This window comes from Chlorocebus sabaeus, chromosome 26, assembly GCF_047675955.1.
Source record: "Chlorocebus sabaeus isolate Y175 chromosome 26, mChlSab1.0.hap1, whole genome shotgun sequence".
Taxonomy (NCBI): Eukaryota; Metazoa; Chordata; class Mammalia; order Primates; family Cercopithecidae; genus Chlorocebus; species Chlorocebus sabaeus.
Genome location: NC_132929.1, coordinates 16,150,499 through 16,219,996, shown reverse-complemented (window position 1 = coordinate 16,219,996; position 69,498 = coordinate 16,150,499). Strand labels below are relative to the sequence as shown.

General features: G+C 48.5%; 3 protein-coding genes and 1 pseudogene across 5 annotated transcripts in view; 1 reads left to right on the top strand and 3 right to left on the bottom strand.

The window, feature by feature from the left end:
- The window catches only part of IVD (isovaleryl-CoA dehydrogenase), a 16,221-nt gene extending 7,349 nt beyond the window's left edge, over positions 1-8,872 (bottom strand). Inside the window, exons 1-7 of one of the 2 annotated variants that reach the window (XM_038009833.2) lie at positions 8,669-8,872; positions 6,961-7,050; positions 6,701-6,752; positions 3,904-4,073; positions 3,349-3,442; positions 3,011-3,147; positions 1,626-1,722 (exon numbers count right to left, since the gene is read on the bottom strand). In XM_038009833.2, coding sequence (XP_037865761.1) covers positions 1,626-1,722; positions 3,011-3,147; positions 3,349-3,442; positions 3,904-4,073; positions 6,701-6,752; positions 6,961-7,050; positions 8,669-8,812 — 784 coding nt within the window. In that variant the 5' untranslated portion in view covers positions 8,813-8,872. The remainder of the gene's footprint in view (positions 1-1,625; positions 1,723-3,010; positions 3,148-3,348; positions 3,443-3,903; positions 4,074-6,700; positions 6,753-6,960; positions 7,051-8,668) is intronic. The other variant, XM_008017030.3, reaches the window with a different exon arrangement.
- Positions 8,873-28,032: 19,160 nt separating this feature from the next.
- KNSTRN (kinetochore localized astrin (SPAG5) binding protein) lies at positions 28,033-40,263 on the bottom strand. Of its 2 annotated transcripts, XM_008017031.3 has the most exons (9): positions 39,943-40,263; positions 39,667-39,761; positions 36,146-36,278; positions 35,425-35,472; positions 33,535-33,640; positions 33,216-33,309; positions 31,609-31,670; positions 30,822-30,896; positions 28,033-28,802 (listed from the first exon to the last, which is right to left on the bottom strand). In XM_008017031.3, the coding sequence occupies exons 1-9, from the start codon at positions 40,146-40,148 to the stop codon at positions 28,674-28,676; spliced, it is 948 nt and encodes a 315-aa protein (XP_008015222.3). In that variant the 5' UTR covers positions 40,149-40,263; the 3' UTR covers positions 28,033-28,673. The 2 variants fall into 2 exon arrangements, with proteins under 2 accessions (XP_008015222.3, XP_008015224.3); XM_008017033.3 differs by lacking the exon at positions 31,609-31,670.
- A 2,561-nt stretch (positions 40,264-42,824) lies between these two features.
- On the top strand, positions 42,825-43,712 carry LOC103245835 (large ribosomal subunit protein eL22 pseudogene; annotated as a pseudogene).
- An 8,646-nt stretch (positions 43,713-52,358) lies between these two features.
- Positions 52,359-65,162, bottom strand: DISP2 (dispatched RND transporter family member 2). The gene is made up of 8 exons (XM_008017041.3): positions 64,992-65,162; positions 59,487-59,816; positions 59,188-59,217; positions 58,898-59,021; positions 58,489-58,604; positions 58,172-58,299; positions 57,714-57,811; positions 52,359-56,356 (listed from the first exon to the last, which is right to left on the bottom strand). Exons 1-8 carry the CDS (start codon positions 65,108-65,110, stop codon positions 53,096-53,098), a joined length of 4,206 nt encoding a protein of 1,401 aa, XP_008015232.2. The 5' UTR covers positions 65,111-65,162; the 3' UTR covers positions 52,359-53,095.
- Between the last annotated feature and the right edge of the window lie 4,336 nt (positions 65,163-69,498).

Here is a 69,498-nt window from a genome sequence, read left to right as displayed (position 1 = left end):
AAAGAAAACGATCAAGTGAACCCCTTCCAGTCAGAAGTGGAGCTGCCAGGACCCCCACCCCATCCACAAGGCCAACCACAAAGCCCAGGGTTGTTAGATCTTTCCCTTCCCTCTCTGGACTCCCTTGGATGGGAAAGAAGAAAAGTTAATTGGTCTAGAAGTCACCCAATCCCTCCCTGATTCTTTCTACACAGGCACCTATAAAGAAACCAGAGAGTTACTCTTTCCCCAGATGGAGTCAGCTCTGGTCCAGTGTCACCTCCCTGCAGGGTAGTCCACGAAAGCTTCTTTGTGCAGGAGACAGGCCATTCAGAGATAGTAACAGAAGCTGCTGAGCACCTCTCCACCCAGTAAGCCAGACTGGATGGCCTTGGGAGGTGTGGGCAGGGAAATGAGTTGACACCACTGACCTGCCTTTAATGCTAGCTGAATTTTTTCCTGTCAACAAAGAAGGAGCTGCACAGGTTCCCCTCCCTGGATGCTCCCTGTAATTAAAGCACACTTTTTTGGGCTGTCAGTGATAGGCATGGTACATGGCTGAGGCAGACAGCAAACCTAACTGGTGATCAAATCCATGCCCCTGGCCAGGCACGGTAGCTCAGGCCTATAATCCTGGCACTTTGGGAGGCTGAGACAGGTGGATCACCTGAGGCCAGGAGTTCAAGAGCAGCCTGGCCAACATGGTGAAACCCCATCTGTCTACTAAAATTACAAAATTAGCTGGGCGTGGTGGTGTGTGCCTGGCATCCCAGCTACTCAGAAGGCTGAGACAGGAGAATCACTTGAACCCAGGGGGCAGAGGTTGCAGTGAGCTGAGATCGCACCATTGCACTCCAGCCTGGGCAACAAGAGTGACACTCCATCTCAAAAAAACAAAAAAAATTAGCTGGGCAGGGTGGCGTGTGCCCATAATCCCAGCTATTCGGGAGGCTGAGGCATGAGAATCATTGGAACCTGGAAGGTGGAGGCTGCAGTGAGCCGAGATCACGCCACTGCACTCTAGCCTGGGTGACAGAGCCAAGACTCCTTCTCGGAAAAAAAAAAAAAAAAAAATACCCAAACAACAAATCCACGCCCCTGGTCTGGTTAGTACATGATGGCTGCGCTGGCTCTCCCACAGTGCTCCACCATGTCATATTTCAGTTACATCTCGGGGGAGAAAATACTCATACTCAAACAGGACTGCCTTCTCTTCACTGAGTCTGGTTTCCATCAGTGGATTCAGATGTTTTTTTTTTTCCTAGCATCATTAATGCTAAAAATGAATTAACTCATTTTTAAATTTTTTTACAAAAATGTGAGTTAATGAGTTACTTACATGCAGTGGACGGGCAAAAGTACAGGAAGACTGAAGGACATCAGTGGAAAAGGGTAGGTCTGACCCTTCTCTGGCTACTGAGTACAGACTCTATGCGGAGTGTGTGATGCCAGTCAGGCATGCCGCTGCAGGGCCCTGGACAGGAAGGAGCGCTGTCCCACAGCCCCAGCTCACAGCCTACCACATGTCACTGAAGAGCTAACAATGCCAAGCCTGTCTAACCCAGAGGCTTTCTCAGCTCGAGAACAGCCACATCAGCCTGGAAGGGGGTCAGGAGAGGGGCTCCCCGATTCTCGGTGCTACTTACCAGGAACCTTACAGTCTTCAAAGATTAGCTCACAGGTGTCAGAGCCCCTCATCCCCAGCTTGTCCAGCTTCTTAGAGGCACTAAAGCCAGGCATACCCTTTACAGGAATCAAAAGGCGGTCCTGGTTACAGATTAGCCCCAAGGGGGCCTGGTAAAGGAAAGGCCCCTGGGAAGAAGGCACCCACCTTCCTACTGAGTCCCTGTACCTGCACAGTATGGCAGCATCTTAGTCCCATGCTCCCCCCAGGTCCTTCCGGTGCTAACGCCCCAGACTGATCCCAGCCTCCTCTGCCACTAGCTTGTGTTCTCCCCAGTTCTCAAGGGGACAGTTCTTTCTCAATGATATGCTCAGTTCTCTGAGCCCTCCTGACCCCCGTGGCCTTATTTCCCTCCCCCAGGGGACATTACTTCCAAGATACTGTCACCAGTCCGGTCAATTCCCTTATCCTCTGTTTTCTCCTGTCTGTACCCAAAGGGATATCACTAGGGCTGAACTGAGCCCTCTGTGCTTTCACCTGGACTACTGGATTGCAGCATGTTTTGGCAAGTGCCCAGCAGAGTGCTGGCTGCCGTTCGACCTGTAATGAGGAGGGCGTCACGTAACCTTGAGATTTCCAATCTCAGCCAGGTCCCTACTGCTCCAACTCTAGACAGCTACTTTCCCCTGATCTATGGAGGGTACCGCAAACCTTTACAATACTCGCTCGTGAAACTCTCTGCCAACTCCCCCACCCGTGGCCCCAGCCCTCACAGGGCCCCTGGCTTCCTCCTCATGATCGTTAGGCAGGTGGTTCCTGCACCATCACCTGTAACCCATCCTTCTCTCTCCTGTCCCCGCTCACCATTGTGTTCTGCCCACTCATTCCCAGATGCCTCAATTGCTCCCTCTATTTTCCTTTTTCTTCCCTTTTTTTTTCCCTTCTGACCAAAAACTTTGCTCAGTTCTCTCATTCCTAAAAACACACCCAAACTCCTAACTTTTTGTTTGAACTCCTGCTCTGCTTCCTTCTTGCATTTGTTGTTAAGGCTGTTGCAGGGGCAGTCTCCACTTATATCCCACCCACACCTCAGTCTCCCATGGCCACACTCATCAGGTCCACCAATGTACCCTGACTGTCACGTCCTGACCTCCTTTCAGTCCTTCCCTTTCTAGACCGCTTTGTGTGGCCTGGCACTGCGGACGGCTCCACTGTCTTCAGAAGTGACCCATCTGCCCTGGACTTCCTGGTTACCCTCCTTGCAGTCTGCTCTCTGCCTCATCCCCACCTCTGGGGGCCTTGCAGAGCACACAATATTGATTGCATTTGAGATCAGTGAAGGGGCTATCTCTGGTACCACTGTCAGGAGGCAGAAGCCTCCCTGGCCCTACACCCATCTATACTCACCTTCTCTACAATGAAGGCCGTGATGCCCCGAGAAGCCGGCGTAGCAGCCAGATCTGTCTTGGCATAGACAATCAGGACGTCAGCATCAGGGCCATTAGTGATCCAGGACTTGTTGCCATTCAGGATGTAGTGATCTCCTAAGGGCAGGATGTTGGCTATTTGCTCAAGCCATCTCGGCCTGTCTCAGCCAGGCCATAGACCTTCTGCTGAGCAAGTAGCTGTCCATCTCTGAGAAAGTTCTGGAAACCCAACAGGGGCCACCCCCAATTGTTCCTCCCTCACCCTGATAATGTCTGAACTTCTGCCCATTTTGGCTCCCAAGTCGAGAGCGGCCTCACCTTTCTTTTCCGCTTTGAGCTTCATAGAGACAACGTCAGAGCCTGAATTGGGCTCACTCATAGCCAGGGCTCCGATGTACTCACCACTGGTCAGCTGCAAGGAAAACCCCCAACAGGCCTTGTTACAACCTCGGAGTACTCTAGGGCAGCTCACTGATACTGCTTCTTCCTGTCCACATTACACCCCTTCAAACTTCTCACACCAGGGTATCGGTAAAGTCCTAGAAGTCTCTTCTAAGAAGCCCAATGGCTACAAGGCTGAAAATGCCTCTCCTTTTTCCATTCCCTTTGCAAAGGAAGCCAGTCCTACTCTTCCATTTCTTAGAGTTCTCTTCAAATGTTGTCTGTCTGTTGTTCAATGCAAGAGGTCTGGTCCTACTTTTATTTTTGGCTCAAATATTTTAAAGCAATCCATGGCCCCTTCCTAACCACACTGGGTTCATGGCAGCATGCTACAGAAAGCAGGTCTCACTGGCCCGCACCAAGGGGAGAGGGTGCCTTATAGCTGGTTGTTGCACTGTGAGATTAGCATGTATTACATTTCCATTTCCTTACCTTTGGGAGATACTTCTCTTTCTGGGCCTCATTCCCATTGCGCACAAGCTGGTTGACGCAAAGGTTGGAGTGGGCACCATAACTGAGCCCCACTGCTCCAGAAGCTCGGGATATCTCCTCCATCACCAGCACATGCTCCAGGTAGCCCAGGCCAGAGCCGCCATACTGAACTGGGAGTGGTGTGGTACAAGGGAATGGAAAAAGCAGCCCAGATTAAATTGGGATATTCCATTTGTTGGCAGAAGGGAAACACCTTGTAGCACCTATTCCAAATTCCCTCTAGCAACAAGAATAAGCTGATGCCACAGACCTGCTTCTAAGCTCACTGGACTGGTTTTGCCTGCTGCTGCTTGTCAGCTGAGGGGTGATTCAGAAGGCAATCATTGCAACTCCTCCTTTATCCCAGACAGACCTCTTGATGAAGATACGTGAACAACCTGAGCACCCACTACTCAGAAAGTTACAGAAATGCAGAGGCAGATGAATAAATGAAGAAAGAGGGCCTGGAGTTTAACAGAGAAAAACAAAGACATTGGGATGGAGGTGGTATCCAAAGCACCAAGAACAGATACAAAGCCAGAGGATGTGATGTGTCTGCAAAAGGCCTAAGGAAGGTGAGATTTTATAGCATAGGGCTGAACCCAAAGAAGCAGGACTGGTAACAGGACAGGAGAGCCACAGCCTCAGGGACAATCTTCAGGTGGGCTGTGCAGCAGAGGGAAGATGAGATGCTGGCAGAGAATTTCAGAACTCCTCATAAAATATACGGTTTTTCCTTGGCAGCAGATCCAAACTCAAAGTGGCTGGGTCACCTGATACCACCCCCAGCCCTGCTGATTGGGTCAAGCCTAACAAGGTCCTATACACATGTTCACTCTGACCAACAAGTCAGGCTTGTCCTCGGCTCTAAGGAAAGCTTGACCTGCCCCTACAACTGCAGGAAGGAAAGTTTGAAGGCAGGTGACATTAGAAACAGCCACCATGACATCATGCAGAAACCGGAACTTATATCCGGCTCTCTTTTTTAGGTTCCCTTGAAAGAGTTTTCATCGAATTTTTTCCTTTTTTTTTTCAAGAGGCAGGCTCTCATTCTTTTGCCCAGGCTGGGGTGCAATGGTGTAATCATGGCTCACTGCAGCCTTGAACTCCTGGGCTCAAGCAATCCTCCTGCCTTGGCCTCCCCAGTTGCTGGGATTACAGAAGCCCACTACCACACCTGGTCATTTTCATCTGATTTCTAACTGCCTCTTTCTTCCATAAAATACAATCTGATTCAGAAGCATATTGTCTGCAGGGAGTGGGGTACATAAACCCCCAAAACACAATAGGAGAGTCTTCCTTAGGAGTGACCAGCAGCCTTTCCCCCAATGCTTTTACATTAAGATGGTTGCAATTAATCTTTAAGTGGTTTCATTTTATGAAAGGTGATGTAACTTTCTGGGATGTAAGGAGAAGTATTGGGTTTCACTCATACTCTCATGCCCAGAGTGAATACAGGCCAAAGCAGGTTGGGCTTTTTTTTTTTTTGAAATGGAGTCTTGCTCTGTTGCCTGGGCTGGAGTGCAGTGGCGCCATCTTAGCTCACTGCAACCTCCACCTCCCAGGTTCAAGCAATTCTCCTGCTTCAGCCTCTCGAGTAGCTGGGATTACAGGTATGTACCACCACGCCTGGCTAATTTTGTATTTTCAGTGTAGAAAGGGTTTCTCCATGTTGGTCAGGCTGGTCTCAAACTCACAACCTCAGGTGATCCACCTGCTTCGGCCTCCCAAAGTGCTGGGATTATAGGCATGAGCCACTGTGCCTGGCCTAGGCTCATCTCTTTACTGGGCACTGCAAGTCAGGCTGGGCCTCCTTCAGAGGTTAAGAATATCCAAACCAGGCCAGGCGCGGTGGCTCATGCCTGTAATCCCAGCACTTTGGGAGGCCAAGGCGGGTAGATCATGAAGTCAGGAGATTAAGACCATCCTGGCTAACACGGTGAAATCCTGTCTCTACTAAAAATACATAAAATTAGCCGGGCATGGTGGCGGGTGCCTGTAGTCCCAACTACTTGGGAGGCTGAGGCAGGAGAATGGCGTGAATCTGGGAGGCAGAGCTTGCAGTGAGCCGAGATCATGCCACTTCACTCCAGCCTGGGTGACAGAGTGAGACTCTATCTCAAAAAAAAAAAAAAAAAAAAAATCCAAACCAGAGCCTGCCAGATCCCTGCCTTCTCCCTCCGGAGAGCCTAGTAAACACATCATCTGGCCACCTCACCTGGAAGCCCAGATAGACATCTCTCTCCCCTGCCCACCCCCCACCCTACTCCCCCTGCCATCTGCTCCCAAATGAGCTCCAAGGTGTGGGCAGAAGAGGACACAGGCAGTCCCTGCAGGGACACCCTGCCCGGAGTGTTCCTGCCGAGAGGCCACTGGTAGGACAAAGCTTATAGGGGTTAGGGGAGGCAGTAGGACTGAGGTACCATGAAGACAACCACTTGATCCAGAGTTTTCTAAACTTCCCAAATCACCTGGGTGAGCCTGTTAAGTAAGCAGAGTTCAAGAGTTGGACTGATCCTGATCCAAGTAAGCCACAATGACCAAGTTAATACCTCTGCCTTCTCCACGTCACTGTCTAATAAAATGGAAGAGTGTTCTGTTCTCTGGGCTGACAATCAATGGGTGCTTTCACAGGTCCAAAAGATGCAGTTCTGGGTTTCTTTAAACACAATCTTTCCCTTCCCTTCCTGCTTCTTTTGGGAACTGTCTTAAAGGGCACACAATAAAAGTTCTCTTTAGGGGAATACACTATACTCACCAGGGGCTGTGATGCCCAATACGCCCAGGTTCCCCAGCTGCTTCCAAAACTCCTGCCAACAGAATAGAGTGGAATGAGTGTTGAGGGGAAGGCAGCCAGTCACATGTGGCTGGAACAATGAGACCCAAACACTTCAGAGAGAGGGGCTGCATTCTTAGGGAGGCTTCATTTACCAGAAAACTGCGTGAGCTCTTCCAGGCAGTAGTGAAGCTCAGCCCCACTCCCAGACTGCCCCCCAATGCCCAGGCCTCCCAACTCACTCGCAGGTTCTTGAACTCATTGCTGCGATCAATCTCCTGGGCCTTGGGGGCCAGGTGCTCCTGAAGGAACTTAGCCATGGTCTGACGAAGCTAATAGGAGAGAAGTAAACAGATGCCACTGTGGAAAGCATCTCCACTACCAAGGCACATTCAAGAGAAAAGGTCACAAGTAACTTCACCAAACAGCATCGGACTGAAAGTGAGAGGCCTCCGTAGTTTATGCCTCCTCAGAGATGATCTTCTTTCTTAAGGTCTTCAGCCTAGATAGCTTGATGGTAATTTTTAAAACGTCACACCCTACGTAAAAATCATTCCATTGGTTTCCACTATACTTAGAATGAAACACTAGCTTCTCACCCAGGTCTCCTAGGCCCTGCAGGAGCTGACCCCAGCTGACTCTCCCAGCTTCCCCAGCACCTTCCCACCTCCCACCCTCTGTGCTCCAGCTGCATTCTAGGCAGCCTCCAGATCTCAACAGTTGTCAGCCTCTTTCAAGCCCCTGAACCTTTGACTAAAAGGGACTGATTACCCAAAGAGATTAGTAACTCCTCTTGGTGGCTGGGCCTGGTGGTTCACGCCTGTAATCCCAGCACTTTGGGAGGCCGAGGCAGGAGGATCACCTGAGGTTGGGAGTTTGAGACCAGCCTGACCAATATGGAGAAACTCCGTCTCTACTAAAGATACCAAATTAGCCAGGCATGGTGGCGCATGCCAGTAATCCCAGCTACTTGGGAGGCTGAGGCAGGAGAATCACTTGAACCTGGGAGGCGGAGGTTGCGGTCAGCAGAGATCGTGCCATTACACTCCAGCCTGGGCAACAAGAGCGAAACTCCGTCTCAAAAAAAAAAAAAAAAAAAAAGAAAAGAAAAAGAAAAAGAAAGAAACTCCTCTTGCCAGGAAAGCTTGAGAACAGGGATTGAACCCTTTCTGCCTGAGGTGGTTCACCGAAGCTCTGAGCGTTCGCTGGCTATAAACAAACTATGGAGTTGCTGGGAGGCTCACACCTCTGCCAGCTCCATCCAGCCTCCAAGTGAAGCCTCAGGAAGGACTCTGGTTCCGCTCCATTTGTAAATACTTCTTCGTCTTCTCCTTTTCTATTTTTTATGAGATGGGGGTCTGGCTATGTTGCTCAGGCTGATCTCAAACCCCTGAGCTCAAACAATCCTCCCACCTCGGCCTCCCAAAGTGCTAGGATTACAGGTGTGAGCCACGGTGCCTGGCCTCTAACTGCTTCTTTCGAGTACTTGTTCAACTTTGTGTTTTGACCCAATGGGCTGAAGAGCGACAGGAGAGCTCACTGTAGCTTTTTAAAACCCTCAAACTGTTTATACAAAAAAGACTCCCTGGTGATTACGATGATCACCCAGGTGTCAGAAGCATACCTCAGACTGTTCAGGTTAAGTGAACTACATACAGATTGAGGGCCCTTGTGCCACAAGCAGTAGCCTGGCCAATCCTCCACCAAAACACCATCGGTCTCCCAGGAGCTCTCCCAGCCTCGACTCCTCTCTACTTCCAGCAGTACTGCCCTGCGGTCTCAAATCTTCACCCCACAGACGACCGGCCCCAGGCCGGAGGCCCGCATCCTGCCCGGGCGCTGGCGCTCCCAACGGCCCACGGGCAAAAGCCAAGGCTAGGTGGGCGCTGGGCCAATGGGGACCAGGCAGGAAGGAGACTTTGGGGCTAGGAAGGGGGTCAGTCTCCTCACCTGCCTCTGCTCCTCGCTTAGCCCGTTGATTGCATCGTCCACCGGTAAAAGCGAGTGGGCCCGCTGGGAAACGAAGCCGGCAAGCGGCGGCCGCAGCCTCCAGCTCGCCACACGCCACCCCAGCAGCCGAGTCGCAGCCGCCATCTCTGCCCTGAACCAAGAGCGTGAGCTGCTGCTGAGCCAGCTCTTAGCTCCACCAATCCAGGCTTCGCCGACCCGCAAACCGACGAGGGGGTGGGTCTGCAGCAGCCAATCACCCTAGGCGGCCCGCCGAAGGCGGTGCTGCCCTTGGACCGCACCCGAGCCGATCAAACGTGATCGCCCGCCAGCTTCCAGCCAATGCAACGGCCGCAGGCCCGGTGGCCCTGCCCTGAGCGCTGGAAATGCTGGCGTGTTCCCTAGGATGGGTGTCTTTAGTGGGATAGAAGAGGAAGTGTTTTTTTTTTTTTTTTTTTCTTTTTATCTCCCTGCGTTGAAATAGCAGCCCCTAACTGCGGAAATCTCTCTGTGGGAAAGCAAAGTGTGGAAACAGCAATCAGAAAACCGCCCACGTGCCCAGTAAATTGGTCAAACATCTCTGGAATAATTAAGATCGGAAAAGTAGTGCTTGCTCTAATGTGCACACTGATTATAACTTAGTACACCTTGCTTTATTTGCTTTATTATATGACAAGGTTTGTAGATTTTGATTCACGGTTTTTTTTGTTTGTTTGTTTTTGGTTTTGTTTTGTTTTTTTTTTTGAGACAGAGTCTCGCTCTGTTGCCCAGGCTGGAGTGCAGTGGAGTGATCTCGGCTCACTGCAAGCTCCGCCTCCCGGGTTCGCGCCATTCTCCTGCCTCAGCCTCCCCAGTAGCTGAGACTGCAGGCACCCGCCACCAGCCCAACTCATTTTTTTGTATTTTTAGAGACGGGGTTTCACCGTGTTAGCCAGGATGGTCTCAATCTCCTGACCTTGTGATCCGCCCGCCTCTGCCTCCCAAAGTGCTGGGATTACAGGCATGAACCACTGCGCCCGGCCTTGATTTATGTTTTATAGGAAAGGGGCTATTAAGGAGTAGCTGCCTTCCAGATTGGAGACGCCCCTCGATTTACAGTGGGGTTACTTCTCGATAAACCCATCATAAATGGAAAATATTTTAAGTCAAAAATGCACTTTAAAAATACACCTAGGTCGGGCGTGATGGTTTATGCCTGTAATCCCAGCACTTTGGGAGGCCGAGGCAGGTGAGTCACCTGAGGCCAAGAGTTCGAGACCAGCCTGACCAACATGGAGAAACCCTGTCTCTACTACAAATACAAAAATTAGCTAGGTGTGGTGTCGCATGCCTGTAATCCCAGCTACTCAGGAGGTTGAGGCAGGAGAATCACTTGAACCCAGGAGATGGAGGTTGCAGTGAGCTGAGATCGCGCCACTGCACTCCAGCCTGGGCAACAAGAGCGCAATTCCTTCTCAAAAGAAAAAACAAAAAAACACTAATCTACCAAACATCATAGCTTAGACTAGTGGACCTTAAACAGACTCAGAACACTTACAATAGCTTATCACTGAGCACGATCATGTAACACAAAGCATATTTTATAAGACAGTGTTAAATATAATTTATTGAATATTGTACAATATCTATTGAATGTCTATCACTTTCACACCATCATAAAGTTGAAAAATCTTAAGTAGGGCTGGGCGCGGTGGCTCACGCCTGTAATCCCAGCACTTTGGGAGGCAGAGGCGGGCGGATCACGAGGTCAGGAGATCGAGACCATCCTGGCTAACAAGGTGACACCCCGTCTCTATTAAAAATACAGAAAATTAGCTGGGCGTGGTAGTGGGTGCCTGTGGTCCCAGCTAGTCAGGAGGCTGAAGCAGGAGAATGGCGTGAACCCGGGAGGCAGAGCTTGCAGTGAGCCAAGATCATGCCACTGTACTCCAGCCTGGGCGACAGACCGTAAGTTGGGGATCATTTGTATTTAATATGTGTTAAATATTAAATAGTACCTATTTAAGTATTATACTATATATATTAAATAATATGTATTAAATAGGCTGGGCGTGGTGGCTCATGCCTGTAATCCTAGGACTTTGGGAGCTTAGGTGGGAAGATCGTTCGAGGCCAGGAGTTCAAGACCATCCTGTGTAACATAGGGAGACATTGTCTCCACAAAACATTTAAGAAAACAGACAACAACAAAAGATGTATTAAATAGTAAATAATAGTATTTAATACACCATAGGAATAACAGTCAGGACTTAGAAACACGGGTTTGGGACACAGGGAAAGGAAGAGTGGTGAGGGGAAAGAGGACAGCTGATGGAATTAAGTCTCTATTCCCTCCCCACTTGCTCTGTTTACCTCCATGTTGTGTCAATGTTCTTTATTTTTTAAATTTAATTAATTAATTAGAGACAGGGCGGAGGGGGGACGGTCTCACTATGTTGCCCAAGCTGATCCAAGGGCTCATGTGATCCTCCCGCCTTGGCCTCCCAAAGTGCTAGGATTACAGGCATGAGCCACGGAACCCAGCCGAGTCAATGCTCTTGAACAGCTCATCTCAGGTTGGTACCCTGAGTCCAGGAACGGATCTATGCAATCCCACTACATAGCTGTGGGACTTTCAGCAAGTTCCTTAGATCTTTTCAGTCGCTGCTTTATCCTCTTTAAAATGAAAACAATACCAGCCAACTTTAAGGCTATTATGAGGAATAAAGGCGATTGCATACTTAATGATTCAGCACAGTACTTGGCACATTGCTCTCATTTTCAGATCATTCATACCACATCCAACTTCCCTGCACCCATTCCTCAGCTTCTAACTTACCCCCTTACCATAATTTGAAGTCCTATTGAGAAGTTAACGCCCGATCATAGCACTGCTTTTTTTTTTTTTTTTAATCAGGCTGAAATTAATTTTTTTTTTTGAGTCAGGATCTCTGTCACCTAGGCTGGAGTGCAGTGGCAAAATCATAGCTTACTGCTGTGACTGGATTCAAGCAATCCTCTGGCCTCAGCCTGCCAAGTAGACGGGACTACAGGCATATGTCACCAGCCTAATATATATATCTATACACATATACATACACACATATATACATACATATATATACGTATATGTATATATTGTAGAGATGAAGGTCTCACTATGTTGCCCAGGCTGGTCTCAAACTCCTGGCCTCAAGCAATCCTCCTGCCTTGGCCTCCCGAACTGCTTGGATTACAGGCATGAGCCACTGCACCAGCCCACCTTTATTAGTTTCTTGAATATTCCAGTATTTTATGTAAATACAAGCAATTATGAATATATATTCTTCTTACACTTAACATAGTATCTTGGAGATCTTGGCATATCACTATGTTAAGAACGTCCTCTTTTTTCTTTTTTTAAAGACTATTCCACTGTATAGACACACCATAGTTTTTCTTCTTATGAATGAGATGGAGGATTTTTTCATACAGAAAGCCCTTATTTTTCTATGGACTGTCAGATCATGTCCTTTGCCTATTTATGTGTTGCACTGTTGGCACTTTTCTTAATTCAAACCTACAATAAATGTGTAGGTTCACTGGAAAAGAATCAGGTCTGAGAGGAAAGACTTTGAGCTTGTTTTGGGCACAATTATGTTTGAAGCACTTTTGAGTCATCTTAAGAGGTAATGTGGGCCAGCCATGGTGGCTCACACCTGTAATTCCAACATTCTAGGAGGCTGAGGCAGTAGGATCACTTGAGGTCAGGAGTTCGAGACCAGCCTGAGCAACACAATAAGACTGGTCTCTACAAAAAATTTTTAAAATTAGCCAGGCATGGTGGGTTGTGCTTGTAGTCTCAGCTTCTTGAGAGACTGAGACTGGAGGATGGTTTGAACCCAGGAGCCTGAGGTCACAGTGTGTTATGATCAGGCCACTGTACTCCAGTCTAGGCAACAAAACAAAACACTGTCTCTAAAAAAAATTAAAAACAGAAAATAAAGAGAATAACAAAATTAAACTGGGTGCTGTGGTACATACCTGTAATCCCAGCTACTCAGGTGGCCAAGGTAGGAGGATTGCTTGAACCCAGGGGTTGGAGTCTAGTCTGGGCAACATAGCAAGAGCCTATCTCCTAAAATAAAAAAAAAATTTAAAAATTGATAAACCGCTAGCAAAACTTATAAAAAAAAAAAAAAGAGGAATTGCAAATATCTGATATCATGAATTAAAAAGGGGATGGCTCTCAAATCCTACAGATATGAAAAAGATAAGGATATTTTGAGCAATTTATGCTAATAAATTTGATAATGTAGATGAAATGGACAAATCAAACTAACACAAACTGACATAATAGAAAATCTGAATAGTCCTATATCTACCAAATAAGTTGAAATTCACAATGAAAAACCTTCCATGAAGAAAACTCCAAGCCTAAGAGACTTCACTAATGAATTCTTCCAAATACTTAAGTAAGAAATATGGGTATAGGCCGGGCGCGGTGGCTCACGCCTGTAATCCCAGCACTTTGGGAGGCTGAGGCGGGCGGATCACGAAGTCAGGAGTTCAAGACCAGCCTAGCCAACATAGTGAAACCCCATCTCTACTAAAAAGACAAAAAATTAGCCGGGCATTGTGGTGGGCACCTATAATCCCAGCTACTTGGGTGGCTGAGGCAGGAGAATCACTACAATCCAGGAGGCAGAGCTTGCAGTGAGCTGAGATCACGCCACATCACTCCAGCCTGGGTGACAGTGTGAGACTCCGCCTCAAACCAAAATAAATAAATAAATAAATAAATAAATAAATAAGGGTATAAACCTAAGAGAAAATAAATAAGAAGGAATATCAAACTTATTATTTCAACTCATTTTATGAGGCCTATATAACCCTGACACCAAAAATCTTACAAGAAACATTACAAAAGAAGGCCGGGTGCAGTGGCTCATGTCTGTAATCCCAGCACTTTAGGAGGCCAAGGCAGGTGGATCACGAGGTCAGGAGATCAGACCAAGCTGGCTAACACAGTGAAACTCCATCTTTACTAAAAATACAAAAAATTAGCCGGGCATGGTGGCAGGTGCCTATAGTCCTAGCTACTCGGGAGGCTGAGGCAGGAGAATGGCGTGAACCTGGGAGGCGGAGCTTGCAGTGAGCTGAGACTGTACCAGTGCATTCCAGCCTTGGCGACAGAGCGACACTCCATCTCAAAAAAAAAAAAAAAAAAAAAAAACCAGAAAGAAACATTACAAAAGAAAATTACAGGGTGGGCACGGTGGCTCATGCCTGTAATCTCAGCACTTTCAGAGGCCTAGGCAGGTGGATCATGAGGTCAGGAGTTCAAGACCAGCCTGACCAAGATGGTGAAACCCCATCTCTAGTAAAAACACAAAAATTAGCCGGGCGCGGTGGCAGTTGCCTGTAATCCCATCTACTCAGGAGGCTGAGGCAGGAGAATTGCTTGAACCTGGGAGGTGGAGGTTGCAGTGAGTCGAGATGGTACCACTGCACTCCAGCCTGGGAGAGAGTGAGACTCTGTCTAAAAAAAAAAGGAGGCCGGGCGCGGTGGCTCAAGCCTGTAATCCCAGCACTTTGGGAGGCCGAGACGGGCGGATCACGAGGTCAGGAGATCGAGACCATCCTGGCTAACATGGTGAAACCCCGTCTCTACTAAAAATACAAAAAACTAGCCGGGCGAGGTGGCGGGCGCCTGTAGTCCCAGCTACTCGGGAGGCTGAGACAGGAGAATGGCGGGAACCCGGGAGGCGGAGCTTGCAGTGAGCTGAGATCCGGCCACTGTACTCCAGCCTGGGCGGCAGACCGAGACTCCGTCTCAAAAAAAAAAAATAAATAAAAAATAAAAATAAAAAAAAATAAAAATAAAAAAAAAAGGGAAGAAAATTACAGGTCAGTATTTCTCATGAATGGACACAAAAATGCTAAAAAATATAAAATTGAATTCAACGTGTGTGTGTGTTTTTTTTTTTTGTTTTTGAAACGGTCTCCCTCTATCGCCCAAGCTGGAGGCAGTGGTATGATCTCGGCTCACTGCAACTTCTGCCTCCCGGGTTCAAGCCTCCAGAGTATTTCGGATTACAGGTTTGCACCACTATGTCTGGCTAATTTTTGCATTTCATTAGAGAATGGAGTTTCCCCATGTTGACCAGGCTGGTCTCAAATTCCTGGCCTCAAGTGATCAGGCTGCCTCGGCCTCCCAAAGTGCTGGGATTATAGGTGTGGGCCACCGCGCCCAGCCTTGTTTTTGTTTTATAGAGACAAGGTCTTACTCAGTTGCTCAGTCACTCAGGCTGGAGTGCAGTGGGGAGATCATGGCTTACTGCAGCCTCATCCTCATGGGCTCAAGCAATTCTCCCACCTCAGCCTTCTGAGTAGCTGGGACTACAAGGTGTGCACCACCATACCTGGCTAATTTTTTCGATGTTTAGTAGAGATGACTCCTGGCTAAATTGCCCAGGCTGGTCTCAAACTCCTGGGCTCAAGTGATCCTCCTGCCTCAGCTTCCCAGAGTGCTGGGATTATAGCTGTGAGCCACAGCATGGCTGAATCCAATGTTGTGTGTGTGTGTGTGTGTGTGTGTGTGTATATATAAAAACATTATGACTGTGGTAAGATATGAAATATATTTGGTTTTTGTCCCTGGTTCTTGTCACAAAGCTACTAAAACCCTTAGAATATTCCAATAGAAATGTCTTTATTAATAATGAGCCTCTTTTAGAAATAATACCACACATCTACAGCCATCTGATCTTTGACAAACCTGACAAAAACAAGAAATGGGGAAAGGATTCCCTATTTAATAAATGGTGCTGGGAAAACTGGCTAGCCATATGTAGAAAGCTAAAACAGGATTCCTTCCTTACACCTTATACAAAAATTAATTCAAGATGGATTAAAGACTTAAATGTTAGACCTAAAACAATAAAAACCCTAGAAGAAAACCTAGGCAATACCATTCAGGACATAGGCATGGGCAAGGACTTCGTGACTAAAACATCAAAAGCAATGGCAACAAAAGCCAAAATAGACAAATGGGATCTAATTAAACTAAAGAGCTTCTGCACAGCAAAAGATACTACCATCAGAGTGAGCAGGCAAACTACAGAATGGGAGAAAATTTTTGCAATGTACTCATCTGACAAAGGGCTAAAATCCAGAATCTACAAAGAACTTAAACAAATTTACAAGAAAAAAATCAAACAACCCCATGAAAAAGTGGGCAAAGGATATGAACAAACACTTCTCAAAAGAATACATTTATGCAGCCAACAGACACATGAAAAAATGCTTATCATCACTCTCCATCAGAGAAATGCAAATCAAAACCACAATGAGATACCATCTCACACCAGTTAGAATGGCAATCATTAAAAAGTCGGGAAACAACAGGTGCTGGAGAGGATGTGGAGAAATAGGAACACTTTTACACTGTTGGTGGGACTGTAAACTAGTTCAACCATTGTGGAAGAAGGTGTGGCGATTCCTCAAGGATCTAGAACTAGAAATACCATTTGACCCAGCCATCCCATTACTGAGTATATATCCAAAGGATTATAAATCATGCTGCTATAAAGACACATGAACACATATGTTTATTGTGGCACTATTCACAATAGCATAAACTTGGAACCAACCCAAATGTTCATCAGTGATAGACTGGATTAAGAAAATGTGGCACATATACACCATGGAATACTATGTAGCCATAAAAAAGGATGAGTTCATGTCCTTTGTAGGGACATGGATGAAACTGGAAACCATCATTCTCAGCAAACTATCGCATGGACAGAAAGCCAAACACTGCATGTTCTCGCTCATAGGTGGGAATTGAACAATGAGAACACTTGGACACAGGAAGGGGAACATCACACACTGGGGCCTATTGTGGGGTGGGGGGAGGGGGGAGGGATAGCATTAGGAGATATACCTAATGTGAATGACGAGTTAATGGGTGCAGCACACCAACATGGCACATGTATACGTATGTAACAAACCTGCACATTGTGCACATGACCCTAGAACTTAAAGTATAATAATAATAATAATAATAATAATGAGCCTCTTTTGATCACACTTGAATTTATTCCAATGAGGTGACTTAGAGTGGAGCCCCTACATAACTTCAGGATGGGGCTGGTTACCAGAAAAACCAAATGATTAGGGATTTGTAACTTCCAGCCCCATCCACCAACCTCTGGGAATGGGGGAAAGCTGGAGATTAAGCTCTATAAAAACTCTTGAGCCAGGCATGGTGGTCCACACCAGCAGTCCCAGCTACTTGGGAGACTGAGGCAGGAGGATCCCTTGAGTCCAGTAGGTTAAGGCTAGTCTGGGTGACATAGTGAGGCCCTAGTTTTTGTTTGTTTGTTTGTTTTTTGGGGTTTTTTTTGAGACGGAGTCTCTCTCTGTTACCCAGGAGGCTGGAATGCAGTGGCATGATCTCGGCTAGCTGCAAGCTCCGCCTCCCGGGTTCACGCCATTCTTCTGCCTCAGCCTCCCAAGTAGCTGGGACTACAGGCGCCTGCCACCATGCCTGGCTAATTTTTTTTGTATTATTATTATTATTTTTTAGTAGAGACGGGGTTTCACCGTGTTAGCCAGGATGGTCTCGATCTCCTGACCTCGTGATCTGCCTGCCTCGGCCTCCCAAAGTGCTGGGATTACAGGCATAAGCCAAAAAAGACCATTCTTCCCCTACCGAATTGTAATGGAGAGTTCATTATAAATCAAGCAACTCTATGTGTGGGTCTATTTCTGTACTCTTTATTCTGTTCCATTGATTTCTAGCACCAATACCACAGTATATTAATATATATACATATATATTTATCTTTATAAAATATCTTTTTCTGGTAGTGTAAGTCTCTAACTTCTTCAAAATTTTGTTTGCTATTCTAGGTTTTTTGCATTTCCATATACATTTTAAAGCCAGCTTTTCAATTTCTGTTTTAAAAAGGCTTGTTGGGATACTAATTAGGATTATAGTTCATCTACAGATCAACATGGGAAGAGTTGACATCTTAACAATGCTAAATCTTCCAATCTATTAACATGGTATACCTATTTATTTATTTAGTTCTTTAATTTCCCTCAGCAATGTTCTTATAATTTTCAGAGTAGAGGTCTTGCACATACATCTTTCATTCGATTTATTCTCATGTGATTGAAGTTCTTACTGCTTTTGTAAATTGTGTGTGTATATATATATATGTATTATCTATATTTATTTTTAAATCAGGTAGTCTCCCAAACAAGAATAGGTTCAAAGAGATTCCCAGATTATATTTTTAAAATCTTACTTTCAGCCGGGTGCGGTGGCTCACGCCAGTAATCCCAGCACTTTGGGAGGCCAAGGTAGGTGGGTCACCTGAGGTCAGGAGTTCGAATCCAGCCTGACTAACATGGAGAAACCCCATCTCTATTAAAAATACAAAATTAGCCAGGTATGGTGGCCCGTGTCTGTAATCCCAGCTACTCAGGAGGCTGAGGCAGGAGAATTGCTTGAACCCAGGAGGCGGAGGTTGTGGTGAGCCGAGATTATGCCATTGCACTCCAGCCTGGGCAACAAGAGCAAAACTCTGTCTCAAATTTTAAAAAAAGGAAAAATATTATTTTCCAAGTGTTGCTGCTAGTAATACCTATTATATAGTATTTTTGTATCCAATTATCTTGCTAAATTCACTTATTCTAATAACTTATAACAGATTCTTTTAGATTTTTAAAAAGATTTCCTATGTATACAGTCATATCATTTGCAAATGAGTTATGCTTTTTCCTTTACATATCTATATACTGTATTTTTTTTCTGTACACTGTACATCTCTATTTTCTTTATTTTCTTGCCTAACTGGACTGTCTAAAATCTCCAGTACAATGTAAAGCCAACTGGTGATAGCATACATCCTTGTCTTATTCCCACCCTCAAGGGGAAAGTGATTCAACACTGCATTACCAAGTATAGTATTAGCTGTAGTTTATTTATGGATATCCGTTATTAGATTAAGGCAGTTCTCTATCTCCTTTGCTGAGAGTTTTTATAATAAAAAGATGAATTGTATCAAATGCTTTTTCTGCATCTATTGATGTGTTCGTTTTTATCGTTTATTCTGTTAATGTGTCTACTTACATTGATTGAATTTGAACCCTTCATTAAATAAAATTTACAGGAGCCCATTGGTTTGAACTGAACTCCTGCACTAGGCCCAGCACACCAAATCATAATGGAGCCGCTCATGCTGAAGGTCCATGCCACCAAGCTGAAACTAAGATCTTTAACTGACCTTCTAAAAAAATGGGGAGATAACTGCAGATCAGTGGTGTCAAAAAATAAAAATAAAAAATCAGGAGAAGTAATAGCCAAATCCTGAAACAGGCCAGGTTTAGCAGCATGATATGGAAGTCTTCTCTGCTTTGCTCTTTACAAAAAAAGTAACTGGAATCTGAAATAAAGTCAATTAAGATCTTTAAATTTGTTGTAATTTTGGTTTTTGATGCTTTCATAACCAGGATATATCCCACTTGGTCATTAAAGAAAAAAACTTTTTTCTCTCACACACTTAACACAGAATATTTCTGTGAGAAGATGTGGGGAAGTTTTTCCCCACACACCAAAGTATTCTCCAGCAGACACCAACTGGGTGTTCTGTAATTCATTTCAATTCTTGCCTGTAATCCCAGCACTTTGGGAGGCCAAGGTGGACAGATCACCTGAGGTCGTGAGTTCAATACCAGCCTGGCCAACATAGAGAAACCATGTCTCTACTAAAAATACAAAAATTAGTCGGGCATGGTGGCACAGCCTGTAATCCCAGCTACTTGGGAGGCTAAGGCAAGAGAATCGCTTGAACATGGGAGGCAGAGATTGCAGTGAGCCAAAATGGTGTCATTGCACTCCAGCCTGGGAAACAGCAAACTCTATCTCAAAAAGAAAAAACCGAAACCAAAATAATTTCAATTCTTTATCTATTTGGAGTTAGAGTCAAACCCTACAGGTTAAGGCTCAATCCCACAAGACTGCCCCCCACTTCAGATGCCAGTCACAGGTAGATTGTCACCTATATTCTGATTAACAAGCCAAAAAATAAGATTCCCATGCCCTCTGCTTGGATTCGATTAATTGGCTATGGTGGCTCACAGAACTCAGGGAAACACTTAAGTTGACTGGCATACTATAAAGGATATTACAAAGGGTACACATGAACAGCCAGATGGAAGAAATGCACAGGGCAACGTATGGGGAAAGGAGTGCAGAGCGTCTATGCCCTCTGTGTTCCACCCAGAAGCTCATCGAATTTTATTCAAGGGTGTCTTTCTAAAAAAAAAAAATTTTAAATAGAACCTCACAGCCGGGCGCGGTGGCTCACACCTGTAAAGACCTAGAATAGCAAACAAAATTTTGAAGAAGTTGGAGACTTACACTACCAGAAACAGATATTTTATGAAGATAAATATATATGTATATATATTAATACACTGTGGTATTGGTGCTAGAAATCAATGGAACAGAATAGAGAGTACAGAAATAGACCCACACATAGAGTTGCTTGATTTATAATGAACTCTCCATTACAATTCAGTAGGGGAAGAATGGTCTTTTTTGGCTCATGCCTGTTATCCCAGCACTTTGGAAGGCAGAGGTGGACGGATCACGAGGTCAGGAGTTCGAGACCAGCCTGGCTAACATGGTGAAACCCTGTCTCTACTAAAAGTACAAAAAGAAATTAGTGAGGCGTGGTGGCAGGTACCTGTAGTCCCAGCTACTTGGGAGGCTGAGGCAGAAGAATGGTGTGAATCCGGGAGGTGGAGCTTTCAGTGAGCCGAGATTGCGCAACTGTACTCCAGCCCGGGCGACAGAGTGAGACTCCGATTTCATACTATACAAAAGATTAGAGGTAGATAATAGACCTTAATATGCTGTTTCCCAGGTAATATGAAAAGTAAACAATATGAAAGGTAAACAATAAAGCTTTGAGCAACAAAATAAGGTAAAAATTGAACAAATCAAAGCATAAAGTAAAAACATAAAATACTGCATATTCTCTCCTATAACTGGGAGTTGAGTACATTGAGTACACAAACACAAAGAAGGAAACAACAGACACTGGGGCCTACTTGAGTGTGGAGGGTGCGTGGAGGGTGAGGATCAGAAAACTACCTATCCGGTTCCACACTCATCACCTGGGTGACACACAATTTACCTATGTAACAAACCTGTGCATGTACCCCTGAACATAAAAGTTGAAAAAACAAAGTAAAAACATGTTCATACAGGTCAGGTGTGGTATATAATTACTCACATCCGTAATTCCAGCACTTCGGAAGGCCAAGGTGGGCGGATCACCTAAGGTCAGGAGTTTGAGACCAGCGTGGTCAACTTGACGAGAGCTCAGTTTTGCAAAAATACAAAAATTAGCCAGGCAAGATAGTGTGCCCCTGTAGTCCCAGCTACTCAGGAGGCTGAGGCAGAAGAATCGCTTGAACCTGGGAGGCAAAGTGACAGTGAACCAAGATTGCAACACTGCACTCTAGCCTGTGTCACAGAGCAAGAATGTCTTACAAAACAAACAAAAAGAACAAAAAAACCAAACATGTTCATTTTGGTTTTTTTTTTTTTTTTTTTTTTTTTTGAGACGGAGTCTTGCTCTGTATCCCGGGCTGGACTGCAGTGGCTGGATCTCAGCTCACTGCAAGCTCCGCCTCCCGGGTTTACGCCATTCTCCTGCCTCAGCCTCCCGAGTAGCTGGGACTACAGGCGCCCGCCACCTCGCCCGGCTAGTTTTTTGTATTTTTAGTAGAGACGGGGTTTCACCGTGTTAGCCAGGATGGTCTCGATCTCCTGACCTCGTGATCCGCCCGTCTCGGCCTCCCAAAGTGCTGGGATTACAGGCTTGAGCCACCGCGCCCAGCCCATATTGTTATAAATAAATGGGAGGGAGAAGGAAGAAATCCTCCTTACAGAAGAATTCCAAACAATATGGACAGGTAGATAGTTCTCACACCCCTTGAGAGTGGGCTGGAATTAGAGATGACTTCTAAAGAGAGTACGGGAAGAGTAGAATAGTAACTTTACGGTGGAGAAACCAGGCTAACACTGCCTTAACCAAGTGATCAAGGTTAATATTACTAGCAACAAGTCAAGTTGATACTATCTACCTATAATACTGTGTCTGGAGTTGGTTGCTTCTGGTGGGTTCTTGGTCTGACTTTAAGAATGAAGCTGCGGGCCGGGCGCGGTGGCTCAAGCCTGTAATCCCAGCACTTTGGGAGGCCGAGACGGGTGGATCACGAGGTCAGGAGATCGAGACCATCCTGGCTAACACGGTGAAACCCCGTCTCTACTAAAAAATACAAAAAACTAGCCGGGCGAGGTGGCGGGCGCCTGTAGTCCCAGCTACTCGGGAGGCTGAGGCAGGAGAATGGCGTGAACCCGGGAGGCGGAGCTTGCAGTGAGCTGAGATCCGGCCACTGCACTCCAGCCTGGGCGACAGAGCGAGACTCCGTCTCAAAAAAAAAAAAAAAAAAAAAATGAATGAAGCGGCGGACCTTCGCGGTGAGTATTATAGCTCTTAAAGCTGGCATGGACCCAAAGAGTGAGCAGCAGCAAGATTTATTGTGAAGAACAAAAGAACAAACCTTCTGCAACCGGGAAAGGTAAACCAGTGGGTTGACGCTGCCCGGGGAGGGTGTGATGGGTCGCCAGCTTTTATTGCCTTATTTGTCCCCGCCCAGGTCCTACTGATTGGCCCATTTGAGAAGGTGCTGATTGGCGCATTTTACAAACCTCTAGCTAGCCACAGAGCGCTGACTGGTGCATTTTTACAGAGCACTGATTGGTGCATTTTACAAACCCCTAGCTAGCTACAGAGTGCTGATTGGTGCGTTTTTGGTTTTTTTTGTTTGTTTGTTTTGAGAGGGAGTCTTGCTCTGTTGCCCAGGCTGGAGTGCAGTGGTGCAATCTCCACTCACTGCAAGCTCCGCCTCCCGGGTTCATGCCATTCTCCTGCCTCAGCCTCCTGAGTGACTGGGACTACAGGTGCCCGCCACCAGGCCTGGCTAATTTTTTGTATTTTTAGTAGAGATGGGGTTTCACCGTGTTAGCCAGGATGGTCTGGATCTCCTGACCTCGTGATCCGCCCACGTCAGCCTCCCAAAGTGCAGGGATTACAGGTGTGAGCCACCATGCCCGGCCTGATTGGTGCGTTTTAAAATCCTTTTGTAAGACAGAAAAGTTCGTGGAGTCCCCACCTGACCCAGAGGTCCAGCTGGCTTCACCTCTCAATATGATGTGCTGAGTACACTTTACTTATGTAGTATTCTTCCCCAAAAAACATAACCACAGTCTAATCATCAAAAAAAAATCAAACAAATCCAAATTGAGGGATATTCTACAAAATATCTGACTGCTACTCCTTGAAACTGTCAAGGTCATGAAAAACAGAAAAAGACTGAGAAACTGTCATTGACCAGGGGAGACTAAGGAGACATAATAACTAATGACAAAATACAATATGGTATCCTGGATGTGATCCTAGAACACAAAAACTACATTAGTAGACAAACCAATGAAATCCAAATAAAGCCCAGAGTTTAGTTAATATTGATTTACTGATGCTGGTTTCTTAGTTTTGACAAATGTGTCATGGTATTGTAAGATGTTAGCATTAGGGGAAGCTGGGGAAGGGGTATATGGGAACTCTCTGGACTATCTGCAACTTTTCCGTAAATCTAAAATTATTCCCAAATATATACATTATTATATTTTGATACAGGGTCTCACTCTGTAGCTTAGGCTGGAGTGCAGGTGAGGTAGGTCAGGCAGGATGGTCACAGCCTCACTTAAAGGGGAACAAGATACTTGCCAAACAGATGGAGAGAACAGCTGGATGCCGCACAACCCGCATCAGGAACTCGTGGTCAGAACATCCTGCTGCGAGGAGGAAAAAGAGCAAAAGGGGACAAATCCTCCAGCTTGCACAGGCACAGAAACCCTTGGTCAGTGTCTTTAGGCTGACCTATACTCATTTTAACAGTAAAAACACTCCCCGGGGTGGAGAATTACTCTCAAATTCTTTTGTGCACCAAAGTCAAGAACTTGAATCAGCCCACCAACAACACCATGGAGCTATCACAGCTCACTGCAGCCTCCTTCTCCCTAGCTCAAGCGATCCCCTCACCTAAGCCTCCAGAGTAGCTGGGACTACAGGTGTGCACCATCGCGTCTGGCTATTTAAAAATTTTTTTGGTAGAGAAGAGGTCTTGCTATGTTGCCCAGGCTGGTCTTGAACTCCCGAGCTCAAGTACTCCTCCAGCCCCAGTCTTCCAAAGTGCTGGGATTACAGGCATGAGCCACTGTGTCTGGCCAAAATATGTATTTCGAAAAAGACTGACTAAACCTCCAACTCTCATACATTGTTGTGGTGGTATAAACGGTACATTTATTTTGGAAAACTGAGTTGCTTACCCTATGACTCAGCAGTTCTATTCTTGGGTCTCTATCCCAGAGAAACCAGTGCAGTTTTATTAATAGCCTAAAACCAGAAACAAATGTCCACTAGCCAGAGAATACTGATACATTCAACCATACAAATTATAGAGACACACTGAGCTAAACAAACCAAACACAAGAGTACATACTCAGCTGGGTGCGGTGGCTCAAACCTGTAATCCCGGCACTCTGGGAGGCCAGGAGTTCAAGATCAGCCTGGGCAACACAGTGAGAGCCCCCCATCTCTACAAAAATTTAAAAAATTAGCCAGGTGTGGTGGCATTCACCTGTAGTACTAGCTACTCAGTCGGCTGAGCCCAGAAATTCGAGGTTACAGTGAGCTATTATTGTGCCTCTGAACTCCAGCCTGGGCAACAGAGCAAGATGCTGTCTTTTTTTTTTTTTTTTTGAGTCAGGAGTATCACCGTGTCGCTCAGGCTGGTCAAGAACTTCTGGTCTAAAGCTGTCTCTTTAAAAAAAAAAAAAAAAAAAAAAAAAAGGGAGCTGGGCTTGGTGGCTCATGCCTGTAATCCCAGCACTTTAGGAGGCTGAGGCAGGCGAATCACATGAGCTGAGGTGTTTGAGACCAGCCTGGGTAACATGGCAAGACCTCATCTCTACAAAAAATATACAAAAATTAGCTAGGTTTGGTGGTGTGCCCCTGTAGCCCCAGCTACTTGGGGAGCTGAGGTAGGAGGATCACTTGAGCCCAGGAGGTGGAGGCTGCAGTGAGCCAAGATGGCACCACTGCACTCCAGCCTGGATGACAGACCCTCTCCCTATCAAAAAAAGTATATACTGTGAGTCCATTTATATGAAATTCTTGGAAGGACAATACTAATGGATGGTGATTTTGTAGAGTAGTGCTCACTTCCACAACAGCGACAGTAACTTATGAACCTGTACACTTAAGGTTAGTGCACTTTAAGCCTCAAATTAAAAAAAAAAAAATCTGGTAAAAATTTGCCATTTCAACAATTTAATCTTGCTCTTGTCACCCAGGCTGGAGTGTCATGGTGCGATCTTGGCTCACTGCAACCTCTGCCTCCCGGGTTCAAGTGATTCTCCTGCCTCAGTTTCCTGAGTAGCTGGGATTACAGGCGCCTACCACCACGCCCGGCTAATTTTTGTGTTTTTAGTAGAAAGGGGGTTTCACCATGTTGGCCAGACTGGCCTCGAACTCCTGACCTCAGGTGATCTGCCCGCCTCGGCCTCCCAAAGTGCTGGGAATACAGGTGTCAGTCACCGCACCTGGCCTCAACCAATTTTATTTATTTTTTAATGGAGTCTTGCTCTGTCACCCAGGCTGGAGTGCAGTGGTGCGATCTTGGCTCACTGCAACCTCCACCTCCCAGGTTCAAGCGATTCTCCTGCCTCAGTTGGCCAAGTAGCTGGGACTATAGGCACATGCCACCACGCCCAGCTAATTTTTGTATTTTTAGTAGAGACAGGGTTTCCCCATGTTGGCCAGGCTGCTCGAACTCCTGACTCAGGTGATCCACCCGCCTTGGCTTCCCAAAGTGCTAGGATTACAGGCGTGAGGCACCACGCCCGGCCTCAACCATTTTAAAGTGTGCAATTCAGTGGCATTAGGTATATGCAGAATGCCATGCAATCACCACTTTCCACTTCCAGAACTTTATCATCCCAAAGAGAAACTCCCTTCCCCGCCTGCTCAGTCCTTGGTAATCTATATTCTACTTTGGATGGATTTGCCTAATGTAGCTACATTACATTAGTGTTCCTATGTACTTTGAAGCCAGAATGGCAGAGAAAGAAAATGGTAAGGAAACAGCTTCTTGAGATAACTTGGCTGTGAATATAGTGTATGTGGTAGGTGGAGGGGACGAGGGTGGGGTTTTGGCTTTATGTTTTAAGAAGGCTGTAATTTGAACTTAGAGTCAAAGTTGAGAGTTCCCAGGTCAGAACGAAGTTGAATAATTGAGGCCTGCAAAGGCATGGTAAGATCAGCAACTGTGTTTTGGAGTGGGGAGAAGGGGACACTGGAATCGAAGTTTGGGGCAAGTTTATGAAGGGAATCTTTTCCCAGGATAAGTTTTAAACTTTAATAATATCACCACCAAGAACGTGAGTACCTTTGCCAGGCACTGGGTTAGGTACTGGACATAATTCTCTTTTATAACCACCCAGCAAGACAGGTATTATTGGTATGAACTTAGTTTATTCATACTTTTTTTTTTTTTTTAAGACGGAGTCTTGCTGTGTTGCCCAGGCTGGAGTGCAATGGCACCATCTCGACTCACCGCAACCTCTGCCTTCCAGGTTCAAGAGATTCTCCTCCCTCAGCCTCCCGAGTAGCTGGGACTACAGGCGCACGCCACCACACCCAGCTAATTTTGGGATTTCTAGTAGAGACAGGGTTTCACCATGATGGTCAGGCTGATCTCGAACTTCTGACATCATGATCCACCCACCTCAGCCTCCCAAAGTACCAGGATTACAGGCTCATGTGAGCCACCGGCACCCAGCCTGTTCATACCAGTTTTACTGGTATGAACTTAGTTTGAGAATTTGCCAAAGACCAGTTTTTAGTGGATAGGCTCAAAATATTTGAAACATAAGCAACTTTGTGAACCCTGTATGAGAAGGCAAACAACTGTGGCCCTTTAAGCCCGGGTTGGAGTGTTACTGGCTTCACTGGGTGTCTCTGGGCAGCCTTAAAGATGCTGAAGGGTGGGGGTGGGAGGGTTTGGTGAAGAAATTAGGAGTTGCAGAAAGAACAGGAGATGGCCAAAGTCAGCCTAGTTTGGTTAACAAAAAAATTTGGCCAAGTCTTTGGTAAACCAGTGGGGAAGCCTGTCATGGACTTCGGCCATGGACTAAAGGATCTATGGGACCAGGCCTAAGATTGGCTGTGCAAAGTAAACAGCAGGCAGATAATCATGCTTAAGAGTGCAGGGAGGGCTAGGCGCAGTGGCTCGCACCTGTAATCCCAGCATTTTGGGAGGCTGAGGCGGGTGGGTTACTTGAGGTCAGGAGTTTGAGGCCAGCATGGCCAACTGGGCAAAACCCCACCCGACTCTATTAAAAATACAAAAATGGCAGGGTATGGTGGCTCACGCCCGGCCTCAGCACTCTGGGAGTCTGAGGCAGGCAGATCACTTGAGGTCAGGAGTCGGCCAACATGGGGAAACCCCACCTCTATTAAAAATACAAAAATTAGCTGGGCATGGTAAGGGGATGGGGCGCCTGTAATCCCAGCAACTCAGGAGGCTGAGGTAGGAGAATCGCTTGAACCCAGGCAGTGGAGGTTGTGGTGAGCAGAGATCAGACTACTGTACTGTGCAATAGAGTAAGTGAGACTGTCTCAAAAAAAAAAAAAAAAAAAAAAAAAAAAAAGGCCGGTTGCGGTGGCTCACACCTGTAACCCCAGCACTTTGGGAGGTCAGGGTGGGCGGATCATGAGGTCAGGAGACGACACCATCCTGGCTAATATGGTGAAACCCTGTCTCTCAAAAATTAGCCAGGCGTGGTGGCACGTCCCTGTAGTCACAGCTACTCGGGAAGCTGAGGCAGGAGAATTGCTTGACCCGGGAGGAGGAGGTTGCAGTGAGCCGAGATCACGTCACTGCACTCCAGCCTAGGTGACAGAATGAGGCTCTGTCTCAAAAAAAAAAAAAAAAAAAAAGTGCAGGGAGAACACAGGCAGCAAGTGGCCACAGACCTGGTGAAACCACTGCTACAAATGGACAGCACCCTCAGGAGACTAGTCGATGCTCTTGGGAGACAGAGGGACTAGCCACAGCGCTCTTAAAGAGTAGCAGAAAAATATTCTAGATTAAGTCAGAATATCTTGGACTTGTTAACTAAATTAGTTCAGTAATGATCAACTGACATATCTAGGTTAAAAGGTTATTTTCATTCATCAGTGTTACAGTCAGAATATTTACAGAAGTATTTATTTTAAAAGTAGACTTAAAAAAAAAAAAGTAATTTAAAGCTCCAACGTGTATTGTTTCATGTAGGTGTTACTGCTACCTATACTTTCACCCCATTTATTAAGCCCAAAACACTTCAAGCAACTTCAGGTTCATAAATTAATAAGGATGTACAGAAGCCCAACCAGGATGGGACAGAATGTGTTCCAGGTTGGAAGGGGACAGCATGGCTCCTCAATGGTCTTGTACGGAACACTTGTGCTCTACTGTAATGAAGATTTTCTTCCTGAAAATCTGAAAGTGACCTTTTAGATCCTCTGGTTGTTGGTTTAGTCTCCGGATTATAATGGTGTGCTGGAATCAGGTGGTTGACTAGAAGGTCAATCCAAGCTCCTAGGCCCCCCTCTCTTGTAGGCCTCAATTATCCACCTGTGAGGCTCAGGAGGGCTGACCAACCTGAAGGTTGGGAAAACTTGCTTAAATGAGGAATTGCCATTTCAGCATAAACTGTCCTTAATTCTACTGTAGAAATTGTTTTCATTCTGGAGATGGTGAGTCCCAGAAGATCATGGCCAAGATGATATCCTAAGTGGCTTCCTCTGAGAGTTTATGCCCAAGAGGGAGCCATCTGGCTACTTGCTGCTTCTTACATTTCTAATAGCTGCTCCATTTCCTTAAGGGCTGTTGTTAAATCATTTACTTGATTGTTACATAAGGTTTGCTGTTCTAGGAATCGGACTCTTTCTTCTTTCATCTCCAGCTTTACCTTTAAGGCCTGCATAGAAAGACATTCCAAAGGAAAACAACACATACGCAAAACTCTTGACTAACAGGAAACACAATACCCACATTATGCTCCTGTTCCACTAAGGAAGACCGCTGGAGTATCAACAGAGACTGTATCTTCTATTTTAGATTTTGTTTCTACGTGCTGGTTTTAGGAATTGTCCCCCTAGTAGTAGAGAGGGACTAGACTCCTGTATCTCTAGGTTTGGGGCAATATCCCATGATTCATCCAAGCAATCTGAAGCAGTCCAGACCAAAGAATCTGTCTTTACTACAGGTCTCCTCCTCAAGTTATCAAGTTTCCATAGAAAGGATTACATACAGTTCCCAATTCCCAACTCTGAGCAACCTACTGTGTTACACATTGCCTCATGCCTTGGCAGTGTGAACCTTTTTTTTTTTTTTTTTTTTTTTTTTGAGACGGAGTCTCGCTTTGTCGCCCAGGCTGGAGTGCAGTGGCGCAATCTCGGCTCACTGCAAGCTCCGCCTCCCGGGTTCACGCCATTCTCCTGCCTCAGCCTCCCGAGTAGCTGGGACTACAGGCGCCCGCCACTGCGCCCGGCTAATTTTTTTTTCTATTTTTAGTAGAGACGGGGTTTCACCATGGTCTCGATCTCCTGACCTTGTGATCCGCCCGCCTCGGCCTCCCAAAGTGCTGGGATTACAGGCGTGAGCCACCGCGCCCGGCAGCAGTGTGAACATTTCTAAGAGGCCTCGCTAACAGAAAGAAAAAAAAAATTGGTGGAAAAAACTGCTAAAAAAATCCAAATGAAGACTTGGAATATAGTTAATAGTAATGTACTGATGTTGGTCTCTTTTTTAAAAAAATTTTTTCCTGCCAGGCGCAGTGGCTCACACCTGTAATCCCAGCACTTTGGGAGGCCAAGGCGGGTGGATCACCTGAGGTCAGGAGTTCGAGACCAGCCTGGCCAACACAGTGAAAACCCGTCTCTACTAAAAATATAAAAATTAGCCGGGCGTGGTCACAAACACCTGTAATCCCAGCTACTCGGGAGGCTGAGGCAAGAGAATCTCTTGAACCCGGGAGGTGGAGGTTGCAGTGAGCCAATGATCATGCCACTGCACTCCAGCCTGGGGGTAAGAGCGAGGCTTTATCTCAAAAAAAAAAAAAAATTTCTATTTTTAGAGACATAGTCTGTCACCCAGGCCGGAGTGTAGTGGCATGATCACAGCTCATTGCAGCCTTGCCCTCCTGGGCCCGAGTGGTCTTCTCGCCTCAGCCTCCTGAGCAGCCGGGACTACAGGTATGCACCATCTCTCTCTCTCAAAAAAAAGTATATACTGTGAGTACCTTTGCCAGGCACTGGGTTAGGTACTGGACATAATTCTCTTTTATAACCACCCAGCAAAACAGGTATTATGGGTATGAACTTAGTTTATTCATACTTTTTTTTTTTGAGACGGAGTCTTGCTGTGTTGCCCAGGCTGGAGTGCAATGGCACCATCTTGACTCACCGCAACCTCTGCCTTCCACCACACCTGGCTATTTTCTAAATTTTATTTTGCAGAGATGGGATCTCGCTATGTTTCCCAGGCTGGTCTCAAACTCCTGGCTTCAAGTAATCCTTCCACCTCAGCCTCCCAAAGTGCTGGGATTATAGGCGTGAGCCACCATGCCTGACTGATTTCTTAGTTTTGACAAATGTACCAGGATAATGTAAGATGTTACTATTGGGGGTTGGGGGAGGGAGTGAATCAAGAAGAATAGCTAATGGATGCTGGGCTCAATACCTAGGTGATGGGATGATCTGTGCAGTAAACCACCATGGCACATGTTTACCTGTGTAACAAACCTGCACACCCTGTCCATGTACCCCTGAACTTAAAAGTTGGAAATTAAAAAAAATGTATCAGGGTAAATTTTCTGTATTATCTTTGTAACTTTCCTATAAATCTAAAATTATTTAGCAAGTTTATTAAAAATAAAAACAGGAAAGAAATCTACCTATCGTGGTAGGAAATGGTCAGGATGATGTTTGCCTCTCACCTGTAACTCCTCCATCTGCTTTTTGGCTGTTTCATTAAAAAGCTTCAGCTCCTCTTGCAAAGTTTCTAACAGCAACTAAGAGGAAAGTACAATGTAGTAAACAAATCTGCATATAAAACCAGACCTGCATTAGATGATGGCTAACATCCCTTCCACACAGTTCTCAACAAAGGAGTAAGGAGAGAAATTTGATACAGTATAGAACAGAGGAACCAGAAAGCTCTCTCTACAGGTTTACCTATCATGTATTTTAAATTTTCTTTTTTTTTTTTTTTTTGAGACGGAGTCTCGCGCTGTCGCCCAGGCTGGAGTGTAGTGGCCAGATCTCAGCTCACTGCAAGCTCTGCCTCCTGAGTTGACGCCATTCTCCTGCCTCAGCCTCCCAAGTAGCTGGGACTACAGGCGCCCGCCACCTCGCCCAGCTAGTTTTTTGTGTTTTTTAGTAGAGACGGGGTTTCACCGTGTTAGCCAGGATGGTCTCGATCTCCTGACCTCGTGATCCACCCACCTCAGCCTCCCAAAGTGCTGGGATTACAGGCATGAGCCACTGCACCCAGCCCCACGTGTTTTAAATTTTCAATTCAGACTTACCTATATTTGTAAGCACAAAGCTACCTTTCAAGTAAAATATGCTATTTTGAGTGCATGTCCCATTTCTCTTTTCTACCATCGCAGATAATCAAAGGTTGTTTCTTGGGGTTTATGGAACATATAGCAGAGACTTTCTTAGATTTACAGAGCCCTACAGTCACTCAGCCCTTGTGCCCTTTTGCACCCATTCCCTCACCATAGAGTCCATGTGATCGGTAGTAGATTCTTGTCGTGATGCCAGGGTCTCACTGCCTAAAGCTGATGGATACAACAAAGTCAACTTCACTTAGGGAACTACACACTTTAAACAAAAGAAAATAAAAACGCTCCATGAACAAGTGCAGAAATATTCATGAGGGGAATTTCTCTTAAGTGTCTAATCCCGGACTTTCTCCCAAGATTTCACCTTGGCAGGGTCACCCACATCTGCTCTGCAGAATTGCATTTTATCTCCTTTCAATCTAGGTTTAGATATGGCCAAAAATTTTGTATACTTTCTCCTTAGGTCAGTGGACAATTTGTCCAAAGGAAATGTATAGGTTGGATTTTTTTGGTTTTGTTCACAATTTAAGAGCCTTTCAGGCCTTAAAAATTATTACTTTTGGTAATATCACATGCATGTAATAAATTAAAATCATACAAAATATTTATGGTGTCAGGTGTGGTGGTGCATACCTGTAGTCCATACCTGTAGTCCCAGCTACTCAGGAGGATTGCTTGAGCCCAGGAGTTGGAGGCCAGCCTGGGCAACATAGCGAGATCCCATCTCAAAAAAAAAAATTTAAATTTAAAAACATGTATTTTACAGTGACTATAAAGAATATCCCAGGTCGGGCATGGTGACTCATGTCTGTAATCCCAGTACTCTGGGAGGCTGAGGCAGGCAGATCACTTGAGGTCAGGAGTTTGAGACTAGCCTGGCCAACATGGCGAAACTCTGTCTCTACTAAAAATACAAAAATTAGCTGTGTGTGGTGGTACACGCCTGTAATCCCAGTTACTCACGAGGCTGAGGCAGGAGAATCACTTGAACTCAGGAGGAGGAGGTTTCAGTGAGCTGAGATCACACCACTGCACTCCAGCCTGGGCAATGGAGTGAGACTCCATCTCAAAAAAAAAAAAGAATATCCTCACCTATAACCTAAAGATTAACCAGTAACATTCAAAGTCAGTATTCCTTAATACAAAAAGGCCTGGGCCCCTTTCCTGGGCATTCTCTAGCTCTTTGACTCAGTCTGAGGCCCTCTTATAGTCTTTGGACAATTCCTTCTTCTGCTCTCTTTGCTACAGATTCTGCTCTCTGGGGGACAGGGTCAGAACAGTAGTCATTTTTTAGTCACTGTAATTCTGCTGATTAGCCAGGTTTAAGAATGCTTGAAGTAGTATTTTCTGTCTCTTCCTATTTGGGAAAGTTACTAGTATGCTTGCAAGGAAGAACACGTTCAAACAAAATGTTCCTTTCACGCACACTAGTAACTTTCCCAAATGAGAAGAGACAGGAAATATTCTCCCTTGAAAGGAACAAAATATTTCTCATCTACTTGCAAGGTCATACCTGTTGGCATAAAGTGTTCAGGTAAGAAAGAGATAACCTTCTCTCTATATAATCCTCTGAAATTCTATTGGCCAGGCAAAAATCAACATCACATGAAAACAAACAGAAGCCCTCCAAAATCTTTAGGGCTTTACTGAAGTAACCCCTGCACTTATTGGGCCAGATGATGCCATGCTGCCAAGATCAACCCAGGAAGGGACACATGCACCGATCCCTTCAAAGGCAGCTAGCTGTGTGCTATCTCTTACCTGGATCGAGGCCCTTGCTTTCCAAAATTGCCAAACAGTTGTCCCGAAACTTCTCCAGCAGCTCTACCTTTTGGGTCAGGTCCTTCAGCTCTCCCTGTTGGAGCACCGCACAGACAGATCAGGAACTGTCCCAATCCCTAGGGGTGGTCGCCCTTTCTTGCCCTTGCTCTTGGACAGCCATAGCAAAAGCCTGGGTTTTTTTTTTCTGCCCTTGGGCATTTGTGCATTAACAAGCTTGCTCACCCAAGGGGCCATCCATCAGGATTCCGTGTGCATTGCCCAGTGGCAGCTGGTAATAGAGCTCTGGTGGGTCTCTTACCTGAGTTTCAGTCAACTTCTGGTGCAACTGCTTGTTGACGGCTTCTAAGAGCTGGTTCTTGTCCTTGAGCTCTTCCTCTGATTTTTGCTTACTCAGTGGTTTGTAGCTGTAATAACAGTTGTACTTACATGAAAAGACAAAAGGGTTAAGAGCATGGCCTACACCAGGCGCGGTAGCTCACGCCTGTAATCCCAGCACTTTGGGAGGCTGAGGTGGGCAGATAACCTGAGGTCGAGAGTTCAAGACCAGCCTGACCAACATGGAGAAACCCTGTCTCTACTACAAATACAAAAATTAGCTGGGCGTGGTAGCGCATGCCTGTAATCCCAGTTATTTGGGAGGTTGAGGCAAGAGAATTGCTTGAACCTAGGAGGTGGAGGCTGTGGTGAGCTGAGATTGCGCCATTGCACTCCAGCCTGGGCAACAAGAGCAAAACTCCGTCTCAAAAAAAAAAAACAATTGGCCTACGGAGTTACACAAACACGTCCCGTTCCTATCCTGGCTATTTACATAGTGGTATATGACCTTCAGTGAGTTGTATAACCTCCCTTAGGCCCTGTTTCCTCATTTTGGCAATTAGGACAATACCCACATCTCATAGTATTATTATTAATAATGAGAAAACACATGTGCATTTCTTAGCCCAGTAGCTGGGCTAATATGTAATAAAATAATCTAATGTTTATCATCTAATAAACTCTAATATCACCAATATTAGAGTTTTTTCTTTTCTCTTTTTTTTTTTGAGACGGAGTCTCACTCTGTCACCCAGGCTGGAGTGCAGTGGTGCGATCTCGGCTCACTGCAAGCTCTGCCTCCCGGGTTGACGCCATTCTACCTCAGCCTCCCAAGTAGCTGGGACTACAGGCACCCGTCACCACACTCGGCTAATTTTTTGTATTTTTAGTAGAGACGGGGTTTCACTATGTTAGCTAGGATGGTCTTGATCTCCTGACCTTGTGATCCGCCCGCCTCAGCCTCCCAAAGTGCTGGGGCGACAGGCGTGAGCCACTGCACCAGGCCTACAGTTTTTTCTTAAAGTTCTCAGTCTTTATTGCTAGTATTTTGTCTTCAAAACTTTTTTATTTTTTTAAGTCAGAGTCTCGCTCTGTCACCTAGGCTGGAGTGCAAGGATGTGATCTTGGCTCACTGCAACCTCTGCCTCTGGGGATGAAGCGATTCTCCCGCTTCAGCCTCCTGAGTAACTGGGATTATAGACATGCGCCACCATGCCCAGCTAATTTTTGTATTTTTAGTAGAGATGGGGTCTCATCATGCTTCCCAGGCTGGACTCAAACTCCTAACCTCAGGTTATCCACCAGCCTTGGCCTCCCAAAGTGTTGAGATTATAGACATGAGCCACTGTGCCCTGCTATCTTCAAAACTCTTAAGATAAGCCCAAATAATAGATCTGGAACTAAAACCTCTTTGTACAGACTTTTCAGCGTATTATTTCTATTTCTGATAGTGCAAAACTTTGAAGCTAGCCTCAAAGATAAGCGATGAATCTTCTCTCCAGGATTTCACCACCACCACCACCAGAATCTTCATCTCGAGATCACTAACTACAGGCAGCCCTTCCTCTCCTGAAGGCTTCACCCTCCTGTTGATGGGCCATAGCTAAGTGTGATTTCCGATCAGCAGCGGTCCTGGCGTGGAGTCCAAAAAGCTCTTGCTTTGGACTCAAGATAGTAGCAAAACTGATTCTTGTGCTGACAATGGTTCTTACACCTAGCTGTGCCTCACCCCTGAAAATTCCACTCAGGTTCCTGAGGTGGAACCCAGACCCTAACACAGTAAACAAGTCCCACGAGTGATTCTGATGCAGAACCAAGGATTGAGATCCACTACCCTAGAATAGTGGCCAAGTTGATTTACCCTGATGCTCACCCTTTTCTGACATTCCTTCTGGTGGTGGTATCGGTACCTTTCACTTGCCTAGGAGGGCAGAAACAAAGAAATGAATCAGAGACTCATAGTACTGTTAAGTGTGCAGTGAACAGGCAGAACAAAGAACTTGAGTTTCTGAGGAAAGAACCAGAGATGACATACAAGGCAAATGGCACAAGCTTGAGAGCTCTGAGGGACTATGCATTATTGTTTCAGCACAGACTATTGAAAAGGCTTATTAGTAGCAACGGGGCATGACCCCGACCACCCCAACATCCTGACAGAGCTGCTCCTCTCAAGATGGCGTAGCTATCTCATGTCGACCTCACTCACCTGGGAACTGAATGCTGGCTGGGGACACACACACACACCACGCTAGGGCTGGACTGTGGTCAGACCAGCAACCTAGAATAACGACTAGTCCCCACCCCACATGACTACCCCTCAGGGTTGGTGTATGACTACAGTGCTGCTATTTGTATGCTCCGAGCAAGCGATGAAAGAGGAAAGAACATCTCTCATAGCCCTGGCTGTGTCTCTTCAGAAAGATCAACCCAGAGGGTTCTGGCAAAGAGCTCAGCAATGTTGCACAGCTCTGGGCCACTGACTGAAGGCCAGTTGTTCAGGAGCCTTGTATTCCCCAAAACCCTGTTTTCTAATTCTTTGTATTGATCAATTTCTAGGAAGATGTTCTAACTGGATACTAATGATCCGTTCTCACCCGTTCTCTCGTCTCAGTTTGGTGATTTTTGTAACATCATTCTCTGGACCTCCTGAATGAAGCTGTTTGGAAACATCGACTTCTTTGGACCTAACAGGTAAGAGACTCTTAGAAGTGGCCCGAGTTTGTGTGTCTGCAAAGGAAAACGAGAGGTAAAACTTCTGGCATCATGAGCCGACAGCTGCAACCCTATAACAAACAGAGCCCCATTCTAAGTTGTCATAAATCTTTATTTTAAAAAATATTATTATTATTATTATTATTTTTTTTTTTTTTTTGAGACGGAGTCTTGCTCTGTCGCCCAGGCTGGAGTGCAGTGGCCGGATCTCAGCTCACTGCAAGCTCCGCCTCCCGGGTTTACGCCATTCTCCTGCCTCAGCCTCCCGAGTAGCTGGGACTACAGGCGCCCGCCATCTCGCCCGGCTAGTTTTTTTGTATTTTTTAGTAGAGACGGGGTTTCACCGTGTTAGCCAGGATGGTCTCGATGTCCTGACCTCGTGATCCGCCCGTCTCAGCCTCCCAAAGTGCTGGGATTACAGGCTTGAGCCACCGCGCCCGGCCATTATTAATTTTTTGAGACAGAGTCTCGTTCTGTGGCCCAGGCTGGAGTACAGTGGTGCGATCTTGGCTCACTGCAACCTCCGCCTCTTGGGTTCAAGCGATTCTCCTGCCTCAGCCTCCTGAGTAGCTGGACTACAGGCACCTAAAATATGTTTTAAAATAAAATTTAAAAAATAGAGACAGGGTCTCACTATGTTGCCCAGCCTGGCCTCGAACTCCTGGGTTCAAGCAATCCTCCTGCCGTGGCCTCCCAGGCATGAGCCACAATGCCTGGCCAAATCTTTATTTTCATTCTGGCAAATTTCAACATGTGATATTAATTCAAAAGAATAAAACTTCCAGGCTAATTGGCAATAAAAACCAAAATTCTTTAAATGTGACAGTACGGGCTGGGCGCAGTGGCTCAAGCCTGTAATCCCAGCACTTTGGGAGGCTGAAACGGGTGGATCATGAGGTCAGGAGATCGAGACCATCCTGGCTAACACGGTGAAACCCCGTCTCTACTAAACAATACAAAAAACTAGCCGGGCGAGGTGGCGGGCGCCTGTAGTCCCAGCTACTCGGGAGGCTGAGGCAGGAGAACGGTGTGAACCCAGGAGGCGGAGCTTGCAGTGAGCTGAGATCCAGCCACTGCACTCCAGCCTGGGCCACAGAGCGAGACTCCGTCTCAAAAAAAAGAAAATAAATAAATAAATAAATAAATAAATAAATGTGACAGTACAGTGTGTTTGAGGGCAGCCAAAAGTTTTGTTGAACTGAAAGGTGGAGGCTGTAAAAGTGAACATGGAGATGGACACCAGCAGAGAGCAGGGTGGAAGTTAGCAGGTAAAACATGGCTGAATCCTTGTACCATCTCATTAAGCTCCTCCAGGCATGCTGCACACTCTCCTAAGGCATGACTGAGCTGCTCTGAGTTTTTTAAAATCGTTACTTCATTCTTTTTCCCAGAATATCTTCCTAACCACTCTAAGACATCTTTGTGTCCCCATCACCTAGGAGAGTATTTGGCATATGAACAGGGGTTTAATAACTGCTTGTTGAATAAATCAAACACTTCACAGTTGCATGGGCTGTTTCACAGACCATCTCTAAACCACCTGTCTGGTCCCTTCCTCTTCCATGCTGACTGCCTCTACCACCAGCTCTTTTGTTTACCCTTTGTTAAATTTAGAGTTTCCCTATTAGGCATTCTAATCTGATCTTCTTGCCAGATAACTAGAGAAATGGCCCTGCCATAGCACTCTTCTTCCCCAAAGGAGAGAATTTTCCTTCATCCTTGTGCCAGCTCCCCAACCACACAGTCCATCATTCGTGTTCTACAGCAAATTCAAGTAACTTATCTGGAGTTAAGCACCCCCACCCTCACACGCAGGCTTTTCTGGATTCACTCTCACTTTGTTCACTGTAAAATGGCCCCTTTAAGCTTGACCTAACTTAAGAGCCATTACAATCAAATCAAATTGAAGAAATGCAGTACAAATGAGGTATTAAAAGGGTTCTTTTTGAGGTATCTGTCTGAAGTAAAAGGTAACCTTGGAGAAATATCATCTCCTCTCTCAAGTATTAGCAAGTTATAAACAACAAATCTACTCCATGTAAAATGGAATTAACAGTCAATTGATCAAAATTAACACTCTTCATTGACTAGAATTGGTTCCAATAATTCGTATTTGCTAAAACCTAAGGATTGCAATGTAGGAAAAATTTAGTAGGATTTCACAAAGCTGTCTCCTAAAAATGGGAGACACTGGGAGGGGAACTGGATGGCTGGTGTCAAGGAAGGGAAGGAAATTTGTTTATCATTGTATATGGTTTTCCAACTTTTTTTTTTACATGTGCATATATTACTTATCCAGCCCATGCTCAAAATCGAAACAAAAAACCTGGGAGGCAGCCTAAAAATTTGTAACTGTTCCAGTTACATATGATCATAAAGCTGGGACAGAGATGGAAACCCAAGAGATGAACACTCGCAGCTTGGCTGAGAGAGCTAGTCACTGCCCACTGACTGAGGGCACTGCATCTAAGGGAAAGACACAGCAAGCAGCTGAGACCTGGCTCCAGTTCTTCCAGCAACTCCTAGTCCCCGCTGGTGCCAGGATTACCATTCAGGTGTTCTGTGGCTACACAAGACAACAAACAACCCATTAAGCCTTTGGAGAAAAGCCTATTTACTTCAGAGCTCAATCCTGCCAAGGTTTATGTACCAGCTGAGTGGAATCATCTGGGAAGGGATCATAAATAGCTACTCCACAATCTCCCACAACAGTTTTCTGATGTCTGAAGCTTATTCTGTACTATAATCTCTAGATTAGGCAGTTTCCCGACTGCAAACCCCATGAGATGACTTTGAGCCACAAGCAAAGCAACACAAAGCAGATGGCAAAGCAATTACAAACTCTATTTTTAATCATATCTGTCTCTTCGCCCAAGTTTCTCAAATACTTTGCCTAGGTCTAACCCCTCTCTCCCACTTCACTCAACAAACGTGTATTGAGAATGTGGTAATTCTCAATAATTATCTCGAGAAACACGGCGCAGATGTAAAGGTGAACAAAGAACCCTAAGCATTCCACTTCTCAAATGATTCTCCTCTTTCCTCTCTGAAAACAAACCCAATCCTTCAAGATAGCCCAAGTCTGGAAATAAGACGGATAACCGGTTAGAAGGGGATTCCTAGCTTAATGGGAATAACATTGTACAATAACCAACAACTTGAATCTAACTGATGAATACAGTACATACGCGGGCAGAAAAATGCAGAGCTGGTCTAAAATCCTACCACATGGCCCTTCCACTAACTCCCATCATAAACCTACACACCCTTGTTATAGGGCGCTCGCAGGTTTTCAGGGCCGGCGGGACACCCTCCCAGTGCCCACGCCACCCATTGGATCTCCACACTCCCGGGACCATCCCCGGCCGGGCCGCAGTGCTCCGGGCGCGGCGTGGACACTCACCTGCGGGCTGGCCGCCGCTCAGCGCAGAGGCGGGCTGCAGGCTATACACTGTCTTAACCACACTGGTCATCGTAACGAGGCGGCACGGCTGAACTCTGGAAGGTACAGGATGAATGTTACCCAGCGCTGGACTACTGGGTCCGAGAGTGGTGGGCTTGGGGATAGGGCGACCCGACAGGCCTCGGCTCGGGATTGGAAAAGAGAAAATCCTCCTTTCCCAGCTCTTTCCGTCCTTCCTCCCATCCAGCCCAGTCCCTCGCCCCGGGAGAGCCGAACCCAGGAGCCCGCCGGTCCTGCCCGCAGTCCTTGTCGCTCTCTTTCAAAAGATGCCCTGAAGCAACTGTCGCGCCGCCTGCCAAGTTGGCCGCCTCGGTTTCAAATGGAAACTTCCGGTAGCTGGGCGGAAGTGGGTGGGAATCGCACTCCGTAGAAAGCCATGTACGGAACATTCTGTCCCCTGGCGGGGATTCGGGAGCCGCCATGCTGTACGGAAGGTTCGCTCGGAGGCCAGAGGCAGACCTAGCGAAAAGTGTTGGAGCCCCCAGGTCTGGGCGGAGGAGGAGGGTGATGCAATTTGTAGGCTTGAATGGAGCTAATGAGCTACCAGCGTCATATTCCGGGATGGAGACGCAAACGTGGCCACATTAAGGGTCCATGTCACAATCCTCTTTATTTAGTTTGGGATTGTTAGGTATATTGCCAGGAGCACAGGTTATTTGGATGAAAACTACACATTACAGGAGGAGAGTGGCAGGTGAAGCTTGAAGAAAAGGACCTATGGGCTGAGATACCTGAGGCACCTACCTGAGGTCCTAATTTTAATAGTACTTACCCAGATTTTAAGTAATGATTCAAAGCTACTCCTAATAAACAGGGTAGTTTGCATCATTAAATGCACTAGTTCATTCATTTCATCCAGCACTTATTGAGCACCTCCTGATTATCCAGCAGTGTTCTCAGTGGGTGGGAGGGACTGAGGGAGAGCAAATATCAAGATTGACCTTGGCTCTGCCCTCCTGGAGTTTACAACTTAGGAAACAGACAGTGAACAAATAATCACCTGAATAAATATATATTTACGGATTGTGGTGAAATTGTGAAGAAGGCTGGTCGCAGTGGCTCACAGCTGTAATTTCAGCACTTTGGGAGGTGGAGGCGGGTGGATTGCTTGAGTCCAGGAGTTCAAGAACAGCCTGGGCAACATAGTGAAACCCCATCTCTACAAAAAATACAAAAATTAGCCGGGCGTCGTGGCATGCTCCTGTAGTCCCAGCTACCCTGGAGGCTGAGGTAGGGGGATTGTGTGATCCCCGGGGGGCAGAGGTTGCAGTGAGCCGAGATTGCACCACTGCACTCCACCCTGGGTGACAGAGCATGATCTCAAAAACCAAACCAAAACACACACACACACACACACACACACTCACACACAATGAAGAGAAAGTACAAAATCCTATAAGATAGAAAAGCAGAGAAACTTAGATTATATTGGGGGCTCAGGGAAGACCTCTCTGAGATGATGTTTGATTAAGGAAGGAGGAGAGGGAGTTAATCATTGGGGAAAGGGGAAAATGCAAAGTCCCAAGGCAGAAATGGGTTCTTCCCTAGGCACAGAAAGATAGGAAGAGAGTGGTACAGATAAAACTGGAGAAATAAGAAGTCAAAAGACAAATTTTACAGGCTAAGGTATAGAGATTAGATTTTATCTAAAAGTAATGGAAAGTCACTGAAGCATTATAGCAGGAGAGTGTCATCCAATTTATATTTTATTTTACTGTATTTTATTTTTTTGAGACAGGGTCTCACTCTGTTGCCCAGGCTGGAGTGCAATCATAGTTCACTGCAACCTTGAACTCCTGGGTTCAGGAGATCCTCCCACCTTAGTCTCCTGAGTAGCTAAGACTAAAGGTTAAAGGTGCATGCCACCAGGCCCAGCTACTTTTTGTAGAGATGGGGTCCTGCTATGTTGCCCAGGCTGGTCTTAAACTCCTGGCCTCAAATGATCCTCCCACCTCAGCCTCCCAACAGGCATGAGCCACTGTACCTGACTCAATTTATATATATATATGCTTTTTTTTCTTTCTTTCTTTCTTTTTTTTTTTGTTTTTGGAGACGAAGTCTCATTCTGTTGCCCAGGCTGGAGTGCAGTGGTGTCATCTCGGCTCGGCTCACTGCAACCTCCGCCTCCTGAGTTCAAGCGATTCTTCTGCCTCAGTTTCCCAAGTAGCTGGGATTACAGGCGCTGCTACCATGCTTGGCCAATTTTTTATATTTTTAGTAGAGATGGGGTTTCACCATGTTGGCCAGGCTGGTCTCAAACTCCTGACCCCAGGTGATCTCCCCGCCTCGGCCTCCCAAAGTGCTGGGGCAGGCGTGAGCCACCGCGCCCAGCCCTTTTTCTTTTTGAATAATTGGGCTTGAATAATTGTGAGGACAGAGCCACTATTTTCTGCTGGGGAAATTGAGAATTCAGTTTTGAATGTGGAAAACCAGACATATCTTTGAGGCATTCCAGTGGGGTGGTCATGTAGGCAATTGGAAATACAGGCCTTGAGCCCAGAAGAGAGCCTGGATTGGAGATACACTCTTGGGAGTTATTGACATATGAATGTACTTAAAATCTTGATATTTAGGAGTTCGAGACCAGCCTGGCCAACACGATGAAACCCTGTCTCTGCTAAAAATACAAAACAATGGCCGGGCACAGTGACTCACGCTTGTAATCCCAGCACTTTGGGAGGCTGAGGTGGGATCACTTGAGGCCAGAAATTCGAAACCAGACTGGCCAACATGGTGAAATCCCATCTCTACTAAAAATAGAAAAATTAGCCAGGCATGGTGGTGCATGCCTGTAATCCCAGCTACTCGGGAGGCTGAGGCAGGAGAATGACTTGAACCTGGGAGTTGGAGGTTGCAGTGAGCCAAGATGGTGCCACTGTACTCCAGCCTGGGTGACAGAGCGACACTCTGTCTCAAACAAAATAAAATAAAACAAAACCTTGATATTTGATGAGATCAAGAGAAGAAGTGTGCAGAGAGTCTTTGGGCCAAGGACAGGGACACCAGCATTTTGAAGTTGCAATGCTAATAAGGTGCTTGCCAAGAAACCTGATAAAGAGGTGCCAGAGAGGTGAGAAGAGAACAAAAAAAAAGGGTGGTGTTCCAAAATCTAAGGAGGAAGTGGCAAGCTGCTGAAGGAGGGAGTGGTGAACTATTGAAAATAGTTGACTTTCTAACTCCGCTGCTGCCATGGCTCCTGCGAAAAAGCTTGTGGCGAAGGGGGACAAAAAAAAGAAGCGGGTTCTGAAGTTCACTCTTGATTGCCTCCACCCTGTAGAAGATGGAATCATGGATGCTGCCAATTTTGAGCAGTTTTTGCAAGAAAGGATCAAAGTGAAGGAAAAAGCTGGGAACCTTGGTGGAGGGGTGGTAACCATCGAAAGGAGCAAGAGCAAGATCACCATGACATCTGTGGTGCCTTTCTCCAAAAGATATTTGAAATATCTCACCAAAAAATATTTGAAGAAGAATAATCTATGTGACTGGTTGCGCGTAGTTGCTAACAGCAGAGAGAGTTATGAATTACGTTACTTCCAGATTAACCAGGACGAAGAAGAGCCGGAAGATGAGGATTAAATTTCATTTATCAGGAATATTTTGTATGAGTTCTTGAATAAAACTTGGGAACCAAAAAAAAAAAAAAATAGTTGAAAGGGCAAGTAGAATGAGAACGAAAAGCATCCAATGAATTTAGCAACAGAGAAGTCGTGATGAGTCTAGCAAGAGGAATGCTGGTGGAGCGTTTGCAGTGGCAGTCACATGGGCATGGGTTGAAGAGTACGTGGGAGATGAGGAAGCAGAGATGGCAGGTGTAACTCCAGGAGTCTGTTGCAAAAAAAAGCAGAGCAACTGGGCAGTAACTGGAGATGGGTTATGGGGGTCAAAGAAAGCTTTCTCTAAAGCTGTGGACATGTGGGCTGGGCAGGGTGGCTCAGCCTGTAATCCCAGCACTTTGAGGGGCTGAGGCAGGCGGATCACAAGGTCAGGAGATGGAGACCATCCTGGCTAACACGGTGAAACCCCGTCTCTACTAAAAATACAAAAAAACTAGCCGAGCGTGGTGACGGGTGCCTGTAGTCCCAGCTACTCCAGAGGCTGAGGCAGGAGAATGGAGTCAACCTGGGAGGCAGAGCTTGCAGTGAGCCGAGATGGTGCCACTGCACTCCAGCCTGGGTGACAGAGAGAGACTCCGTCTCAAAAAAAAAAAAAAAAAAAAAAAGCTGTGGATATGTGTGCCCATAGGAACGAGCTAGTAGAATGGTTGGAGAGGATGCTCAGGAGCAAGGAAGAAGGAAGATGGGATCCAGAGTAGCATCTTTAAATTCCTTTATTCATATGCACCTACCAAAAAACAAAAAACAAAAAACAAAACAAAACAAAACAAAAACAAACAAAAAAACCCTCTTGCCTGTTTTTACTTGATACTTAATATTTAAGTTTACTTTTATTTTTATTTTTTTAGAGGCAGGATCTTGCTATGTCATCCATGCTAGAGTGCAGTGGCTATTCACAGGTGTGATCATAGATAGCGTACTGCAGCCTTGAACTTCTGGACTCAAGCCATCCTCCCACTTCAGCCTCCTGAGTAGCCAAGACTGTAGGCATGCACCATCTCACCTGGCTTAAATTTTTTTCATAACTTTAAATCATTGTAAGGGACATACTTTCTGCCTGTTGTATATTGTTTACTTTTTTCTTTTTTTTTTGAGATAAGGTCTTGCTTGGTTGCCCAGGCTGGAGTGCAGTTGTGCGATCATAGCTCACTGCAGCCTTCAACTCCTGGGCTCAAGCAATCCTCCTGCCTCAGCCTCCCAAGTAGTTGGGGCTATAGGCACATGCCACCATGCCTGGCTAATTAAAAAAATTTTTTTGTGTGGAGATGAGGTCTTGCTATATTGCCCAGGCTGGTCGGGAGCTCCTGGCCTCAATTGATTCTCCCACCATAGCCTCCCAAAGTGCAGAGATTATAGGCATGAGCCACCCACCTGGTCATATTGTGTATACTTTGTATTCATTTCTTTTCTTTTCTTTTCTTTTCTTTTGAGATGGAGTCTCATTCTGTTGCCCAGGCTGGAGTGCAGTGGTGCCATCTCAGCTCATTGCAACCTCTGTCTCCCGTACTCAAGTGATTCTCCTGCCTCAGCCTCCCGAGTAGCTGGGATGACAGGTGTGCACCACCACGCCAGGTTAATTTTTGTATTTTTACCAGAGACAGGGTTTCACCATGTTGGCCAGGGAGGTCTCGAACTCCTGACCTCAGGTGATCCGCCTGCCTCAGCCTCCCAAAGTGTTGGGATTACAGGCATGAGCCACTGCGCCTAGCCCTTTGTATTCATTTCTAAAATTCTTTCTCTTGGTGTTTTTTGGATAATTTATATTGTTATGTCTTCAAGTGCACTACTGTTTTTTTTTTCTGCAATGTCTAAACTGTTGTTATTCCATTCAGTGATTTTTCATCTCAGACTTCTTTTTTTTAATTTTAAAAACACTTTTAAATTCTTTATTTTGGAATCGTTATAATTGACAGGAAGTTACAATGATAGTACAGGGAGGTCCTTTGGACTCTTTACCCAGTTTCCCCCAATGGTTTTGTTTCAGTACAATTTTAACAGTTTTATTGAGATATAATTAACATTCCATAAACCACATATTTTAAGTGTACAATTTGATAAGTTTAGAAATTACATATACCTGTGAAACCATCACCACAATTAAAATAATAAACACACCCACCCGTCATACCCAAATCATTCCTCCTTCCCCTTGGTACTTCTTCCCATCCTCTTCTTTCTGCCTACCCCACCCACCCCATCATCTCAGACATTTTAGTTTTCGTCTCTAAAATTCAAAGTGGGTATTTAAAAATATATTCCTAGTCTCTACTTAATACATATGGAATACAGTTATAATAATTCTTTTAATGTCCTTGTCCAGGTCTCACATAGGTGTCAGCTGTGGTGGTTTCAATTGATTTTTCTCCTTATGATGGGTCATAGTTTGCCTGACTGGTAATTTTTTTTTTTTTTTTTTTGAGACGGAGTCTTGTGTTGTTGCCCAGGCTGGAGTGCAGTGGCTCAGTCTTGGCTCAGTGCAAGCTCCGCCTCCTGAGTTCACGCCATTCTCCTGCCTCAACCTCCCAAAGCCTCCCGAGTAGCTGGGACTACAGGCACCCGCCACCACGCCCGGCTAATTTTTTGTATTTTTTAGTAGAGACGGGGTTTCACCGTGTTAGCCGGGATGGTCTTGATCTCCTGACCTTGTGATCTGCCCGCCTCGGCCTCCCAAAGTGCTGGGATTACAGGCGTGAGCCACTGCGCCCGACCACATGACTGGTAATTTTTTATTGGAGAATCAAGCACTGTGAATTTTACATTTTTGGGTGCTTGTTAATTTTGGATTTCTGTAAATGTTCTCGGGCTTTGTTCTGGGAGGCAGTTCAGTTACTTAGAAACAGCTTGATTTCTTCAGGTCTCACTTTTGAGATTTGTTAGGTAGGATCTAGCAATGTTTAAACTAGGGCTAATGAATCCCCACTATGAGGCAAGGCCCTTCTGAGAGCTCTGACCAATGCTCCATAAATTATGAGGTTTTCCGATCTGGCTGATGGGGACAGGCACTGTCCAGGCTCTGTGTGACTTCTGGCTACTGTTCCAGCCCATTGTTTCGGGTGGTTCTTTCCTTTGTCTCAAGTGGTTTCTTTACACTTGTATGCTGAATCACACTCTTGTTGAACACTCAATAGGGGCCCTTTGCAGATCCCCAGAATTCTCTATGTATCCACCTTTCTCCTCTCCAGTACCCTGTCCTGAGCACTCTAGCCAGTTGGCTGCTCCAAACTCTCAGCTATCCCCTCACCTCAGAGTCACTTGCTTTGCCTAGGTTCTCCCTCCATGAAATACATCCTCTCAAGCAGTAAGCTGGGCAACCGAGGGGTTCACCTTGTTTGTTTCTTGCCTCTGAGAGATCACTGTCTTTTGTTACCTCATGTCTAGTGTCTTGAAACTCATTATTTCATGTGTTTTCTGTTTGGTTGGTTGTTTCAGGCAGGAGGGTAAACTTGGCCCCTGCTCCTCCATCTTGGCTGGAAAGGGAAGTTGTATCTGTACTTTCAGTCTGTTTCTGTTCAAACTGTGGAGCTGCAGATTAAAGTTATTCCATTTTAGGGAAAATGTCCACCATACATCCTACTTGCAAAGACTATCCTCTCTGTCAAACCTGTGAGCCAAATCTGACCTTCTAGCAGGAAAAGTCTGATTTTATTTTTCCATTCAAATCGATGTGGTTAATATGTATCCTGTGTCAACCATCTCACTTTCAGTTTGATTTCTTCTTTATTTCTTTCTTTTTAGAGTTAAGGTCTTGCTCTGTTGCCAGGCTGGAGTGCCATAATGTGATTATGGCTCACTGTAACCTTGAACTCCAGAGTTCGAGTGATACTCTTGCCTCAGCGTCTGGAGTAGCTGGGTCTACAGGCACATATCACCATGCCCAGCTAATTTTTAAAATTATTTTTTGTAGATATGGGATCTTGCTATGTTGCCCAAGCTGGTCTCAAACTCCTGGCCTCAAGCCATGCTCCCACTTCAGTCTTTCAAAAGCACTGGGATTACAAGCATGACCCACTGTGTCTCACCTGAACTTGAATTATTTAAAAAATTTTTATTGTTTTTTCTTTTTAAATATATATATATTTTACAATATAACATGTTCAATGAATTTGAATTCTTTTTTTTTTTTTTTGAGATGGAGTCTCGCTCTGTCGCCCAGGCTGGAGTGCAGTGACACAATCTCGGCTCACTGCAAGCTCCGCCTCCCGGGTTGACACCATTCTCCTGCCTCAGCCTCCCGAGTAGCTGGGACTACAGGTGCCTGCCACCACGCCCAGCTAATTTTTTTGTATTTTTAGTAGAGACGGGGTTTCACCGAGTTAGCCAGGATGGTCTCGATCTCCTGACCTCGTGATCCACCCGCCTCGGCCTCCCAAAGTGCTGGGATTACAGGCGTGAGCCACCGCGCCCGGCCTGAATTTGAATTCTTAAATGAAGAAGGCACAGAACTGAGCCACAGGGCCGCCCCTGTGAACCTTCTCAAAGAAGCTCTCCAGGCTTTGCTCTTTCGAGGACTTCCTCAAGCAGAGCATTCTCAAGTAGCCCTTTTATTTGTTTTTAACAGCGCAGACCTAGGTGCCAGAGTAGGATTCAGAATGAGGGCGGGGAGGCAACTGGTGAAAGTGGAAGTTGGGAAGGAGAGCTGTCAGGCCTCTGGCTACTTCTTAGGCCCACCAATATGAGGAGGGGAACATATGGAGAAGGCGGCTCTGGAAATGGATTACTTTAAAACTATCTGTGTCCACCTACCTTCTAGAAAGTCTTCATGTCCTTGTAGGGCAGTGCAAACCCTCATGTGAAGCCTCTGACACAAAGTGTGAGAAGCCATTGATGGAGCCATTACTGCTTCCTTCGTTGTAGCAGAAGGGATGGGGAGAGGAGCAGGCAGGAGCGGGGATAGGTAAGTAGGGGCTTTGGTGCCTTGAAGGTGAAATTTCTATTTGAAGGCTTCAATTTTCTTCATGAAGAATGTATTTTTTTTTTTTTTTTTGGTCCACTGAGGGGTGGGGGAAGTTGAGGGCATCAGATATTCGAGAAGGTGGAGAAAATATAAAAGAGTCGATACAAATAATCAAAACTAGTAGCTAGAATGAATACTAGCTAGGCAGAGCTGAGGGTCCAGTTAAGATAGGTGGCCATGAATTCAAATCTACATCAATCTGCTCAGCTGTGTGATTTTCTTCAGCAGCATTAAAGCTCTTGTTTGTTTGATGGTTGTGGATTTGGTAAAATGCTGATCTTTCCCCTATATTGAGAGAAATGTGAGTAATCACAAAGAGGCCTGATAATAATTATGAGTAATTTATCAAGGCCCTTCCAGGCTTCCTCTGCATAGGGTGGTTTTGGATGGCTAGACATTTACATAGCACATAGTGGCTTTCTTTTGTTTCCCATCTTCCTGGGGAATTGAGCTACAATTTCTTCTCCTAAGCATAAATACCCGCAGACCTTAGTTACAGTCATCCCTGTGAACAAGGGTGAGGGTGGAAAGGGTGAGGAATGTCTGTGTTTCCTATCACCAGGTAAATGGGATCCTGATGCTTGGCATGGGGTCCCAAGAGCTTGCCAATACCCATGTGTATTATCAAAAAATGAGATAATGCCACCGTCAAAGAAAAGATCAGGGCCGGGTGTATTGGCTCATACCTGTAATCCCAGCACTTTGGGAGGCTGAGGTGGGTGGATCACAAGGTCAGGAGATCAAGACCATCCTGGCTAAGACGGTGAAACCCTGCCTTTACTAAAGATATGAAAAATTAGCCGGGTGTGGTGGCGAGCTCCTGTAGTCCCAGCTACTCAGGAGGCTGGGACAGGAGAATGGTGTGAACCTGGGAGGCGGAGTTTGCAGTGAACCGAGATTGTGCCACTGCCCTCCAGCCTGGGCGACAGAGCGAGACTCTGTCTCAAAAAAAAAAAAAAAAGAAAAGATCAGAAACTCTCTGGACAATAGGCAAAGGTTGTAAACCAATGTATCCTCTTTCTTAAAATCTGATTTAAAGCCTTTTTCCCTGTCCTGTCATGCATTGGGAGAAGGACGGAATGAGTTGGAGGGGGCTAGGAAAGTTTGGCTTATAACTCTCTCGAGAAATGTCTTTTTAAAAATTGTCTCAAGCTGTAATATTGCCCGAATATCATGGTATGGGATATGCTATATATCAGTAAAATCTAAGATTCAGCCAATAAAAATCAATCTGTCTAACATTGTCACTCTAAAAGTCCCCAAATCACCACAGCCATGGAAGCCATGGAAGCTAAGTTTTCCTATGGTAACAGACTATATCAAGTTTATATATATATGTGTGTGTATATATATATACATATATATATATATATATATTTTTTTTTTTTTTTGAGATGGAGTCTTGCTCTGTCATCCAGGCTGGAGTGCAGTGGCATGATCTCGGCTCACTTCAACCTCTGCATCCTGGGTTCAAACGATTTTCCTGCCTCAGCCTCCCGGGTAGCTAGGACTACAGGCATTCCCCACCACACCAAGCTAATTTTTGTAGTTTTAGTAGAGACGGGGTTTCACCATGTTGGCCAGGCTAGTCTCAAACTCCTAACCTCCAGTGATCCGCCTGCCTTGGCCTCCCGAAGTACTGGGATTACAGGCATGAGCCACCACTTCCAGCCTCAAGTTATATTTTAATCACATACAGGATACATACTCATATTCACAATATGAGTTCAAGGATCAGTGGCACAAATAGGGGAAATGATCTCAAGTTCCAAATGAGTGTTAATGTAGTTCTATTAAAGCGTCTGAGTGCGGAGAAATCATTTCTTGAATTTTGCAGGGCAAGCATGACTGCTTTGACTCCTTTTCGTGTGCCTCACAGCGTGCTTATAAGCCATGTCTCCAGGGACATACACTCATTGTAAAGTGCCCCTAATGATAATAAAGTGAAGGATCTGCTGCAACTCAAAAGAAATTGAAAGTGCTTTAAGTTCCACATTCCAAAGTCAGAGCTAGAGAGGCAGGCTGGATTTTCTGCTGATGTGGATTGCCTACTGTTGGTTTGGGCCACTCTAGGTATGAGGTAATGTTTTAGATTACTGTTGGGTTCTTCTGGGCCTGGCAACATGAAGAACAAATCTAATCAATGCATCAGCTGCTATGGCTTATTCACCTTCCTGCAGTGTTGTGTGGCCACAGCCTGTAAGAATGTGACCCGGAAATCCCCAAGTAGGGCCCTCGGGTGTGCCCGAGTCCCTCATGCCCACCGATCCACCCCTCTGCATTCTAACATTTCAGTGGTTATGTTCAGGCAAAGTGTCTTCTGCTCATGCTCAGGAGGAAGCGTTCACTTGACCTCCCTGTGGCTCATTGCCCCTGAGGATGCCAGGGCTCTCTCAGCCTGGCTGCGTGACAACAGAGGGACACCATTATCAGAGAAATCACGGCTGATGAGCAGCTCTAGGCCAGAGACGCCAAATGCTACCTGGACATGAAGAGAGAGGTCCCAGCAGGCCCCCAGGGGACAGGTTTAAATTAGGTTCCAGCCTCCCCTTCCTGGTGTCAGGAGTTACTCATCTTGATTTACTTATCTTGCAAAGGAGCCAAGGCATCCTGCTGTAGCTGCCTACTGTCTTCTGTCTCTTCCACAACTCCCATGTCTCTTTTGGGTTTCTGCTCCACTTCTCACGGGCTACTTGGAGTAGGAAGTAGGTTTCAATAATAAAAAAACTAAATAAAACAGAAACATCATCTGATTTGCCTCCAGCCCTGCCACAGACTATTTGACCCTGGAAAAATCCCTTCCCTTTTCTGACACTCCTCTGTAAAATAGCCTGGATCAGTAGCTTTCATATTGCATTCTGTGAAGCTGCCAGGAGCCTGAAGGGTTCCCCAGGTCCCCGGAGAGGCTGCAGTGGAAAGAGAGGCTGAGCTGACTCCACCCCCAACACCCAGCACCCACCAGAGTAGCTGCTTTTTACCTGTTTTATATATTGTTTTTCCACACAGAGCTTCTTTGAAGAGTCCTGAGGCTACAAAGTTTGAAAACTGCTGGAATAAGTGATCGCCAAGGCCCCTTCCAGTCTGAGACGCTTGGTCTTCTGAAGCCCAGCTCAAGTTTTTCCTCCTCCAGAAAGCCGTTCTTGTTACCCAGTCCTGGGTACTTTAGCTCCAACAATAATGATGATAGCAGGCATATGGTGCCGTTGGTGAGCCATCCGATGCCTGCGTGTGCATATAAGCTGTCTCCCCAGCTAGAAGGTGAGCTCTTTGAGGGTGGTGTTCAATTTTTCTTCCACACATCTGTCCCCTTGTAGTATCATATGCAAAGTAGGTGTTCAATAAACATGTTGATGCCACCTGGTGTCATGAGCTCTCACATGGGATAAAACTTCCCCACCAGACTCTGCTTTGAGAAGGAGGAGCCAGTCTTTGGTCTGCTTAATGCTCCACAGACAGACTTGTCCTTAAAAAGCTGGGGACCCTGACCTGGGAAGCAACTCACACACTCCCCAAAGGGCAGGTCTGAGTTCGTGCCTCGACTGGATTTGGCTTCACCTCTTCTGCCCCTCACTATCTCTTCTGCTGCAGCCTGTTATACACTGTGGCCGTAGAAGAGGCATGGTCCTGAAGCCTGGGAATCAGGTCAGCCAGGACGCCCCAGGGCAAGCAGACATCTCAGCCAGATTCCAGAGGGAGGCACAGGGGAGATGGAGAGGAACTCCTGGGTTTGTTTGGAATACAGCTCTCTCAGGAAGTGGAGGCCCAAAGAGGGTGGCTGGGTTCAGTCAGAGACACCAGAGAAAGCAGATTGGAAGAGGGTGCTCGAGGTGAAAGATCAAGACAGCCATATGACAATGTCCACAAGGCAGGTAGCCAAGGGGAGACCGGAGGTCGTAGTGGTGGAATGAAACCGCTCTGCCATGTAGTGGCTAAGTGACTTTGAGGTCAGTTCATCTTACTTAGCCTCAATGTCTTTACCTATAAATTGGGGACAAAAGAACCCGACCAATGTCAGGCTACCCTGTAATGAAGTAGTGAGATAGATTCCAAGGAGACTAAAATATGCAGAGATGGAAAGGATTATTATCGTTTATTAACACAGGAGAGCACATGAGCCTGCTTCCAAAGAGGGACTGTCCCGTAATTTAGAGATGCTCCGAGGCTGACCATCCTCCTTCTCCTGCTGCATTCCCAGCAGCCATCTATGGCTGGATTTAGAGAATTTCTGGTCAAACCGGTGAGTATGAGGAGAGCAGGGCAGTTGGGGAGAGAGGCCGCAGCCCAATTCTGCCCAGAGAAGCTCCAAAAAGAGAGGGAAGTGTCCTGATGAAGAGCATATGAAAGGGGTGAGACTCAGAAGGCTGCGAAGATTCCTGTGGGCTCCTCTGGTCAGTAAGGAACCCTGACAAGATCCCTAGGATGGGGGTCCCTTAGTCTCACTGAAGTTCTTGTAACTTGGGATGGGGGCCAGGTCAGCCTCCTCTGATACCCGAAGCTACACATCTGGCCTTCCCCACTTCTAGAGGAGAGGTTTTAGATGGTGCTGTGGGGGCAGACAAGCCCTCAGCAGGTCACAAGCAGATCCCCTCCAAAACCTCTCCTGCTGGAATCCTCCAGGTGTGAGGAGTAAGAGCAGACAGATCAAGCCTGGGACATCTGGCAGGGTTTAACATCCACAGCTGGAGGGTGAGACCTCTCCCTGTGGATCTGGAGAAATACCTTCAGGCTCCAGCCTATTGCTGCCCTTGCCTTGTCATCCCTGACAGGGTTCCGTGCCCTGTCTGGCCTCCCCGGGTCCCCCTCAGCTGCTATAGCCCGACGTGTGGGTGCTGGGCCTGCGCAGCCAAACATCTGGCAGGTCTGGCTGGCTATTGGGCAGCACCACAGGGCTGCCATCCCCTGGGCCCCCTCGGCCCTTCCAGGACAAGCTGCTCTGGTGGGAGGCGGGCAACGATGGGTCATACACTGTCTCCCTCAGCGCCAGCCACAGGGTGTCCCGCTTCCCATTGAGCTGGCCCCGCTCAAGGACTGGCTGCCCAGTGTCATCCAGGTCATCTGGGGACACACCCACGGAATCTGGTACACGAGCACTGGGCTCAGAGGTGCTTAGGCAGGTCTCATCAGAGACGCTGAGCCCCTCCAGGGTGCTGGCTGAGGAACAGAAGCCATCAGGAGGCTCTGCAGCCTTGGCCTTAGGGGAGTGGGCTGGGGCTTCTGGCGAGGCTGGCAGGGGCTCAGCCTCCTCCCCTTGGGAGTCCTGCCTGGCCTGGGTTTTGGGGCTGGAGCCAGCCTGCTTATAGGGGGAGGAGGTCTGCAGGGCAGGGCACTGGCTGAAGACTGCCTGGTGGTCCAGCAGCAGCTCCCTTGGGGAGGCAGGGGCTGGTGGGGGCCGGGAACAGCAGGGACCATCATGGAGCTGCAGATCCTCAGAGAGTACTGAGGGCCGGTGGGACAGCTTGCTGGTGGCTGTGCTGGTGTCAAAGCTGGGGCTCCGACGCCGTGCCAGGGGCTGTAGCTCATATTGCTCTGAGCAGGTCCCGGGCATCCCTCCAACTGACCCTGGTCGTGGGCGGCCTGCCTTCTCCCCACCAGGGTCCCCAGTACCAGCATCCCATGGTAGGTGAGCACAGGGCCAGAGGATCTGCCCACAGTTCTTCTCTGGCCCGAAGAAACAGCAGAGAGACTGGAAGAAGAAGCTGGCAAAGCCACAACTGACGCATTTGACCATCATGAGGATGATGCCCAGCTTGCGATAAAGCAGCACTGTGGCAGGCAGCATGAGCACGCCGGCCGCAAACAGGGCCGCAGCCCCCACTGCTGTGGCGCAGCTGGTCTGGCGCAGAGAGAAGGCCACACGGCTCAGGCGGTCAGGGTGTGGGCACAGGTGATAGGAGATGCAGTAGTTGACGGTGAAGTCCACTGAGAGGCCCACTGAGGCAGAGAGAAACAGGGCCTCGGCAGTGTTGAGCTGCCACTCGAGGAGAACCAGGAGTCCTACAGTGAGCAGCACGGTGCCTGCCACAGCTGCCACGGAGAATAGGCTGAGGGGAACATTCCAGGTGCCCAGCAGCAGTGTGGCAAAGGCCAGTGCCAAAGCCAGGCCCAGCACCACAGCAGGTTCAGTGCTCAGGCTGTGCTGCAGGCTGTACAGCTCTAGACGGCTAGTGAACCAACCACGGCGCAGGCCTGGAGGTGCCATGCCCAGCTCCGCTGCCAGCCAGTGGCTGACCTCATTGTAGAAGAGTTGGGTCTGGTTGTAGTCCGGACTATTCCGGAAGTTGGTCTGGAATTGCAGGACCAGGGCGGCCAGGCTGCCATGGGCATCAAAGCGGAGTCCCAGGTCCTGGGTGCCATCCGGGCCTTGCTCCAGAGCCATCATTTTCAGGCAGTGCAGGAAAAACTGGGGGGCCCAGGGGAAGTCCGAGTGGCCGCAGCAGAGGTCAGGCCCCAGGCGGGCGCAGCCGGGGCTCTCCATCCAGCGCTGGAGGGTCTCCATGAAACACAGCGTGGGCCAGCCTTCCTGCAGGGTGTCGAAGAAGCTCTGATTCCGGGCCCGGTGGCAGAGTGCCAGCAGCCAGCGCTGGGCCTCAGGGCCACTGGCCGAGAAGGCAGGGTCCCTCACCAGGCTGCTGTTGCTACGAGGGTCCAGAGGGTCACCAGTGTCCACAGGCAGGACGCCCCACACCAAAACCACGGGCATGTGGCCGCCCTCGCCCTGCGGCAGCTGCTCGAACAGGAACAGCTGGCGATACTCTGCGTCGAAGCGCTCGAAGGGGTGGCTGGGCCGGAAGACCTGGCCGCCGGGCGGCGACAGCGTGGGCAGCCGCAGGCGGGGGCTGACGCCGGCGATGTAGGCGCCCCCTGCCGCCAGTGCCGCGAACCAGCAGATCCAGATGTAGCGGAACTTGATGACGCCGCAGGGCAGCAGGCGCTGGAAGAGCAGACGCGAGGTGCCGGCCGCCGCCCTCCGCAGGCCCCGGAGCCGCCGGTGCAGCGCCAGCAGCAGCCGCCGAGGCGCGCTGCCCTCCCACCGGCCCCGCGCCCGGCGCACACAGCTGCGCGCCAGGTAGCGTTCGTGGAGCACGGCGGAGGCGGGCAGCCAGACCAGCGTGAGCGCTAGGTGCACCAGCACAGCCGTGCCCATGAAGAGGGCGAGGCAGCGCACGGCCGGCAGGCGACTCAGGTAGCTGGCGTAGAAGGCCGCGCTCGTGGTGAGGCCGGAGACCAGCAGCAGGTAGCCGAAGTGGTGCATGGTGCGGCCCACGCGCTGCGCCAGCCCCCCCGACGGCAGCTGGCTCTTGCTGAGGCGCCACAGGTCGAAGAAGATGAGCGTGTGGTTGGCGCAGACGCTGCTCAGCAGGAGGAGGGCTGCCAGATTGACGAAGGGAAAGTAGGCCATGCGGAAGGCCACCTGGTAAAGGAAAAAGGCCACCAGCAGTGAGCCCAGCACCCCCAGCAGCACCATGAGCGTGAGGAAGAATGAGCGCAGGTACAGGGCGATGCCGAAAAAGATGGCAGCCAGAGCCAGCAAGGGGTACACTGTGTCCTGGACCAGGAAGTACCTCAGCAGCTCCTGCTTGAGGCCCAGGTCCATGCCAGTGACGGAGGTGTAGTTGTCAGCGAGCCCCCAGGGGGTGGCCAGCCGGTCCAGGTAGATGTCCATCAGGGAAGCACCCTTTGGGGTGGGCAGGAAGAGCAGGCTGTACTTGAGGGAGGGCACTTGGTAGTCAGTGGTCTGGGGACTCAGGAAGTCCCTGTCGAGCAGAAAGTGCAGGAGTTGGTAGATGGCGCTACTCTGGGAGCACTTAGTGGGAACCTGGGCACAGCGTGGGGACTTGTTCTTCCCGGGTCCAAGACAAGAGGGCACCAGGGCACCACTGTGGTAGTAGAGGGCACAGGTCCGAAGCAGGGCCAGTGTGCGGGCTGCGTCAGCTTGGGTAGTGTCCAGGCAGGAGGAGCGGTTGGAGAGCACAGCCAGATAGTTGCCCAGGGACCAGCTGGGGCAGCACTGGTTGGCTGCTGTCCGCTGGCACAGAGCCCCGAAGCTGGTATGGGAGCGGATCTGTAGGGCACACGCAGGAGGAGAGAGCTCAGGGGCAGCCCAAGGGCCCAGGTTTTCCCAGTCCTATACAAGGCTCTCTCACCTCCTTTCACACTGCAGGGCAGGTGCAGAGAGGGGATCTGGACAGCCTGGTGAGACCGGCTTGTCTCCCAGCTGCCTTTGGCTCCTGGCCCAGGTGCCAGCAGCTACATCTTGACTTCATCAAAGAGGAGCCTCAGGGATGCTGCCCGAGGCTTCAGCCTAAGAGACCCTGCTCTAAGGGTCCCTGTAGGTCATACATCCCAACCCCACGAGGCCTGAGCTAGGAGTAACAGTGGAGGTAGCAGCCACAGATAGAACAGGGCCAAAGGTCCAAGGAGCTGAAGCAAGCAATGGGAAAAGTGGAGACCAAAACATTCCGGGTTCAGGGTCACTGCCAAACCCCAACTCAGCTCCTGTCTGTCCACTGCACCGCTTAAACCCTCTTAGGGCCAGGGCTGTTTCTTTTTCAAATCTCATGCCTCTTTTTTTCTCCTTTCCTGTTGTTGACATCACAACAGCTGATGTAGTACAGAGAGCACTGGCCTGGGAGTCAGAGGCCCTTGCTCTGCCACTAACTGGCTGCGTAACCTTGGGCCTGAGATCATGGTGACAACACAGTAACACTTATTGAGAGATTACTATTGCCAGTCATTATGCTGCATTTTTTCAAATTCTATCTCATTTAACTGTCACAACATCCCTGTGAGGAAAGTACTTTTATTATCCCCATTTAACACTGATGTAGCCTGAGGGACTGAGATGTTAAGAAACATGCCTGAAGTCATACAGCAAGACAACCTTAGAGCTGGCCTTGAATTCAGGCATCTGACTCTAGAACACATGTTCTTAACCAGTCTTTTGGTACTTAGAATATCCTCATGTGAAGTGGGGGGCTGGGCTACTGCGTGGTTTTCACACCGTTTTTAGCAGCAAACCTTTCTTCAGATGTTATTGTGTATGATTCTCCAGTTAGCATAATTGGATTGGCACTGCTCAGGTTGATGGGGACTGAGGCCTTGAAGCCCACAGTCTCAGCTCCCTGGGCCAGGGCCTCCTCACCCACTCTGGAGGGCCCTTTCAGGACCTTTTGGAAACTCCCAGTCCCTGCATGGGCTCGCTTCCAGCACTTCTATCTTGGCTCTTCTAAAAACAGCCGACTCTTCTTTTCCCACCCCAACCTGGAGCCTCTCAGCAGGGTTGGAATAATTTTCTAAGCAGGGAATGCTCTTCCCCAGTCCACCCCCTGGCAGTCCTGGCTCAGCTGTATTTCCTTGGGATCAGTTCCCTCATGTCCTTAGTTCCCCCCAAACCCCTGGCACCTCCCCAGCCAGCTCACCTGGTCCTGTTCCATGCGACACATGGAATGGATGGCATGCAGGTTCCATAGGCTGCCCGAGGAGGTGGACATGAACACCAGCTTTGCATAGCTCTTCTCTGCAACACACCCACCCCCCCCACCCAGAGCTCAGTCCTTTGGCCCCAGGTCCTGGGCCCTCCAAAGGGAAGATGCTTACTCAGGGCCACATGAAGTTCAGATTCTCAGGCATCTCAAGCCTATGCATGAACTGCCTGATCCTGTCCCTGTGCCTCACCCCAACCCAGCTTGACCCTGTCTGGCTGGAGCATCTGAGAACTCCCTCATCCTCCCAGCTGCAACCTGGCTTCCTTGGCTTGACTGTGGCCAGCTGGCCACCTTCCCTTTCTGTCTGCCCAGATTTGTTCTGGGCCTGCCTGTCCTACTTGGTGGGGTGGGGACCACTATTAAAACCAGGAACTGGCCAGGCTGCAGCTTACCAGGGGGGCCACAGAAGAAGTTCTCTTGCTGTCTGTCCTCCAGGGGCTCCACCATTCTGCGAGGTCGGACAATGCTCTCCTGGGCACTGCCTCTGGGTGCAGGCCTCAGAGTGTTGTGGGAGCTCGAGCTGAAGTGGAGAGAATATCTATGCCAGGCACCGTTAGGGTCGGAAGACTCAAAGGAGGCCAGAGACCACTCCCCAGGAAGTCCTGGCAAGCCCCTCTGACCTGCCTTGGGGTGAGTCACCCAATGTCCCCTTCCTGGAGATCTCATTCTTCCCTCTCCTACCCACAATGAAAAGATGAGAGCCTGTTACCTGTTCAGCTCAAGGTCTGGGGAAAGGAAAAGCAGCTTCCTGGGGCCCGTGAGGGCTTGTAGTGCTCTCCAGACCACTAACTTGCTCCCAATGTCCGTGTCCCGTGGCTCAAAGCCCTGCAGGGAGGAGGGTGGAGAAGAACAGGTGGGCAGGGTAGGAGTTCTCCATCTGGGTGCTTCTCAGCTCTGCCCCTTTGACTCCTTAGAGCAGGGCAGGCCAGCCTACCTGCCTAAATTGTAGATGTGAGTCTGAACTTTATAGCATCTCCCCAACTCTCTCTGGAGGTCAAGAGCCTACTGTGGCTACCCTATCCCCAGGCCACCATGGCTACCCTACCTCCAACTTTCTGCCCCAGGCTGGGCTGAGGTGGCCAGGCCTGGGGACCCCATCCCACCCCTTGGCTCCTCACCAGCAAAGGCTTGGAGAAGTCGGGCAGCCGGGCCCCCAGCAGTCCAGCCAGGGTGCAGAGGAAGATGGCAGCCAGACACAGCATCAGCACGGCCACTGGCCACTCAGCAATCAGCTGGGAATAGCTGGGAAAGAGGGAGGAGCCCACATGAGTTGGGTGTGGCAGCAACGGGTGCTGAGCTCAGGCTCCACCCTGAAGGGGTGCTAGATAGAGCAGAGAGCACGTGGAACAGGGCTAAACTGGGCAGCAGCCTGGTCACCCCTAGAGGTCCAGGGAAGGCCCAGGCCTACCTCTTTGGCATCTGGAAGGCTCGTTCCTGCCTGTGGAAGAGAAGAAAAGATGCTCGCTTGCCAGAGTCCTCTTGCAGGGCGTGTTTCGGGGGTGGAGGTGGGGTGGGAGTGGGTGGGTGAGGGATAACCGATGGTATTAACCCTTTTAGCGCTTTGCCACTCCCAAGTTCCAACCCTTATTTCCTACTGCATTGGGTTAACTCCTAAGAAAGGAGTCTAGAGCCCCGGGGGTCTGCCCCACTCTTAAGCCCCACCCCATTTTCCAGTGGCAGCTGGCAGGCTGCTGGACCCCTCCTTACCTGACACTGACCACATGGTGCTGCACAGCGGGTGGCTTCCAGGTCCCATCACGCTGTGAGGGGGCTGGGGAAGGGCTGAGGCTGGAGCCGTGGGAGCAGAGAGCTGCCCGATCCCCAAGTCCTGGCAGGGAACTGCCCCCCTGGTATTCCTGCAGTGCCTGGGGATAGGCGAAGTGGGCAGGGGCCAAGGGGCTGGATGGACCCACAGGCTGGAGGGTGGAAGTTGTTGGTGGGGGTCCTGAAGAACTGGAAGGGTCCTCCAGGGGGCAGCTGTGGAGGGAGCAGCTTCTCTCTGGGCTTGCCTCAGGGGCCACAGCCTTGGTCTGGGTGCTAGGAAGAGAGGAGGCAGGGAAGATTGGGGTGGGGGATGGTGGTGGGCCACCCCATGCCCCAGCATTATTCAGTTCAGTAAGACAAGGGGACAGGGACTCAGGGTTGATTTATTAGTAGTCCTGGGGGAGCAGTGAGAGGTGAGGAGGCTGGGGGCTCGAAGTCTGTGCCCTCAGCCTACCTCATGGAGACCATTCTCTCATTCACTCATTTTCCACACTGTCAAAAAACAATTGGCAGGCTGGTACATGCTAGGCCCTGTGCTAGACACTGAATGTGCTTTCACATATAGGATTTTTTTTTTTTTTTTGAGACGGAGTCTTGCTCTGTCGCCTAGGCTGGAGTGCAGTGGCATGATCTTGGCTCACTGCAACCTCTGCCTCCTGGGTTCAAGCCATTCTCCTGCCTCAGCCTCCCGAGTAGCTGGGACTACAGGCACCCACCACCATGACTGGCTATTTTATTTTTATTTTTAGTAGAGACGAGGTTTCACCGTGTTAGCCAGGATGGTCTCGATCTCCTGACTTCATGATCCACCCGCCTTGGCCTCCCAAAGTGCTGGGATTACAGACGTGAGCCACTGCGCCCGGCCGATCTTACTCACTCCTTACAAAAACCTCACAAACGAGGTATTTTCTTCAACTGATAGATTTGAAATCAGGTTCAGTGACAGACGAGCTGGTGCTCGAACCCAGTTCTTCTGACTCACAGTCCTGTGCTCTTTGTGTGGCAGTCGTCTGCTCTTTCTCTTGCCAGACAGATTATTGAGCACGTGCTGCTGCACTCCTATTCCCATCTTAGAGCCTTGGAACTTTCTCTTCCCTCTGCCTGGGTTGCTCATCCCCCAGATAATTGCATGGCCCTCTTTTTTATTCTGGTCTTGTTTCAACTAGTACTTCCTCAGAGAAGCCTTTCCTGACTACTCTCTCTGAAATAGTCACCCACCAGCTCTCAATCTCCCTACCTTGCTTTATATTTTTTTCATAGCATTTGTTGCAATTGAATATTATATTATAGCGTCGTCATGTTTATTACCTGTCTTTCATGTGGAATGTGAGTGCTGGGAGAACAGAGGCCTGTTGCATTTGTTCATCTCCATATCACCAGTGCCTTGAATAGTGCCTTGCACACAGAAGGCGTCCTGGAAATGTTTGTTGAATGAGTGCTAGGCTGGCTGCTAATAGTGGTGCTAGGATGAAGAAGACCCGGTCCTTGCCCTTTAGGCACTCACAGTAGTTGGGAGATGTGAACAGACCAACATGTTGAATGCTGTGAGTGGGGAAGTCACAGAGGGCTGAGGGAGCTCAGAGAGGGCCCAACTTTGATAGGGGGTGGGGTGGTCGGGGAAAGTTTGTGGAAGCAACTGCTATCCTTCCACCTACCCTGTCATGGGCCATGCACGGAGCAGAAGATTTGCTTTGTAAGGATGTGCACGGTTGGGAGAGGGAGTTGGGACACCCCCTCGCCCCAAGGAACTGGCCAGAAAACAGCCGTAGAGTCTTCTCCCAAAATTACTCATCAGGGCAATACTCCGTGCGTGCGCACAACCCCACTCCTTGGGTATAGGGGGAGGTGGAGTCTCAACCCCAGTGGCAGGATTGCAGACCCAGATTAGGAAAAGATGGCCACAGAACAGAGTGCCCAGGGCCATGGGGAGTTCCCAGAGGGATTCTGGGCTGGTTAGCCTTGCAGAGCCCTGTCTCCTTCTCCCCTGCCGCTGCCTGGCTCACCCAGCCTGCTCGCCAGAGTTTGCGTAGCTCCCAAGGAGAGCCAGACCTATGCGGAGCCAACCCTGGCTTCCAGTCCTGGCTGCTGCACTGCTGAAGGGGCTGTGAGCTGTAGTCCCAGCCTCAGTGGCAGATGGGCATTGCCCACAGGGGCTGAGTTCAGCCCAGAGACCGAGAAGAGGAACTAGGAAGGAAAAACGTGCTCTTTCTTTCTTTCCCAGAAGGATGGCAGGCCGGCCCAGCAGTCCAGGAGAGAATGACCCTCATGCTGAGGGTGAAATGGGGGAGCAGTGGAGGTAGGCTCCTGACTCGATCACCTTTTGGCTCTGGGGACTTGGGAAAGACACACAATTCTTGGAGCACTGGCATCCTTGTCTGTTGAAGATATGAGATAATGCCCACCTCTTGGGTTTGGTGTGGGAATTAACTGATGTAACATATGTGAGGTTCTTGGCACAGAGTCTGTCATGTAGAAGACACGTTTGCTTTCCTGCCCCTTCCCACGGTCAGTGCAGCAGGGAGCATATACTTTTAGAAGTGTGTTTGTATTTACAATTTGTCCTCTTTTAGCACCTCAGATAATATATCTCCATTTTAGAACTTCCCACACCTTGAGAATCTCACTACTTATATAAATACTTTCCTTTTTGTTATCCAAAAGCTGTATCAAAATTTGATCTCATGATTTTAATCACTGATACTTATTTTTTACAAACTCAACATCTAGGAAAATAGGAATTTGACCAAAGTTGTTCTAAAGCAAGACCTCAGATGACTCCATAAAGTTAATAATGTAAGCAGCCAGTGTCCTGGCAGATCCCTGTGGGCCAGTGAGAAGGTGGATAAATGGCCTAGGTTGTGTGTGTAAGTGTGGACATCGACTTCTTTAAGATGTTAAATTCTGCAGGTTTTTCTTGACCACCTGTCCTGTGCTTTAGCATTGTCCTTGCTCTGGGTTGGGTGCTAGAGGCCTAAAGATGACCCATCGGCCTTGGTCTCCCTCTTCAGAGCAAAGCTTGCCTTCTAGGGGTCAGGAGAGTGGGGCAGCCTGGGTGAAAGTGGGAGGCCTGTTCCAGCTGCCCATGGCCTTAGATAACTGATCACTGGGCTTGTCTTAGGAGTCAGGGCCCCACTTGGAGTGTCGGTTTCTTTTGCATTAGGGGAAGCCAGCATTCCAGAGGATACTGGAGAAGAGTGGGTGCACTCTTGGTTACCCAGTTTGCTAAAACCTCCTAAGTCCACCGTTTTCCTTAGCTGGCTCTTGTTCAAGGGGAATCTTAGCCTCCACCACTGGTTTGCTTCTGCTGGAGTCTCCCTGGCCCCAGCTCCTTCTCTTTAACTCCTACTATTCCTCTTCAGGGACCTAGGATCAGCTGCCCCCAGTCTCACCCTTTCTGACTGTGCCCACCATTATCAATGTGGCAGAATTTGAAACCTTCCATATTCTGACTGCTGTAGAGCCAGGCCTTTTCTTCAAATCTCCCAATGAGAAAAGTCGACCTCCACTCTTCTCAGAATAAAAGCTTTCTCCTGTCACCTCCTGCTGCCCTCTGCCCTTAGGAGGCTCAGTAATAATAGGAGTTAAATACCCCAGGGCTACACAGGGTTTTTTTATTCTCACTCCTTCAGTTCCATGACCCTCACTGGGATAAGTAACTTCCTAGGCTGCCTGCCTGGGCCTGCAGGCCTGTACGTCAAGTGAGTAGGGCAGGCAGGGGCATGGAAAGTGGGGATGCAGGCCTCACTTAAGAGGCCAACATCCCAGCAATCAGGGCCTGACTGACAGGGTCCCAGACACAGAGACGCAGCCTGGAAGCCCCATAAGGGGCAAGTGTATTTTGCATTAACTATGCCCCCAACCCCACAGACACACAGCCATGTCAACCTCAATGTGATCCCACAGAGTGGCCAGGACAGATGGGGGAGCAGCTCATATCACTAGGAAAATAAAAAGGTAATTTTAAAAACACAATGTGAACTGTTTCAAATTCCTCTCTAGCCAGTGTGTTGGTAAGGATGTGCACATATGTGCATGTTGTGTGCGTGAGTTATTCACTGTGTATCTATCCTCAGAGTGCTACTCAGCAGGAGCACTTTTGTGTTTCTTGAATGACGTAAGCAAGTCCCTATGCCCGATTAGTGTCCATGGTCTCTGGAGAAGTCCAGAGAGGGGCCAGAGGCCCCAGGCAGTTTCTGAAAGAGAGCAAGTGGATCCTATGCCCAGGGGAAATGAGACTGGACACGACTGATCCTTGGCAAGATATCCAAGACAGCAAATGACTCTCCTGCCCCTTCTAAGGATGCTTCTGGCCCCAGGCCCCCGCTCTGTCTTGTCACTGCTCCATCCCTGGTCTCTTTGATCAGGTCATAGTCCCAGGCAGGTCCCTGGTCTGGTGAATACACCCATCCTGTGTCTCACCCTCTTGAAGTCTTTGTGACTTTCAGACTGAAGAGTGGCTAAATCTATCCAGGCTAATGTGTTAACAATAAAGGGAAGAAAACATTTCTCTGTACTTGTGGGGCTTTCTCTTCCTCTGGGGTACAGAATGTACATTTTAACTGGGGTAGTCTGGAGACGATGTGTCCACCTCTGCTATTGCTATCAAGGAATTCCTTTTATTTCAGTCCAGGCAGGAAAGAGGCAGTGTCATGTCAGAGGAGGGATTCTGGGGGAGGCAGAGCCAGGCAGGGCACAGAAATTGCGCCATATTGCTACCTAGCTGGGCTGCTCCCTCACACATATGGTGGAGGAAGGGAGAGGAGAGGTACTGAGATCTGGGTCCTCAGCAGGAAGGTGTCCCTCCTGTCCCACCAGTCTGGGGCTCCTCCAGGGGTGGTACAGGCCAGCGGCCTGAGCACCAAAGCCTTCACATTTTAGTGGCTCCAGCCAGTGTGGCTGCCACATGCAGGGACTGGAACCCACACGTGCACAGCTGGGGGCCATGCAGGGCAGGCAAGCGACTGATGGTGACAAAGACAGTCCCTGACGTGCCTGCCGAATGTCTGCCTTCCCCAGGACACCCGCCTTGGCGAGCCTCCCATCCACGATTCACGCACACCTTCATGCACACTGGCACGCTGAAACCCGGACTGAGGTTGCTGCGGGCTTGGGGCTTCCGGAGAAGACGCAGGGGCAGGGCCTAGAAGGAGAGGCCGGAGGAGCCAGGGAGTCTTGGCGTTAGAGGAGGGGTAGGAGCCGTGGGTGGGGCAGGTTCCCTAAGCGGGGAGGGCGATGGGGACTGACACTAGGGGGTGTCAGGGAACGAGGAAATTGACCCGGCAGGATGAGGGCGTGGCGAGGGGGGCCTGGAGCTTGGCGACCCCGGGAAGGGGCTCCGGGAGGGTCTGGGGAATTAATGGGGCAACATATGGCGGCTACTGGGGATACCTGGGGCGGGGAGGGTCTGGGAGGGTCTGTGATTTGGGTCTGCGGAGCGGTCCGCCCTACCTGTCCGGGGAGCCGCCGTCTGGGGCCAAGGGCTCCCCCTCGGGCCGTTGCTCCCCTTCCGGACCCGAGCCGGGAGCCGGACCGCTGCCGCCGCTGCTGCTGCTGCTGTCACCGTCCATGCCCGTGGGCGGCACCGCTGTCCGGGCGCTGGTGCTGAAGCCGCGGCGGCGGCGGCGGCGGCGGCGGCGGCGGCGGCTGCGGCAGCGGGCTCGTGCGCATGCGTCGGCTCCGAGCGGGCCGGTCGCTGGGCGGGGCGAGGAGGAGCCCAGCCAATGGGCGCGGGGCCGCGGCGGGAGCGGAGCGCGCTGTGTCTAAGATCGCTGGGCTGCGGGTGTGAGCGCCCCTCTGCTCCCGCCAGGCCTGAGAGCCGCTGGTAGGAGTCCGGCCGTCCAACGCTTCATAGCGGCCTCGGCCTTTCCGTAAGGAACCAGGGAGCGCGACTCATGCAGAGATCCTCACAAATCGAATCGCAGACCCTTCCAGCCGGATAGAGGGCGAGCTCTACGCCCGCACTTCACGCTGGACGCCCCGGGTCGAGAAGCGGGCGGCTTCAGGCCTGCGAGGTTCCCGGCTCGCTCAGCGCTGTCCTCCCCTCCCCAGTGGGGCGAGGCATCAGCTTGGGTCTTTCTTCCCATTCTTCTGGACCTCGACTTGGACCTGAATGTGCACCCCTCAGATGTGGAGCCCTGACTCCGTTATTCAAGTGCGGAGTCTGGTGGAGCGGGGGTGGGGGGAAGAAGAGAGGCACTCAGATCATCCCCAGCTCTTTCTCTTTCTTTTTTAAGATTTAAAAGGTTTATAAAGCAAACAAATCACAGTAAGCTAAGGTTAATTTTTGATTTAGAGGTTACATGTGCAGGTTTGTTATAAGGGTATATTGAATGATCCCAGATCCTTTTTTATAGTCACCCCTGTCCCCCCCACCTCAGACTAGGAGGTGCCCAATAGCCACCAACTCCAGGGCACTGGGAGGTGCCCAATAGCCACTGACTCCAGTGTCACCTCCCCCACCAGGGAGTAGCTGTGAGTAGAGCACATTTGGGTATGATGGACTGTGGACAGGCCTGGCTAAGGGGTCTAGAACTAGAATAGATATTGGCAGTGTGAGAAGCCTGGGGGGGCAGGGAGTGGAGTGGATCCTGGATGTGGGATTTGACTAGTCAGAAAGGGTTTTACGGCAAGCAGGCTGTTCAGGGTCTGGTTACTTGTGCAGGGAGAGGCCTTGGTTGAAGACATGCGGCTGAGCAGAGAGTCAGGAACACTTGGATTATACGTATCCCAAAAATGTGTGCCAGTGCCAATCTGTGTAAGACACAGGTCATAAGGAATGGGGTGGAAGAATCTAGAAGTGTAGAAGTGTTGGGTCTGCCCTGAATAGCTTATACTTGGTTGGAGAGAGAAAGGGCCAGCCCATAAATTGGTGCCAATAGGCAAGATATGATCAAGCCCATGAAGTGACTGATACCATCTCTTTTCTGCAGCTTGCTGCAGAGAAGGGGACAGTATGCAAAGAGGAAGGACCTCTTTCTTCCTAATAGGCCTTAGAGAAGGCTTCTTGGAGATGGTGGACTTCAGCTGGCTTGGAAGAAAGGCTAGGCTTTGAAATGTGGAGGTAGGAGAGACGGAAGGCATTCCTGACCTGGGGTGGGGGCATTCTTCCTTACCTGTGCAAACAAAGGTAAGGAGGCTGGAAAGTTCAGTGTATTTTCAGGGAATGGTGAGAAACCCATCTGGATTGGAGGGAGGCCTCTGATCTGTAGAGTGAGGCATGCAAGTTGCAACCTTGGAAGGCCCACCAGATCTGGATGTACAGGATGGCACAGGGGTAATGAGGCCACACTTGAGGTCCCTCGATGGGAGGGGACAGGAGTGAAAGGGAAAGGAGAGGTGACCTTACACAGCCATTTATAGTGAGCAACATAGCACTGAGCTTCTGAGAATGCCAGGATGGTTGCCCCATCTTCACAACGAGGGAGCTTGGAGACAACGGGGTCCTCTGACAGCCAGGTTGGATATGAAGGAAGACAGGCTCTTTAAATAATAGAACGTGACCTCTAGGAGGCTGTTTATTAGGAAAAGAAGATTGTGGTTCAGGCCTCATTCCAGGTCAGCTGGGCAATTCTCTCAGGCTTGCCATCTTGTGTCCTGTTTTCTTCTGCTTCCTCAGTGATGTGGACCAGGGTGTGGGTGCCCTGGGCCATGGCCAGGGGGAGGCCCACAGGGCCCTGGGCCGTGGCCGGGGGGTGGCCCGCAGGGCCCTGGGCCGTGGCCAGGGGGTGGCCCGCAGGGCCCTGGGCCGTGGCCGGGGGGTGGCCCGCAGGGCCCTGGGCCGTGGCCGGGGGGTGGCCCGCAGTGACCTGGAGGATGGCCATGCCCCCCACAGTGGCAGTGCCCCTATGGAAAGTCAAATGAACAATGTCAGAGTCTGAGGTCAGGGCTAAGCTTACCTGAGATAAACTCTACCTCACTCCACTTCCCCGGGGGACTCAGGACTCCTAGGCACCCAAGGAGTTACGGTGGAGGGCTGGGGACATGGGTAGCATGTCCCATGCCTTTTGTCTTGGTGAGGCCAGAACACTGAGCAGATAAAAGGGGAGCAACCTAGATTTATTGGTTTCTATTCTTTGAGCCGAGATATGACTCCCACTCCCTGGACCTCAATTTACTTTATTTGCAACTAAGAAGCAGAATTATTTCCTCTTCTCCTTTCTCTCACCCAGGAACCCTGGCAGAGTGATTAGAGGCTTTGCCATGCTAGGAACTGCAGGCTCATTGTACTTAGGAGCAAGGGTAAGGCTGGAGGAGGCTACAGAAGAGCTCTTTGAAGGCCAGGGGCAGGGGGAGACAGGAGGCTGGATCAGGGGAGATGAAAGAGCTGAGGAGGAGAAGGAGGACGGTTGGAGGATGAGAGGACACGGAGGGTAGGAGGTGGCAAGGTGAGGATGTATGTATTATTTTTATGGGGTGTGTGTGTGTGTGTGTACAGGGTGTGTGCCATATTTATATAAAATAGCTATGTTTGTGTACACATGTGTGGGTGGGTTCATATTCAGGCTTGCTATGTACACAGATACGTGCATGGAGTGCATGGTTCTGTGTACATGGGTATGTGTGAACTCATACCTGTTTCTGAGCGGATGCCAGACCCAAGAAATCAGGAAGAATAGAAAGTAAAGTAAAAGCTTTTCTGCCTCAGCCAGAAGAGGCCTGGAAAAAGTGTGGTTTAACCTTCCATCTTGGCTGGAATCATTCCTGAAGCCCCAAGGCCAGAGGAGTTTTTTTTTTTTTTTTTTTTTGCCTCTTGCCACAAGCCCAGGGGGGCAGGCAAGAGACACCACCTTGCTTCTGTGGTAGGGGACTGGGGGTCTGGGGCCCTGTGGAGCAGAGTGGGGCTATGCTCCCACTGTCCAGGCTGGATACCTCCCCAGTCTCCTTCTGCCTCCTAGGGCTTGATTAGGGCTTGGTACCAGTGGGGAAGAGGCAGGCTCCAGGGCTGGGCGCTTTCCTGTGACCATGGTAGAGCAGCCCCTGCCCCATCCAGGCTCAGTGGTGCCTGGGAACAGCCACTTCCCACCCCACCTGCCTCTCCGCTTATGGCTCTTTTGTTTGGGGGTTGGCACCCAGACCCAGGCCTAAGAACTGAGTCTGCTGGTGGTAGCCAGTGGGGGAGAAGAGGTGGAGGAGAGGCAGTCTCCTTTCTCTGGCAGGAGTAGGTCCTAGGGGCCCCATAGTGTGCTTGGAGTTTGGGAGCAAGCCAGCCATCCAGCGAGGCTGTGGGGGTAGCCAGGAAAGCAGAAAAGCATAGAACAGGCGGGGAAGCAGCAGGAGAGAGGATGGCCTGCTAGGGCAGGGAGGGGACGTGAGGAAAGGAGAGAGACAGATGGGAAAACAGAGGAGAGAACGCCAAGAAGGCTGCAGCCAGCAGAGTGCAGCGCTGCCCCCTCCCCCGCAGGGCTGATGCCTGAGCCTGCTCCCTTCTTTTCATTTGGGGGAAGTGGTGGCTGCTCCCTGAGGGTCTAGGAAGGAGGCTGGAGGTCTGGAGGACATTACAGTGGGGAGGAAAAAGGGGAGAACGTTGGAGGAACTTTCGTACCTTCGGACCTGTGGGAAAGGAAGGGAAAAAAAGAAGCAGCTTTGGTCATTTTGTTCTGCAGTGAAAAAAGTCTATCTTCTCCCTGGCGCTAAGGATTTCATGCCCACACACCTACCCCAAGAGGGCCTCTCGGACGTGGTCACTTGCCCGTCACTTGTCTGGCAATCATTCATTCATTCTCTCAGCAAAGATACATATTGGAAGTCAATGTAAGATTCAGAGGTGTGTCCCTGTGTGCTCAAGGGCTGGCTGAGTCCTCCTGGGTGGAGCGGCGCCTGCCAGGAGGTATGGGTCCCAACTCTGTCCGCCTGGAGCTGCTCCATAATGGCCAACCCTGTCATTCACCTGATTCTTGCTTCTACCTCCATGCCAGCCTCCCTGCCAACCTCCCCATCTGTCCTCTGCCCCTGTCAC

Bases quoted from the DNA above. Each gene is read 5' to 3' on its own strand.
- DISP2 (XM_008017041.3), bottom strand. From the start codon at position 65,110: ATGGACGGTGACAGCAGCAGCAGCAGCGGCGGCAGCGGTCCGGCTCCC. The intron at 59,022-59,187 runs GTAGGCCTGGGC...CCTCTTTCCCAG, and splicing joins GCCTTCCAGATGCCAAAGAG to CTATTCCCAGCTGATTGCTG. The intron at 58,300-58,488 runs GTAACAGGCTCT...TCTCCACTTCAG, and splicing joins CCAGACCTTGAGCTGAACAG to CTCGAGCTCCCACAACACTC.
- KNSTRN (XM_008017031.3), bottom strand. From the start codon at position 40,148: ATGGCGGCTCCCGAATCCCCGCCAGGGGACAGAATGTTCCGTACATGG. The intron at 33,310-33,534 runs GTAAGAGACCCA...GTGCTCCAACAG, and splicing joins AGAAGTTGACTGAAACTCAG to GGAGAGCTGAAGGACCTGAC. The intron at 28,803-30,821 runs GTGAGAGGCAAA...CTTTCTATGCAG, and splicing joins AGCAGATGGAGGAGTTACAG to GCCTTAAAGGTAAAGCTGGA.